Genomic DNA, 71,480 nt, shown 5'->3' with positions numbered 1-71,480 from the left:
CTAGAATTATAGCCAAAGATCTAGATGTAAACCCTACCATCTAGAGGTAAAGCCCAAGATCTAGAGGTCAAAAGCAAACATCTAGAGGTAAAGCCCAACATCTAGAGGTAAATCCCAAAATCTAGATGAAAAGCCCAATTTCTAGATCTGAAGCCAAACATCTAGAGGTAAAGCCTAACATCTAGAGGTAAAGCCTAACATCTAGAGGTAAAGCCTAACATCTAGAGGTGAATTCCAAAATCTAGTGTTAAAGCCCGATATCTACAGAAGAAGCAATACATCTAGATGTAAAGCCCACCTTCTAGAGGTAAAGCCAAAAATATAGATTTAAAACACAAAATCTAGAGGTAAAGCCCAATACCTAGAGGTAAAGCCTAATGTCTAGATGTGAATTCCAAAACCTAGAGTTAAAGTCCAACATCTAAATGTAAAGCCAAACATCTAGATGTAAAACCCAACATCTAGAGGTAAAGCCCAATATCTAGAGGTAAAGCCGAACATCTAGAGGTAAAGCCCAACATCTAGATGTAAAGCTCAACGTCTAGATGTGAATCCCAACATCTAGAGGAAAAGGCAAAATTCTAGAGTAAAGCCTAACATCTAGAGGTGAATTCCAAAATGTAGAGATAAAGACCAAAAACTAGAGGTAAAGCCAAACATCTAGAGGTAAAGCTTACCATCTAGAGGTGAATTCCAAAATCTAGAGTTAAAGCCCGACATCTAGTATTAAAGCCAAACATCTAGATGTAAAACCCAACATCTAGAGGTAAAGCCCAACATCTAGAGGTAAAGCCCAACATCTAGAGGTAAAGCCCAACATCTAGAGGTAAAGCTTACCATCTAGAGGTGAATTCCAAAATCTAGAGTTAAAGCCCGACATCTAGAATTATAGCCAAAGATCTAGATGTAAACCCTACCATCTTGAGGTAAAGCCCAAGATCTAGAGGTCAAAAGCCAACATCTAGAGGTAAAGCCCAATGTCTGGAGGTAAAGCCCAGCTTCTAGAGGTAAAGCCAAAAATATAGATTTAAAACACAAAATCTAGAGGTAAAGCCCAATACCTAGAGGTAAAGCCTAATGTCTAGATGTGAATTCCAAAACCTAGAGTTAAAGTCCGACATCTAAATGTAAAGCCAAACATCTAGATGTAAAACCCACCATCTAGAGCTAACGCCCAACATCTAGAGGTAAAGCCCAACATCTAGATGTAAAGCTCAACGTCTAGATGTGAATCCCAACATCTAGAGGAAAAGGCAAAAATCTAGAGGTAAAGCCTAACATCTAGAGGTGAATTTCAAAATCTAGAGTTAAAGCCCGACATCTACAGTTAAAGCCAAACATCTAGCTGTAAAACACACATCTAGTGGTAAAGCCGCATATCTAGAGTAAAGCCTAACATCTAGAGGTGAATTCTAAAATGTAGAGATAAAGACCAAAAACTAGAGGTAAAGCCAAACATCTAGAGGTTAAGCTTACCATCTAGAGGTGAATTCCAAAATCTAGAGTTAAAGCCCGACATCTAGAATTAAAGCCCGACATCTAGAATTAAAGCCAAACATCTAGAGGTAAAACCCAACATCTAGAGGTAAAGCTGAACATCGAGAGGTAAAGCCCAACATCTAGAGGTAAAGCCCAACATCTAGAGGTAAAGCCCAACATCCAGAGGTAAAGCCCAACATCTAGAGGTAAAGCTTACCATCTAGAGGTGAATTTCAAAATCTAGAGTTAAAGCCCGACATCTAGAATTAAAGCCAAACATCCAGATGTAAAACCCAACATCTCGAGGTAAAGCCCAATATCTAGAGGTAAAGCTGAACATCGAGAGGTAAAGCCCAACATCTAGAGGTAAAGCCCAACATCTAGAGGTAAAGTTTACCATCTAGAGGTGAATTCCAAAATCTAGAGTTAAAGCCCGACATCTAGAATTATAGCCAAAGATCTAGATGTAAACCCTACCATCTAGAGGTAAAGCCCAAGATCTAGAGGTCAAAAGCCAACATCTAGAGGTAAAGCCCAACATCTAGAGGTAAATCCCAAAATCTTGATGAAAAGCCCAATTTCTAGATCTGAAGCCAAACATCTAGAGGTAAAGCCTAACATCTAGAGGTAAAGCCTAACATCTAGAGGTAAAGCCTAACATCTAGAGGTGAATTCCAAAATCTAGTGTTAAAGCCCGATATCTACAGAAGAAGCAATACATCTAGATGTAAAGCCCACCTTCTAGAGGTAAAGCCAAAAATCTAGATTTGAAATCCAAAATCTAGAGGTAAAGCCCCAAAACCTGGATGTAAAGCCCAACTTCTAGACCTAAAGCCCAACATCTAGATGTAAAGCCCAACATCTGGAGGTAAAGCCTAACATCTAGAGGTTAATTCCAAAATCCAGAGTTAAAGCCCAACATCTAGTCGTAAAGCCCAATATCTACATGTAAAGCCCAACTTATAGAGGTAAAGTCAAACATCTAGAGGTAAACCCCAAAATCTAGAGGTAAAGCCCAACATCTAGACCTAAAGCCCAACATCTAGACCTAAAGCCCAACTTCTAGAGGTAAAGCCTAATATCTAGAGGTGAATTCCAAAATCTAGTGTTAAAGCCCGACATCTACAGTTAAAGCCAAGCATCTAGACGTAAAGCAAAACACCTAGATGTGAATTTCAAAATCTAGAGGTAAAGACCAACATCTAGAGGTAAAGACCAAAATCTAGATGTAAATCAAATCATCTAGATTTAAAACCCAGCATCTAGAGGTAAAGCCTAACATCTAGAGGTGAATTCCAAAATCTAGAGTTAAGGCCCGATATCTAGAGGTAAAGCCAAACATCTAGATATAAAACCCAGCATCTAGAGGTAAAGCCAAGCATCTAGAGGTAAAGCAAAACACCTAGATGTGAATTTCAAAATCTAGAGGTAAAGACCAACATCTAGAGGTAAAGCCAAATATCTAGATTTAAAACCCAACATCTAGAGGTAAAGCCCAATATATAGAGGTAAAACCCAAAATCTGGAGGTAAAGCCCAGCTTCTAGAGGTAAAGCCAAAAATATAGATTTAAAACACAAAATCTAGAGGTAAAGCCCAATACCTAGAGGTAAAGCCTAATGTCTAGATGTGAATTCCAAAACCTAGAGTTAAAGTCCAACATCTAAATGTAAAGCCAAACATCTAGATGTAAAACCCAACATCTAGAGGTAAAGCCCAATATCTAGAGGTAAAGCCGAACATCTAGAGGTAAAGCCCAACATCTAGATGTAAAGCTCAACGTCTAGATGTGAATCCCAACATCTAGAGGAAAAGGCAAAATTCTAGAGTAAAGCCTAACATCTAGAGGTGAATTCCAAAATGTAGAGATAAAGACCAAAAACTAGAGGTAAAGCCAAACATCTAGAGGTAAAGCTTACCATCTAGAGGTGAATTCCAAAATCTAGAGTTAAAGCCCGACATCTAGTATTAAAGCCAAACATCTAGATGCAAAACCCAACATCTAGAGGTAAAGCCCAATATCTAGAGGTAAAGCCGAACATCTAGAGGTAAAGCCCAACATCTAGAGGTAAAGCCCAACATCTAGAGGTAAAGCTTACCATCTAGAGGTGAATTCCAAAATCTAGAGTTAAAGCCCGACATCTAGAATTATAGCCAAAGATCTAGATGTAAACCCTACCATCTTGAGGTAAAGCCCAAGATCTAGAGGTCAAAAGCCAACATCTAGAGGTAAAGCCCAATGTCTGGAGGTAAAGCCCAGCTTCTAGAGGTAAAGCCAAAAATATAGATTTAAAACACAAAATCTAGAGGTAAAGCCCAATACCTAGAGGTAAAGCCTAATGTCTAGATGTGAATTCCAAAACCTAGAGTTAAAGTCCGACATCTAAATGTAAAGCCAAACATCTAGATGTAAAACCCACCATCTAGAGCTAACGCCCAACATCTAGAGGTAAAGCCCAACATCTAGATGTAAAGCTCAACGTCTAGATGTGAATCCCAACATCTAGAGGAAAAGGCAAAAATCTAGAGGTAAAGCCTAACATCTAGAGGTGAATTTCAAAATCTAGAGTTAAAGCCCGACATCTACAGTTAAAGCCAAACATCTAGCTGTAAAACACACATCTAGTGGTAAAGCCGCATATCTAGAGTAAAGCCTAACATCTAGAGGTGAATTCTAAAATGTAGAGATAAAGACCAAAAACTAGAGGTAAAGCCAAACATCTAGAGGTTAAGCTTACCATCTAGAGGTGAATTCCAAAATCTAGAGTTAAAGCCCGACATCTAGAATTAAAGCCCGACATCTAGAATTAAAGCCAAACATCTAGAGGTAAAACCCAACATCTAGAGGTAAAGCTGAACATCGAGAGGTAAAGCCCAACATCTAGAGGTAAAGCCCAACATCTAGAGGTAAAGCCCAACATCTAGAGGTAAAGCTTACCATCTAGAGGTGAATTTCAAAATCTAGAGTTAAAGCCCGACATCTAGAATTAAAGCCAAACATCTAGATGTAAAACCCAACATCTAGAGGTAAAGCCCAATATCTAGAGGTAAAGCTGAACATCGAGAGGTAAAGCCCAACATCTAGAGGTAAAGCCCAACATCTAGAGGTAAAGCTTACCATCTAGAGGTGAATTCCAAAATCTAGAGTTAAAGCCCGACATCTAGAATTATAGCCAAAGATCTAGATGTAAACCCTACCATCTAGAGGTAAAGCCCAAGATCTAGAGGTCAAAAGCCAACATCTAGAGGTAAAGCCCAACATCTAGAGGTAAATCCCAAAATCTTGATGAAAAGCCCAATTTCTAGATCTGAAGCCAAACATCTAGAGGTAAAGCCTAACATCTAGAGGTAAAGCCTAACATCTAGAGGTGAATTCCAAAATCTAGTGTTAAAGCCCGATATCTACAGAAGAAGCAATACATCTAGATGTAAAGCCCACCTTCTAGAGGTAAAGCCAAAAATCTAGATTTGAAATCCAAAATCTAGAGGTAAAGCCCCAAAACCTGGATGTAAAGCCCAACTTCTAGACCTAAAGCCCAACATCTAGATGTAAAGCCCAACATCTGGAGGTAAAGCCTAACATCTAGAGGTTAATTCCAAAATCCAGAGTTAAAGCCCAACATCTAGTCGTAAAGCCCAATATCTACATGTAAAGCCCAACTTATAGAGGTAAAGTCAAACATCTAGAGGTAAACCCCAAAATCTAGAGGTAAAGCCCAACATCTAGACCTAAAGCCCAACATCTAGACCTAAAGCCCAACTTCTAGAGGTAAAGCCTAATATCTAGAGGTGAATTCCAAAATCTAGTGTTAAAGCCCGACATCTACAGTTAAAGCCAAGCATCTAGACGTAAAGCAAAACACCTAGATGTGAATTTCAAAATCTAGAGGTAAAGACCAAAATCTAGATGTAAATCAAATCATCTAGATTTAAAACCCAACATCTAGAGGTAAAGCCCATCAACTAGAGGTAAAGCCTAACATCTAGAGGTGAATTCCAAAATCTAGAGTTAAGGCCCGATATCTAGAGGTAAAGCCAAACATCTAGATATAAAACCCAGCATCTAGAGGTAAAGCCAAGCATCTAGAGGTAAAGCAAAACACCTAGATGTGAATTTCAAAATCTAGAGGTAAAGACCAACATCTAGAGGTAAAGCCCATCATCTAGAGGTAAAGCCTAACATCTAGTTGTGAATCCCAAAATCTAGAGTTAAAGCCCAACATCTACAGTTAAAGCCAAATATCTAGATTTAAAACCCAACATCTAGAGGTAAAGCCCAATATATAGAGGTAAAACCCAAAATCTGGAGGTAAAGCCCAGCTTCTAGAGGTAAAGCCAAAAATATAGATTTTAAACACAAAATCTAGAGGTAAAGCCCAATACCTAGAGGTAAAGCCTAATGTCTAGATGTGAATTCCAAAACCTAGAGTTAAAGTCTGACATCTAAATGTAAAGCCAAACATCTAGATGTAAAACCCACCATCTAGAGCTAACGCCCAATATCTAGAGGTAAAGCCCAACATCTAGAGGTAAAGCCCAACATCTAGAGGTAAAGCTCAACGTCTAGATGTGAATCCCAACATCTAGAGGAAAAGGCAAAAATCTAGAGGTAAAGCCTAACGTCTAGAGGTGAATTTCAAAATCTAGAGCTAAAGCCAGACATCTACAGTTAAAGCCAAACATCTAGATGTAAAACGCACATCTAGTGGTAAAGCCTCATATCTAGAGTAAAGTCTAACATCTAGAGGTGAATTCCAAAATGTAGAGATAAAGACCAAAAACTAGAGGTAAAGCCAAACATCTAGAGATAAAGCTTGCCATCTAGAGGTGAATTCCAAAATCTAGAGTTAAAGCCCGACATCTAGAATTAAAGCCAAACATCCAGATGTAAAACCCAACATCTAGAGGTAAAGCCCAATATCTAGAGGTAAAGCCCAACATCTAGAGGGAAAGCCCAACATCTAGAGGGAAAGCCCAACATCTAGAGGTAAAGTTTACCATCTAGAGGTGAATTCCAAAATCTAGAGTTAAAGCCCGACATCTAGAATTATAGCCAAAGATCTAGATGTAAACCCTACCATCTAGCGGTAAAGCCCAAGATCTAGAGGTCAAAAGCCAACATCTAGAGGTAAAGCCCAACATCTAGAGGTAAATCCCAAAATCTTGATGAAAAGCCCAATTTCTAGATCTGAAGCCAAACATCTAGAGGTAAAGCCTAACGTCTAGAGGTAAAGCCTAACATCTAGAGGTGAATTCCAAAATCTAGTGTTAAAGCCCGATATCTACAGAAGAAGCAATACATCTAGATGTAAAGCCCACCTTCTAGAGGTAAAGCCAAAAATCTAGATTTGAAATACAAAATCTAGAGGTAAAGCCCCAAAACCTGGATGTAAAGCCCAACTTCTAGACCTAAAGCCCAACATCTAGATGTAAAGCCCAACATCTGGAGGTAAAGCCTAACATCTAGAGGTTAATTCCAAAATCCAGAGTTAAAGCCCAACATCTAGTCGTAAAGCCCAATATCTACATGTAAAGCCCAACTTATAGAGGTAAAGTCAAACATCTAGAGGTAAACCCCAAAATCTAGTGGGAAAGCCCAACATCTAGACCTAAAGCCCAACATCTACAAATAAATCCCAACTTCTAGAGGTAAAGCCTAATATCTAGAGGTGAATTCCAAAATCTAGTGTTAAAGCCCGACATCTAGAATTAAAGCCAAACATCCAGATGTAAAACCCAACATCTAGAGGTAAAGCCCAACATCTAGAGGTAAAGCCTAACATCTAGAGGTAAAGCCCAACATCTAGAGGTAAAGCCCAACATCTAGAAGTAAAACCCAAAATCTGGAGGTAAATCCCGAAGTCTAGAGGTAAAGCCCAGCTTCTAGAGGTAAAGCCAAAAATATAGATTTAAAACACAAAATCTAGAGGTAAAGCCCAATACCTAGAGGTAAAGCCTAATGTCTAGATGTGAATTCCAAAACCTAGAGTTAAAGTCCAACATCTAAATGTAAAGCCAAACATCTAGATGTAAAACCCAACATCTAGAGGTAAAGCCCAACATCTAGATGTAAAGCTCAACGTCTAGATGTGAATCACAACATCTAGAGGAAAAGGCAAAAATCTAGAGGTAAAGCCTAACGTCTAGAGGTGAATTTCAAAATCTAGAGCTAAAGCCAGACATCTACAGTTAAAGCCAAACATCTAGATGTAAAACGCACATCTAGTGGTAAAGCCTCATATCTAGAGTAAAGTCTAACATCTAGAGGTGAATTCCAAAATGTAGAGATAAAGACCAAAAACTAGAGGTAAAGCCAAACATCTAGAGGTAAAGCTTGCCATCTAGAGGTGAATTCCAAAATCTAGAGTTAAAGCCCGACATCTAGAATTAAAGCCAAACATCCAGATGTAAAACCCAACATCTAGAGGTAAAGCCCAACATCTAGAGGTAAAGCCCAACATCTAGAGGTAAAGCTTATCATCTAGAGGTGAATTCCAAAATCTAGAGTTAAAGCCCGACATCTAGAATTATAGCCAAAGATCTAGATGTAAACCCTACCATCTAGAGGTAAAGCCCAAGATCTAGAGGTCAAAAGCCAACATCTAGAGGTAAAGCCCAACATCTAGAGGTAAATCCCAAAATCTAGATGAAAAGCCCAATTTCTAGATCTGAAGCCAAACATCTAGAGGTAAAGCCTAACATCTAGAGGTAAAGCCTAACATCTAGAGGTGAATTCCAAAATCTAGTGTTAAAGCCCGATATCTACAGAAGAAGCAATACATCTAGATGTAAAGCCCACCTTCTAGAGGTAAAGCCAAAAATCTAGATTTGAAATACAAAATCTAGAGGTAAAGCCCCAAAACCTGGATGTAAAGCCCAACTTCTAGACCTAAAGCCCAACATCTAGATGTAAAGCCCAACATCTAGATGTAAAGCCCAACATCTGAAGGTAAAGCCTAACATCTAGAGGTTAATTCCAAAATCCAGAGTTAAAGCCCAACATCTAGTCGTAAAGCCCAATATCTACATGTAAACCCCAACTTATAGAGGTAAAGTCAAACATCTAGAGGTAAACCCCAAAATCTAGTGGGAAAGCCCAACATCTAGACCTAAAGCCCAACATCTACAAATAAATCCCAACTTCTAGAGGTAAAGCCTAATATCTAGAGGTGAATTCCAAAATCTAGTGTTAAAGCCCGACATCTAGAATTAAAGCCAAACATCCAGATGTAAAACCCAACATCTAGAGGTAAAGCCCAATATCTAGAGGTAAAGCCGAACATCTAGAGGTAAAGCCCAACATCTAGAGGTAAAGCCTAACATCTAGAGGTAAAGCCCAACATCTAGAAGTAAAACCCAAAATCTGGAGGTAAATCCCGAAGTCTAGAGGTAAAGCCCAGCTTCTAGAGGTAAAGCCAAAAATATAGATTTAAAACACAAAATCTAGAGGTAAAGCCCAATACCTAGAGGTAAAGCCTAATGTCTAGATGTGAATTCCAAAACCTAGAGTTAAAGCCCGACATCTAGAGGTAAAGCCCAACATCTAGAGGTATAGCCCAACATCTAGAGGTAAAGCCCAACATCTAGAGGTAAAGCCCAACATCTAGAGGTAAAGTTTACCATCTAGAGGGAAAGCCCAACATCTAGAGGTAAAGTTTACCATCTAGAGGTGAATTCCAAAATCTAGAGTTAAAGCCCGACATCTAGAATTATAGCCAAAGATCTAGATGTAAACCCTACCATCTAGAGGTAAAGCCCAAGATCTAGAGGTCAAAAGCCAACATCTAGAGGTAAAGCCCAACATCTAGAGGTAAATCCCAAAATCTTGATGAAAAGCCCAATTTCTAGATCTGAAGCCAAACATCTAGAGGTAAAGCCTAACGTCTAGAGGTAAAGCCTAACATCTAGAGGTGAATTCCAAAATCTAGTGTTAAAGCCCGATATCTACAGAAGAAGCAATACATCTAGATGTAAAGCCCACCTTCTAGAGGTAAAGCCAAAAATCTAGATTTGAAATCCAAAATCTAGAGGTAAAGCCCCAAAACCTGGATGTAAAGCCCAACTTCTAGACCTAAAGCCCAACATCTAGATGTAAAGCCCAACATCTGGAGGTAAAGCCTAACATCTAGAGGTTAATTCCAAAATCCAGAGTTAAAGCCCAACATCTAGTCGTAAAGCCCAATATCTACATGTAAAGCCCAACTTATAGAGGTAAAGTCAAACATCTAGAGGTAAACCCCAAAATCTAGTGGGAAAGCCCAACATCTAGACCTAAAGCCCAACATCTACAAATAAATCCCAACTTCTAGAGGTAAAGCCTAATATCTAGAGGTGAATTCCAAAATCTAGTGTTAAAGCCCGACATCTAGAATTAAAGCCAAACATCCAGATGTAAAACCCAACATCTAGAGGTAAAGCCCAACATCTAGAGGTAAAGCCCAACATCTAGAGGTAAAGCCCAACATCTAGAAGTAAAACCCAAAATCTGGAGGTAAATCCCGAAGTCTAGAGGTAAAGCCCAGCTTCTAGAGGTAAAGCCAAAAATATAGATTTAAAACACAAAATCTAGAGGTAAAGCCCAATACCTAGAGGTAAAGCCTAATGTCTAGATGTGAATTCCAAAACCTAGAGTTAAAGTCCAACATCTAAATGTAAAGCCAAACATCTAGATGTAAAACCCAACATCTAGAGGTAAAGCCCAACATCTAGATGTAAAGCTCAACGTCTAGATGTGAATCACAACATCTAGAGGAAAAGGCAAAAATCTAGAGGTAAAGCCTAACGTCTAGAGGTGAATTTCAAAATCTAGAGCTAAAGCCAGACATCTACAGTTAAAGCCAAACATCTAGATGTAAAACGCACATCTAGTGGTAAAGCCTCATATCTAGAGTAAAGTCTAACATCTAGAGGTGAATTCCAAAATGTAGAGATAAAGACCAAAAACTAGAGGTAAAGCCAAACATCTAGAGGTAAAGCTTGCCATCTAGAGGTGAATTCCAAAATCTAGAGTTAAAGCCCGACATCTAGAATTAAAGCCAAACATCCAGATGTAAAACCCAACATCTAGAGGTAAAGCCCAACATCTAGAGGTAAAGCCCAACATCTAGAATTATAGCCAAAGATCTAGATGTAAACCCTACCATCTAGAGGTAAAGCCCAAGATCTAGAGGTCAAAAGCAAACATCTAGAGGTAAAGCCCAACATCTAGAGGTAAATCCCAAAATCTAGATGAAAAGCCCAATTTCTAGATCTGAAGCCAAACATCTAGAGGTAAAGCCTAACATCTAGAGGTAAAGCCTAACATCTAGAGGTGAATTCCAAAATCTAGTGTTAAAGCCCGATATCTACAGAAGAAGCAATACATCTAGATGTAAAGCCCACCTTCTAGAGGTAAAGCCAAAAATCTAGATTTGAAATCCAAAATCTAGAGTTAAAGCCCCAAATCTAGAGGTAAATCCCAAAACCTGGATGTAAAGTCCAACTTCTAGACCTAAAGCCCAACATCTAGATGTAAAGCCCAACATCTGGAGGTAAAGCCTAACATCTAGAGGTTAATTCCAAAATCCAGAGTTAAAGCCCAACATCTAGTCGTAAAGCCCAATATCTACATGTAAAGCCCAACTTATAGAGGTAAAGTCAAACATCTAGAGGTAAACCCCAAAATCTAGAGGTAAAGCCCAACATCTAGACCTAAAGCCCAACATCTAGACCTAAAGCCCAACATCTAGACCTACAGCCCAACATCTAGACCTAAAGCCCAACTTCTAGAGGTAAAGCCTAATATCTAGAGGTGAATTCCAAAATCTAGTGTTAAAGCCCGATATCTACAGAAGAAGCAATACATCTAGATGTAAAGCCCAACTTCTAGAGGTAAAGCCAAATAACTAGATGTAAACCACAAAATCTAGAGGTAAAGCCTAACATCTAGAGGTAAACCCAACATCCAGAGGTAAATCTCAACATCTAGATCTTAATTCAAATATCTAGGATTATAGCCCGACATCTACAATTAAAACCAAACATCTAGAAGTAAAACCCTACATCTAGAGGTAAAGCCTAATATCTACAGGTAAAGCCACACATCTAGAGGTAAAGCCCAACGTCTAGAGGTAAAGCCCAACATCAAGATGTAAATCCAAAAATCTAGTATGAAAACCCAAAATCGAGCGGTAAAGCCCAAAATCTAGAGTTAAAGCCTAAAATCTAGATGTAAAGCCCAACTTCTAGATCTAAAGCCCAACATCTAGACCTAAAGCCCAACTTCTAGATCTAAAGCCCAACATCTAGACCTAAAGCCCAACATCTAGACCTAAAGCCCAACATCTAGACCTAAAGCCCAACTTCTAGAGGTAAAGCCTAACATCTAGAGGTGAATTCCAAAATCTAGAGATAAAGCCCTACATCTACAGTTAAAGTCAAACATCTAGTTTTAAAACCAAATTTCTAGAGCTAAAGCCCAAAATCTAGAGGTAAAGCCCAAAGTCTAGATGTAAATCCCAACATCTAGAGGTAAAGCGCAACATCTACAGGTAAATACTAACATCTAGATGGGAAGTCCAAAATCTAGAGTTAAAGCCTGACATCTAGAGGTAAAGCCAAATGTCTAGATTTAAAAACCAAAATCTAGATGTAAAGCCCAACATCTAGAGGTAAAACCAACATCTACACCTAAAGCCAAACATCTAGATGTAAAACCCAAAATCTAGAGTTAAAGCCCAAAATCTAGAGGTAAAGACCAATGTCTAGAGGTAAAGCCCAACATCTAGAGGTAAAGCCCAACATCTAGATGTAAAGCTCAACGTCTAGATGTGAATCCCAACATCTAGAGGAAAAGGCAAAATTCTAGAGTAAAGCCTAACATCTAGAGGTGAATTCCAAAATGTAGAGATAAAGACCAAAAACTAGAGGTAAAGCCAAACATCTAGAGGTAAAGCTTACCATCTAGAGGTGAATTCCAAAATCTAGAGTTAAAGCCCGACATCTAGTATTAAAGCCAAACATCTAGATGTAAAACCCAACATCTAGAGGTAAAGCCCAACATCTAGAGGTAAAGCCCAACATCTAGAGGTAAAGCCCAACATCTAGAGGTAAAGCCCAACATCTAGAGGTGAATTCCAAAATCTAGAGTTAAAGCCCGACATCTAGAATTATAGCCAAAGATCTAGATGTAAACCCTACCATCTTGAGGTAAAGCCCAAGATCTAGAGGTCAAAAGCCAACATCTAGAGGTAAAGCCCAATGTCTGGATGTAAAGCCCAGCTTCTAGAGGTAAAGCCAAAAATATAGATTTAAAACACAAAATCTAGAGGTAAAGCCCAATACCTAGAGGTAAAGCCTAATGTCTAGATGTGAATTCCAAAACCTAGAGTTAAAGTCCGACATCTAAATGTAAAGCCAAACATCTAGATGTAAAACCCACCATCTAGAGCTAACGCCCAACATCTAGAGGTAAAGCCCAACATCTAGATGTAAAGCTCAACGTCTAGATGTGAATCCCAACATCTAGAGGAAAAGGCAAAAATCTAGAGGTAAAGCCTAACATCTAGAGGTGAATTTCAAAATCTAGAGTTAAAGCCCGACATCTACAGTTAAAGCCAAACATCTAGCTGTAAAACACACATCTAGTGGTAAAGCCGCATATCTAGAGTAAAGCCTAACATCTAGAGGTGAATTCTAAAATGTAGAGATAAAGACCAAAAACTAGAGGTAAAGCCAAACATCTAGAGGTTAAGCTTACCATCTAGAGGTGAATTCCAAAATCTAGAGTTAAAGCCCGACATCTAGAATTAAAGCCCGACATCTAGAATTAAAGCCAAACATCTAGAGGTAAAACCCAACATCTAGAGGTAAAGCTGAACATCGAGAGGTAAAGCCCAACATCTAGAGGTAAAGCCCAACATCTAGAGGTAAAGCCCAACATCTAGAGGTAAAGCTTACCATCTAGAGGTGAATTTCAAAATCTAGAGTTAAAGCCCGACATCTAGAATTAAAGCCAAACATCCAGATGTAAAACCCAACATCTAGAGGTAAAGCCCAATATCTAGAGGTAAAGCTGAACATCGAGAGGTAAAGCCCAACATCTAGAGGTAAAGCCCAACATCTAGAGGTAAAGTTTACCATCTAGAGGTGAATTCCAAAATCTAGAGTTAAAGCCCGACATCTAGAATTATAGCCAAAGATCTAGATGTAAACCCTACCATCTAGAGGTAAAGCCCAAGATCTAGAGGTCAAAAGCCAACATCTAGAGGTAAAGCCCAACATCTAGAGGTAAATCCCAAAATCTTGATGAAAAGCCCAATTTCTAGATCTGAAGCCAAACATCTAGAGGTAAAGCCTAACATCTAGAGGTAAAGCCTAACATCTAGAGGTAAAGCCTAACATCTAGAGGTGAATTCCAAAATCTAGTGTTAAAGCCCGATATCTACAGAAGAAGCAATACATCTAGATGTAAAGCCCACCTTCTAGAGGTAAAGCCAAAAATCTAGATTTGAAATCCAAAATCTAGAGGTAAAGCCCCAAAACCTGGATGTAAAGCCCAACTTCTAGACCTAAAGCCCAACATCTAGATGTAAAGCCCAACATCTGGAGGTAAAGCCTAACATCTAGAGGTTAATTCCAAAATCCAGAGTTAAAGCCCAACATCTAGTCGTAAAGCCCAATATCTACATGTAAAGCCCAACTTATAGAGGTAAAGTCAAACATCTAGAGGTAAACCCCAAAATCTAGAGGTAAAGCCCAACATCTAGACCTAAAGCCCAACATCTAGACCTAAAGCCCAACTTCTAGAGGTAAAGCCTAATATCTAGAGGTGAATTCCAAAATCTAGTGTTAAAGCCCGACATCTACAGTTAAAGCCAAGCATCTAGACGTAAAGCAAAACACCTAGATGTGAATTTCAAAATCTAGAGGTAAAGACCAACATCTAGAGGTAAAGACCAAAATCTAGATGTAAATCAAATCATCTAGATTTAAAACCCAGCATCTAGAGGTAAAGCCTAACATCTAGAGGTGAATTCCAAAATCTAGAGTTAAGGCCCGATATCTAGAGGTAAAGCCAAACATCTAGATATAAAACCCAGCATCTAGAGGTAAAGCCAAGCATCTAGAGGTAAAGCAAAACACCTAGATGTGAATTTCAAAATCTAGAGGTAAAGACCAACATCTAGAGGTAAAGCCAAATATCTAGATTTAAAACCCAACATCTAGAGGTAAAGCCCAATATATAGAGGTAAAACCCAAAATCTGGAGGTAAAGCCCAGCTTCTAGAGGTAAAGCCAAAAATATAGATTTAAAACACAAAATCTAGAGGTAAAGCCCAATACCTAGAGGTAAAGCCTAATGTCTAGATGTGAATTCCAAAACCTAGAGTTAAAGTCCAACATCTAAATGTAAAGCCAAACATCTAGATGTAAAACCCAACATCTAGAGGTAAAGCCCAATATCTAGAGGTAAAGCCGAACATCTAGAGGTAAAGCCCAACATCTAGATGTAAAGCTCAACGTCTAGATGTGAATCCCAACATCTAGAGGAAAAGGCAAAATTCTAGAGTAAAGCCTAACATCTAGAGGTGAATTCCAAAATGTAGAGATAAAGACCAAAAACTAGAGGTAAAGCCAAACATCTAGAGGTAAAGCTTACCATCTAGAGGTGAATTCCAAAATCTAGAGTTAAAGCCCGACATCTAGTATTAAAGCCAAACATCTAGATGCAAAACCCAACATCTAGAGGTAAAGCCCAATATCTAGAGGTAAAGCCGAACATCTAGAGGTAAAGCCCAACATCTAGAGGTAAAGCCCAACATCTAGAGGTAAAGCCCAACATCTAGAGGTAAAGCTTACCATCTAGAGGTGAATTCCAAAATCTAGAGTTAAAGCCCGACATCTAGAATTATAGCCAAAGATCTAGATGTAAACCCTACCATCTTGAGGTAAAGCCCAAGATCTAGAGGTCAAAAGCCAACATCTAGAGGTAAAGCCCAATGTCTGGAGGTAAAGCCCAGCTTCTAGAGGTAAACCCAAAAATATAGATTTAAAACACAAAATCTAGAGGTAAAGCCCAATACCTAGAGGTAAAGCCTAATGTCTAGATGTGAATTCCAAAACCTAGAGTTAAAGTCCGACATCTAAATGTAAAGCCAAACATCTAGATGTAAAACCCACCATCTAGAGCTAACGCCCAACATCTAGAGGTAAAGCCCAACATCTAGATGTAAAGCTCAACGTCTAGATGTGAATCCCAACATCTAGAGGAAAAGGCAAAAATCTAGAGGTAAAGCCTAACATCTAGAGGTGAATTTCAAAATCTAGAGTTAAAGCCCGACATCTACAGTTAAAGCCAAACATCTAGCTGTAAAACACACATCTAGTGGTAAAGCCGCATATCTAGAGTAAAGCCTAACATCTAGAGGTGAATTCTAAAATGTAGAGATAAAGACCAAAAACTAGAGGTAAAGCCAAACATCTAGAGGTTAAGCTTACCATCTAGAGGTGAATTCCAAAATCTAGAGTTAAAGCCCGACATCTAGAATTAAAGCCCGACATCTAGAATTAAAGCCAAACATCTAGAGGTAAAACCCAACATCTAGAGGTAAAGCTGAACATCGAGAGGTAAAGCCCAACATCTAGAGGTAAAGCCCAACATCTAGAGGTAAAGCCCAACATCTAGAGGTAAAGCTTACCATCTAGAGGTGAATTTCAAAATCTAGAGTTAAAGCCCGACATCTAGAATTAAAGCCAAACATCTAGATGTAAAACCCAACATCTAGAGGTAAAGCCCAATATCTAGAGGTAAAGCTGAACATCGAGAGGTAAAGCCCAACATCTAGAGGTAAAGCCCAACATCTAGAGGTAAAGCTTACCATCTAGAGGTGAATTCCAAAATCTAGAGTTAAAGCCCGACATCTAGAATTATAGCCAAAGATCTAGATGTAAACCCTACCATCTAGAGGTAAAGCCCAAGATCTAGAGGTCAAAAGCCAACATCTAGAGGTAAAGCCCAACATCTAGAGGTAAATCCCAAAATCTTGATGAAAAGCCCAATTTCTAGATCTGAAGCCAAACATCTAGAGGTAAAGCCTAACATCTAGAGGTAAAGCCTAACATCTAGAGGTGAATTCCAAAATCTAGTGTTAAAGCCCGATATCTACAGAAGAAGCAATACATCTAGATGTAAAGCCCACCTTCTAGAGGTAAAGCCAAAAATCTAGATTTGAAATCCAAAATCTAGAGGTAAAGCCCCAAAACCTGGATGTAAAGCCCAACTTCTAGACCTAAAGCCCAACATCTAGATGTAAAGCCCAACATCTGGAGGTAAAGCCTAACATCTAGAGGTTAATTCCAAAATCCAGAGTTAAAGCCCAACATCTAGTCGTAAAGCCCAATATCTACATGTAAAGCCCAACTTATAGAGGTAAAGTCAAACATCTAGAGGTAAACCCCAAAATCTAGAGGTAAAGCCCAACATCTAGACCTAAAGCCCAACATCTAGACCTAAAGCCCAACTTCTAGAGGTAAAGCCTAATATCTAGAGGTGAATTCCAAAATCTAGTGTTAAAGCCCGACATCTAGAATTAAAGCCAAACATCCAGATGTAAAACCCAACATCTAGAGGTAAAGCCCAATATCTAGAGGTAAAGCCGAACATCTAGAGGTAAAGCCTAACATCTAGAGGTAAAGCCCAACATCTAGAGGTAAAGCCCAACATCTAGAGGTAAAGCCCAACATCTAGAGGTAAAGCCCAACATCTAGAGGTAAAGCCCAACATCTAGAAGTAAAACCCAAAATCTGGAGGTAAATCCCGAAGTCTAGAGGTAAAGCCCAGCTTCTAGAGGTAAAGCCAAAAATATAGATTTAAAACACAAAATCTAGAGGTAAAGCCCAATACCTAGAGGTAAAGCCTAATGTCTAGATGTGAATTCCAAAACCTAGAGTTAAAGTCCAACATCTAAATGTAAAGCCAAACATCTAGATGTAAAACCCAACATCTAGAGGTAAAGCCCAACATCTAGATGTAAAGCTCAACGTCTAGATGTGAATCCCAACACCTAGAGGAAAAGGCAAAAATCTAGAGGTAAAGCCTAACATCTAGAGGTGAATTTCAAAATCTAGAGTTAAAGCCCGACATCTACAGTTAAAGCCAAACATCTAGCTGTAAAACGCACATCTAGTGGTAAAGCCGATTATCTAGAGTAAAGCCTAACATCTAGAGGTGAATTCCAAAATGTAGAGATAAAGACCAAAAACTAGAGGTAAAGCCAAACATCTAGAGGTAAAGCTTACCATCTAGAGGTGAATTCCAAAATCTAGAGTTAAAGCTCGACATCTAGAATTAAAGCCAAACATCCAGATGTAAAACCCAACATCTAGAGGTAAAGCCCAATATCTAGAGGTAAAGCTGAACATCTAGAGGTAAAGCCCAACATCTAGAGGTAAAGCCCAACATCTAGAGGTAAAGCTTACCATCTAGAGGTGAATTCCAAAATCTAGAGTTAAAGCCCGACATCTAGAATTATAGCCAAAGATCTAGATGTAAACCCTACCATCTAGAGGTAAAGCCCAAGATCTAGAGGTCAAAAGCCAACATCTAGAGGTAAAGCCCAACATCTAGAGGTAAATCCCAAAATCTAGATGAAAAGCCCAATTTCTAGATCTGAAGCCAAACATCTAGAGGTAAAGCCTAACATCTAGAGGTAAAGCCTAACATCTAGAGGTGAATTCCAAAATCTAGTGTTAAAGCCCGATATCTACAGAAGAAGCAATACATCTAGATGTAAAGCCCACCTTCTAGAGGTAAAGCCAAAAATCTAGATTTGAAATCCAAAATCTAGAGGTAAAACCCCAAAACCTGGATGTAAAGCCCAACTTCTAGACCTAAAGCCCAACATCTAGATGTAAAGCCCAACATCTGAAGGTAAAGCCTAACATCTAGAGGTTAATTCCAAAATCCAGAGTTAAAGCCAAACATCTAGTCGTAAAGCCCAATATCTACATGTAAAGCCCAACTTATAGAGGTAAAGTCAAACATCTAGAGGTAAACCCCAAAATCTAGAGGTAAAGCCCAACATCTAGACCTAAAGCCCAACATCTAGACCTAAAGCCCAACTTCTAGAGGTAAAGCCTAATATCTAGAGGTGAATTCCAAAATCTAGTGTTAAAGCCCGACATCTACAGTTAAAGCCAAGCATCTAGACGTAAAGCAAAACACCTAGATGTGAATTTCAAAATCTAGAGGTAAAGACCAAAATCTAGATGTAAATCAAATCATCTAGATTTAAAACCCAACATCTAGAGGTAAAGCCCATCAACTAGAGGTAAAGCCTAACATCTAGAGGTGAATTCCAAAATCTAGAGTTAAGGCCCGATATCTAGAGGTAAAGCCAAACATCTAGATATAAAACCCAGCATCTAGAGGTAAAGCCAAGCATCTAGAGGTAAAGCAAAACACCTAGATGTGAATTTCAAAATCTAGAGGTAAAGACCAACATCTAGAGGTAAAGCCCATCATCTAGAGGTAAAGCCTAACATCTAGTTGTGAATCCCAAAATCTAGAGTTAAAGCCCAACATCTACAGTTAAAGCCAAATATCTAGATTTAAAACCCAACATCTAGAGGTAAAGCCCAATATATAGAGGTAAAACCCAAAATCTGGAGGTAAAGCCCAGCTTCTAGAGGTAAAGCCAAAAATATAGATTTTAAACACAAAATCTAGAGGTAAAGCCCAATACCTAGAGGTAAAGCCTAATGTCTAGATGTGAATTCCAAAACCTAGAGTTAAAGTCTGACATCTAAATGTAAAGCCAAACATCTAGATGTAAAACCCACCATCTAGAGCTAACGCCCAATATCTAGAGGTAAAGCCCAACATCTAGAGGTAAAGCCCAACATCTAGAGGTAAAGCTCAACGTCTAGATGTGAATCCCAACATCTAGAGGAAAAGGCAAAAATCTAGAGGTAAAGCCTAACGTCTAGAGGTGAATTTCAAAATCTAGAGCTAAAGCCAGACATCTACAGTTAAAGCCAAACATCTAGATGTAAAACGCACATCTAGTGGTAAAGCCTCATATCTAGAGTAAAGTCTAACATCTAGAGGTGAATTCCAAAATGTAGAGATAAAGACCAAAAACTAGAGGTAAAGCCAAACATCTAGAGATAAAGCTTGCCATCTAGAGGTGAATTCCAAAATCTAGAGTTAAAGCCCGACATCTAGAATTAAAGCCAAACATCCAGATGTAAAACCCAACATCTAGAGGTAAAGCCCAATATCTAGAGGTAAAGCCCAACATCTAGAGGGAAAGCCCAACATCTAGAGGTAAAGTTTACCATCTAGAGGTGAATTCCAAAATCTAGAGTTAAAGCCCGACATCTAGAATTATAGCCAAAGATCTAGATGTAAACCCTACCATCTAGAGGTAAAGCCCAAGATCTAGAGGTCAAAAGCCAACATCTAGAGGTAAAGCCCAACATCTAGAGGTAAATCCCAAAATCTTGATGAAAAGCCCAATTTCTAGATCTGAAGCCAAACATCTAGAGGTAAAGCCTAACGTCTAGAGGTAAAGCCTAACATCTAGAGGTGAATTCCAAAATCTAGTGTTAAAGCCCGATATCTACAGAAGAAGCAATACATCTAGATGTAAAGCCCACCTTCTAGAGGTAAAGCCAAAAATCTAGATTTGAAATCCAAAATCTAGAGGTAAAGCCCCAAAACCTGGATGTAAAGCCCAACTTCTAGACCTAAAGCCCAACATCTAGATGTAAAGCCCAACATCTGGAGGTAAAGCCTAACATCTAGAGGTTAATTCCAAAATCCAGAGTTAAAGCCCAACATCTAGTCGTAAAGCCCAATATCTACATGTAAAGCCCAACTTATAGAGGTAAAGTCAAACATCTAGAGGTAAACCCCAAAATCTAGTGGGAAAGCCCAACATCTAGACCTAAAGCCCAACATCTACAAATAAATCCCAACTTCTAGAGGTAAAGCCTAATATCTAGAGGTGAATTCCAAAATCTAGTGTTAAAGCCCGACATCTAGAATTAAAGCCAAACATCCAGATGTAAAACCCAACATCTAGAGGTAAAGCCCAACATCTAGAGGTAAAGCCTAACATCTAGAGGTAAAGCCCAACATCTAGAGGTAAAGCCCAACATCTAGAAGTAAAACCCAAAATCTGGAGGTAAATCCCGAAGTCTAGAGGTAAAGCCCAGCTTCTAGAGGTAAAGCCAAAAATATAGATTTAAAACACAAAATCTAGAGGTAAAGCCCAATACCTAGAGGTAAAGCCTAATGTCTAGATGTGAATTCCAAAACCTAGAGTTAAAGTCCAACATCTAAATGTAAAGCCAAACATCTAGATGTAAAACCCAACATCTAGAGGTAAAGCCCAACATCTAGATGTAAAGCTCAACGTCTAGATGTGAATCACAACATCTAGAGGAAAAGGCAAAAATCTAGAGGTAAAGCCTAACGTCCAGAGGTGAATTTCAAAATCTAGAGCTAAAGCCAGACATCTACAGTTAAAGCCAAACATCTAGATGTAAAACGCACATCTAGTGGTAAAGCCTCATATCTAGAGTAAAGTCTAACATCTAGAGGTGAATTCCAAAATGTAGAGATAAAGACCAAAAACTAGAGGTAAAGCCAAACATCTAGAGGTAAAGCTTGCCATCTAGAGGTGAATTCCAAAATCTAGAGTTAAAGCCCGACATCTAGAATTAAAGCCAAACATCCAGATGTAAAACCCAACATCTAGAGGTAAAGCCCAACATCTAGAGGTAAAGCCCAACATCTAGAGGTAAAGCTTATCATCTAGAGGTGAATTCCAAAATCTAGAGTTAAAGCCCGACATCTAGAATTATAGCCAAAGATCTAGATGTAAACCCTACCATCTAGAGGTAAAGCCCAAGATCTAGAGGTCAAAAGCCAACATCTAGAGGTAAAGCCCAACATCTAGAGGTAAATCCCAAAATCTAGATGAAAAGCCCAATTTCTAGATCTGAAGCCAAACATCTAGAGGTAAAGCCTAACATCTAGAGGTAAAGCCTAACATCTAGAGGTGAATTCCAAAATCTAGTGTTAAAGCCCGATATCTACAGAAGAAGCAATACATCTAGATGTAAAGCCCACCTTCTAGAGGTAAAGCCAAAAATCTAGATTTGAAATACAAAATCTAGAGGTAAAGCCCCAAAACCTGGATGTAAAGCCCAACTTCTAGACCTAAAGCCCAACATCTAGATGTAAAGCCCAACATCTAGATGTAAAGCCCAACATCTGAAGGTAAAGCCTAACATCTAGAGGTTAATTCCAAAATCCAGAGTTAAAGCCCAACATCTAGTCGTAAAGCCCAATATCTACATGTAAACCCCAACTTATAGAGGTAAAGTCAAACATCTAGAGGTAAACCCCAAAATCTAGTGGGAAAGCCCAACATCTAGACCTAAAGCCCAACATCTACAAATAAATCCCAACTTCTAGAGGTAAAGCCTAATATCTAGAGGTGAATTCCAAAATCTAGTGTTAAAGCCCGACATCTAGAATTAAAGCCAAACATCCAGATGTAAAACCCAACATCTAGAGGTAAAGCCCAATATCTAGAGGTAAAGCCGAACATCTAGAGGTAAAGCCCAACATCTAGAGGTAAAGCCGAACATCTAGAGGTAAAGCCCAACATCTAGAGGTAAAGCCTAACATCTAGAGGTAAAGCCCAACATCTAGAAGTAAAACCCAAAATCTGGAGGTAAATCCCGAAGTCTAGAGGTAAAGCCCAGCTTCTAGAGGTAAAGCCAAAAATATAGATTTAAAACACAAAATCTAGAGGTAAAGCCCAATACCTAGAGGTAAAGCCTAATGTCTAGATGTGAATTCCAAAACCTAGAGTTAAAGCCCGACATCTAGAGGTAAAGCCCAACATCTAGAGGTATAGCCCAACATCTAGAGGTAAAGCCCAACATCTAGAGGTAAAGCCCAACATCTAGAGGTAAAGCCCAACATCTAGAGGTAAAGTTTACCATCTAGAGGGAAAGCCCAACATCTAGAGGTAAAGTTTACCATCTAGAGGTGAATTCCAAAATCTAGAGTTAAAGCCCGACATCTAGAATTATAGCCAAAGATCTAGATGTAAACCCTACCATCTAGAGGTAAAGCCCAAGATCTAGAGGTCAAAAGCCAACATCTAGAGGTAAAGCCCAACATCTAGAGGTAAATCCCAAAATCTTGATGAAAAGCCCAATTTCTAGATCTGAAGCCAAACATCTAGAGGTAAAGCCTAACGTCTAGAGGTAAAGCCTAACATCTAGAGGTGAATTCCAAAATCTAGTGTTAAAGCCCGATATCTACAGAAGAAGCAATACATCTAGATGTAAAGCCCACCTTCTAGAGGTAAAGCCAAAAATCTAGATTTGAAATCCAAAATCTAGAGGTAAAGCCCCAAAACCTGGATGTAAAGCCCAACTTCTAGACCTAAAGCCCAACATCTAGATGTAAAGCCCAACATCTGGAGGTAAAGCCTAACATCTAGAGGTTAATTCCAAAATCCAGAGTTAAAGCCCAACATCTAGTCGTAAAGCCCAATATCTACATGTAAAGCCCAACTTATAGAGGTAAAGTCAAACATCTAGAGGTAAACCCCAAAATCTAGTGGGAAAGCCCAACATCTAGACCTAAAGCCCAACATCTACAAATAAATCCCAACTTCTAGAGGTAAAGCCTAATATCTAGAGGTGAATTCCAAAATCTAGTGTTAAAGCCCGACATCTAGAATTAAAGCCAAACATCCAGATGTAAAACCCAACATCTAGAGGTAAAGCCCAACATCTAGAGGTAAAGCCCAACATCTAGAGGTAAAGCCCAACATCTAGAAGTAAAACCCAAAATCTGGAGGTAAATCCCGAAGTCTAGAGGTAAAGCCCAGCTTCTAGAGGTAAAGCCAAAAATATAGATTTAAAACACAAAATCTAGAGGTAAAGCCCAATACCTAGAGGTAAAGCCTAATGTCTAGATGTGAATTCCAAAACCTAGAGTTAAAGTCCAACATCTAAATGTAAAGCCAAACATCTAGATGTAAAACCCAACATCTAGAGGTAAAGCCCAACATCTAGATGTAAAGCTCAACGTCTAGATGTGAATCACAACATCTAGAGGAAAAGGCAAAAATCTAGAGGTAAAGCCTAACGTCTAGAGGTGAATTTCAAAATCTAGAGCTAAAGCCAGACATCTACAGTTAAAGCCAAACATCTAGATGTAAAACGCACATCTAGTGGTAAAGCCTCATATCTAGAGTAAAGTCTAACATCTAGAGGTGAATTCCAAAATGTAGAGATAAAGACCAAAAACTAGAGGTAAAGCCAAACATCTAGAGGTAAAGCTTGCCATCTAGAGGTGAATTCCAAAATCTAGAGTTAAAGCCCGACATCTAGAATTAAAGCCAAACATCCAGATGTAAAACCCAACATCTAGAGGTAAAGCCCAACATCTAGAGGTAAAGCCCAACATCTAGAATTATAGCCAAAGATCTAGATGTAAACCCTACCATCTAGAGGTAAAGCCCAAGATCTAGAGGTCAAAAGCCAACATCTAGAGGTAAAGCCCAACATCTAGAGGTAAATCCCAAAATCTAGATGAAAAGCCCAATTTCTAGATCTGAAGCCAAACATCTAGAGGTAAAGCCTAACATCTAGAGGTAAAGCCTAACATCTAGAGGTGAATTCCAAAATCTAGTGTTAAAGCCCGATATCTACAGAAGAAGCAATACATCTAGATGTAAAGCCCACCTTCTAGAGGTAAAGCCAAAAATCTAGATTTGAAATCCAAAATCTAGAGTTAAAGCCCCAAATCTAGAGGTAAATCCCAAAACCTGGATGTAAAGTCCAACTTCTAGACCTAAAGCCCAACATCTAGATGTAAAGCCCAACATCTGGAGGTAAAGCCTAACATCTAGAGGTTAATTCCAAAATCCAGAGTTAAAGCCCAACATCTAGTCGTAAAGCCCAATATCTACATGTAAAGCCCAACTTATAGAGGTAAAGTCAAACATCTAGAGGTAAACCCCAAAATCTAGAGGTAAAGCCCAACATCTAGACCTAAAGCCCAACATCTAGACCTAAAGCCCAACATCTAGACCTACAGCCCAACATCTAGACCTAAAGCCCAACTTCTAGAGGTAAAGCCTAATATCTAGAGGTGAATTCCAAAATCTAGTGTTAAAGCCCGATATCTACAGAAGAAGCAATACATCTAGATGTAAAGCCCAACTTCTAGAGGTAAAGCCAAATAACTAGATGTAAACCACAAAATCTAGAGGTAAAGCCTAACATCTAGAGGTAAACCCAACATCCAGAGGTAAATCTCAACATCTAGATCTTAATTCAAATATCTAGGATTATAGCCCGACATCTACAATTAAAACCAAACATCTAGAAGTAAAACCCTACATCTAGAGGTAAAGCCTAATATCTACAGGTAAAGCCACACATCTAGAGGTAAAGCCCAACGTCTAGAGGTAAAGCCCAACATCAAGATGTAAATCCAAAAATCTAGTATGAAAACCCAAAATCGAGCGGTAAAGCCCAAAATCTAGAGTTAAAGCCTAAAATCTAGATGTAAAGCCCAACTTCTAGATCTAAAGCCCAACATCTAGACCTAAAGCCCAACTTCTAGATCTAAAGCCCAACATCTAGACCTAAAGCCCAACATCTAGACCTAAAGCCCAACATCTAGACCTAAAGCCCAACTTCTAGAGGTAAAGCCTAACATCTAGAGGTGAATTCCAAAATCTAGAGATAAAGCCCTACATCTACAGTTAAAGTCAAACATCTAGTTTTAAAACCAAATTTCTAGAGCTAAAGCCCAAAATCTAGAGGTAAAGCCCAAAGTCTAGATGTAAATCCCAACATCTAGAGGTAAAGCGCAACATCTACAGGTAAATACTAACATCTAGATGGGAAGTCCAAAATCTAGAGTTAAAGCCTGACATCTAGAGGTAAAGCCAAATGTCTAGATTTAAAAACCAAAATCTAGATGTAAAGCCCAACATCTAGAGGTAAAACCAACATCTACACCTAAAGCCAAACATCTAGATGTAAAACCCAAAATCTAGAGTTAAAGCCCAAAATCTAGAGGTAAAGACCAATGTCTAGAGGTAAAGCCCAACATCTAGAGGTAAAGCCCAACATCTAGAGGTAAAGCTTAACATCTAGAGGTGAATTCCAAAATGTAGAGTTAAGTCTGACACCTACAGTTAAAGCTAAACATCTAGATGTAAAACCCAATACCTAGAGGTAAATCCCAATAGCCAGAGGTAAACCTGAACATCTAGAGGTGAATTCCAAAGTCTAGATTTAAATCCCGACATCTACAGTTAAATCCAAATTTCTCGATGAAAAACTCTACATCTAGAGGTAAAGCCCAATATCTAGAGGTAAAGCCCAACATCTAGAATTAAAACCCGACTTCTAGAGGTAAAGCCCAACTTCTAGAGGAAAAGCCAAACATCTAGATTTAAAACCCAAAATCTAAAGGTAAAGCCCAACTTCTAGATCTAAAGCCCAACATCTAGAGGTAAAGCCCAAAATCTAGATGTAAAGCCCAACGTCTAGATTGAAAGCCCAACATCTAGAGGTAAAGCCCATCATCTAGAGGTAAAGGTTAACATCTAGAGGTGAATTCCAAAGTCTAGATTTAAAGCCCGACATCTTCAGTTAAAGCCAAATATCTAGATGTAAAACTCAACTTCTAGAGGTAAAGGTCAATATCTAGAGGTAAACCCCAACATCTAGAGATAAAGCCCAAAGTCTAGAGGTAAAGCCCAACATCAAGAGAAAAAGCCAAAAATCTAGTATTAAAACCCAAAATCTAACGTTACAGCCTAAAATCTAGAGGTAAAGCCCAACATCTAGAGGTAAATCCCAAAATCTAGATGTAAAGCTCAATGTCTAGAGTTGAAGCCCAACATCTAGCGGGAAAGCCTACAATCTAGAGTTGAATTCCAAAATCTGGAGTTAAAGCCCAACATCTACAGTTAAAGCCAAATATCTAGATGTAAAACTCAACTTCTAGAGGTATAGCCCAAAATCTAGAGGTAAAGCCCAACATCTAGAGCTAAAACCATAAATCTAGATGTAAAGCCCAAATTCTAGATGTAAAGTTCAATTGCGCACACAATGTTTTCTCCCAGAGCACTTTTTAACTCAGCTCCTTTCCTCCCTCCTGTCTTTTCCCACCAGTTGCTCTTGGCGCAGGCCTCACTTGAGGAAATGCTTCCCCTGCTGAAATTCTAAAGGTCTCTGTTTTCCTATTTACAGAGGAACAAATTTGCTGACATTTTTCAACTTTTCCCTTCTCAGCTTTCTTGGGAAATCTCTACTTGACAAAACTAATCATTTTAAGGTGCAGACCTTCAAGAGCACATTACTCTGGATGGGCTGTGGCTCTCCAAAGCGAAAGCAGAGAGCCACGTTGGCTTAGAACAACCTGAGCAGAACTGAATTAAGCTTAGCAGGAACCTCAAGTGGCACCTAAAGGCCTCCCACCACTGCTGCTGAATCAGTCTTTCCCCACTGCTCTTTCAAAACACCTTTCCTGGAGTGCTAATGCCACTAACTAGAACTCTTTCCATCAGGAAGCTGAGAAGACTCAGCCCCTGTGCTTTCACAGGAAGCTGCACAGAGGCAGCTCAACAGGCTGGGAGAGGCAGAGATGTCCTGCCAGACACCGAGATTAACCAAGGAGCCACCAGCACGTGGTGCACACGTGAGGTAAAGCACAAGAGCAGGTAGAACCGTACAGCCCTCAACACCCCATCAATCCAGGGCTTTCAAGGGGAAGGATGCTGACTAGAAAAGCTCCTTTGGCTAAGATACCACCAACGCCTGGCCAAAATCAGACGGAGAATCCCCACTACGCGAAGATTTCCACCATCTTGCAAAATACAGGTGGGAGACATTCCATTCTGGATGCGCTGTGCTGCAGCAGGTACCTTGCTATGCCGTACACCACGGGAACTGCACTGCTCTCCTCTTCCAACACAGTGCTAGACCTCCGCCTCCCAGCACTTACCTTGTCCTTGTTCCTCAGAACCAGGGGCACTTCGTAGACCTCACGGGGGACGTAGCTCTGGAATACCACCTCTGATGGGAACGGCTGAAATGAGCTCTGTTCCGGGTCAACTGCTGAGAACTGGAGATGCAAGACAGAGCAGTGAGAGTTCAGTTGCTGGCAGAAAGATTCATGAAGGAGAATCCTACACTACCTTGATCTCCAGGGAAGTATAGGCTCTGGGTGACTATGTCTGCCCAGCTCACACCAGGGAAGCGGCAGCTCACCCACCTGTGTTCTCAGCTGATCAGGTTTCTGGACCACGTTGAGCAGGCTCAAGCCAAGAAGCTCTTTTGGTAGGGGTTTCGCCAGGTTTCCATCTCCAAATTGGAAGGCAGCACTTACCTCCAGCAGAGCTCTGCGCTAATGTGGTCACACAGCTCCAGAGCACTTGCTGCCAGAGCCATGAGCACTCATGGAGCAAGTGAAACCCAAGAATTTACAGGAGACTCCATGGGAGACAATTTGGGGGTAATCTTTGAGACAGAGAGACCGAGTCCCACACATCCCCAATATCTTTTTGGATATTGGAAACCAGGAAGAAGAGAACAGTACCAGAGGAGGTAAGGCCAAAAAAAAAGTAACACACTCACTAGGAAAGACAAGTGAGGTGAATGCTGGATGCTGATAGGGTTCAGCTCTTTTCTCAGCATTACTGGCCAACCTGAGTAAGACTGGACTTGGTATCTCCTGTTTCCATGAGCTTTAAACAGATGTGCTATTGTATTCTCTTATTGCTGCTTTATTTAACACCACTGCGGAAGCATGCTGAAAATATACACAATCAGCAAATGCTTACAGAGCAGAGGCGTTACTTTGAGAAAAATCCTCCCTGCTTTGTCTCCCCTCAGCTGCACTGTTCCCCCTCGAAAGACACAGGCAGGTCTCCTGCCTCTCCACAGAAGTCACTGTCACACTGAAGCCAGCAGCTGCAGCACACCGCCACTTATTTGTGCCCGCCCTCATCTGATGCCCTCCCAACCTCCCGTGCTGACCAGGGCAATCCTGAACCAATTGCTTACAGGTCTCTTGCTGGCAATTTTCCACTCAACAGCCTACCTCGGTGACCTACCCACTTGGACTGTGTTACACTGAGCAGTTCTGCAAGAAAAGCAGCTTTAAACATACATCAAAGTAAACGTGGACCCAGATAAAGCACCTCCACTCCGCTCTGCCCAGGGCAATTCCCCACTATAACTGGCAGCCTGCAAAATCCAACACCCTGTACGGGTCCCACACGTTGTTCCAACCCAAAGCACTAATGCAACTGGTTTTGTTAAATCTTGAGTAATCACCATAGGCCCTCAGCCTGCGAAGGCCAATGCTGCCACCACCCAGGGAGTCCTGTGACCCCAAGCATTTGACAGTGACTACACCAAAGCAAGAGGCGGCTATTTCAGCAGGATGGACCATGGCAAGCTCATGCCCTCGTGTCCTGCCCCAGCCTTCCCCCAGGATCGTGCTGTCAGCAACATCAGCTAAACTCCAGCAAAACCCACCAGCTTCAGCAGAGGGTATTTACATCGGCTTAGTGCAGATCAGGACTTCAACCTCTCACCGGGGAAAAATGTTTTACCTTTCCCCCAGCAGAAGGAACTCCACCACCACCAGCAGTTTGAAAGGACAGCAGGACCTAGTCACTGAGCTATTCAGGTAAGCTGGAGGCAAGGCTGTCACAAGCACGCCTCCTCTTCACATGTCACATCAAACAGCAAGGAAAAGGGCAGGAAAAGGCTACCTTTGGATGAGAGGTTTCACTTCTCTCTAGAAGCTGGATAATCCGGGGCCGCCTCATCTCCCGAGTGCTGGCCAGTCTCTGCTTGGTGGTGAGAGACATCTCCTTCAGGAAGGCAGAGGGAGTCAGCTGAAATGCAAAACACCAGCAAGATGTACAGAAATGCCTTTGTTCAGGAAGGCTTTTCTTGTCAAGTGCCACTGATGAATAATTTGGGATCACAGCCACTCGCATAGTCCTGGAAGAACCCTAAGTCACCTGCTGAAATATTTAACATCAGTAAATGAATGATATAGAGCAGAATACACATGCCGTAACCAAGTGGCTCTGTCCCATTAGCTTCTTCATCATTTGGTGTGACATTTTGGGGGATTTCTGCTCTTCGGGCATTTGTTTCCTTTTTAGTTTTGCTGGATCGAGCCAACGACCTTTGAAAAGAGTGGGGAGGAGTTGTCAGAAATCCCCCAACTCCACCCTTGCACAACGCCAACACTCGTATGGAGACGTCTCTGCTGGGTGACTCAGAGGAAAGCAGAACAGCAGTGTTGTGCCAAGACGGAGGGGGAAAGGAATGGGTCCGAGTTTTAGTTCTCTCTTTTTAATTAGCACTTGCTCTATCTCTGTTCCGGCCTCACAGACCCCTCCACAAAAGTATACAGAGATACCTCCTGGACAGAGCCTCAGCACTAGGTCATCTCCAGTCAAGTGAGATCCAGTCAGCAAAGGGGACATTTGTGGAAGGGAAGGAGGAATTGCCCTGACTCCGCTGCTCTTTGCAGGGCTGGATCGGGGCTCCACAAAGAACACAAGATACAAACAACTGGTTTGCAGCCTGTTCTATCTGGGAGCAGCAGCTGTCAAGTCTTCAGGCAGAGTTGGAGCAGCCCACCACGTGCCCAGCTGCCTGGACGGCAGCTATGCTCAGAGCAGCACTGGCAAGTGCGCCTGCCCAACAGAAAATACCACTGCCCACACCAAGAGGATGGAGAGAAGGACACGCTCGTGCTTCAGCCGTTCCAGTGCAATGCCCAGTACATCCGTTTAACTCTGCTCCGGCGGCACATCCAGGCAAGACTCTGGACTTTCCCTCAAGCAGCACACAGTCCATCCCCCACTGCACCATGGCAGCCACCTCCAACAGCAGCACGGCAGCAAAGAGATGGGGAGGGCGTGTCTGGCTTCGCAATGCTGCTCGACAACAGGGGGGGCCAGCAGAGGAGGGAAACACGGGCAGTTTCCAGCCTTAACCAGCTCCTACCTGGCCTCAGCAGGTACTTACAGTTAAAGGCTCCTCTGCCTCTCTGACCAGCTTCGGATTGCGAGGTGCTACCACTTTGCTCTGGAATCCATTGGCCGTTCTGGAGGACCCCATGGAGCGACGGAGCCTAGCAGCAGCCATGTCTCAGCTCACCTGGAAGAAGCAACAAAGGGACTTTGACAATCCAGAGTCCCCTTCACGGCAGACCCAAAGGATACGCCTGTGTCTCCAGGCTGGGGCATCCTTCACAAGCGCAGAACGTTCAGGCCTCCCCACTCTGCTTCAGGATCAGACCATATGAAGTGGCAGAGTTAAAATTCATACAAGTCAAACCCCAGAACAAACATTCCGAGCCAAAACAGCCTGCTGCTGTGCGTGCAGTCCCACAAGCCACACACACACCCCAGGGCCTGCTGGCACTTCTCCCCACACTTGCATTACTTTTGGAACTCCATTTACTAGAATGATTATCCAAATCTCTAATATCATAACTGTCCTCTACTACTCTTTGGGTGGGAACAGAAGCAAGGTGTCACTCAGCTGCTTCACTTTGCAAGAGCAGCTGACCTGACTTTCTGCCTGACCCTACTAAGTGCTCAGACTATTGTGAACAACCTTAACCCCAGCAACTGCTGCTGCCTCGAGCACTAACAAAATCAGACCATCTTTTCCTGCTTTGCAAACCCAAATGTCCACCCTTTGTGCAAGAACCCTGGGGATGTTTCTCACTAATGGAGCATCGAGTTCAATACTCTGATGAAGAACTAGAGTTTCTCAAGGCTAACTTGGTTCTTTAAAGTTACAAAAATTATCCAGCAAATATGGCTCCTTCCAGGCATGAAATTACCACAGTGCCCAAGACCATTGCTCCACAGAGAACAAGGGCCCTAATTTTCACTTATTAACACCCAAACTCAAGGCTCCCTACAGGCATTACAGAGCCTGTACCAGCAGCATGAAACCATTGAAGGAACCTGAGCAATTAGCTCGAATAGAAATGCAACACACGTGAAAGCAGGGCCACTTCAGGCTTTATCCTCATGGCAGTTCTCCAGCATCCTTATCCTACAAGTAGCATGGGGTAACAGGTCCAAGGGCCACTCTTCTTCCAATCACCAGCCTGCAGACCGCCTCCCTTTGTCGTGTCACACAAAGTGGGGGTGCAAGAAAGGGCAAGAAGACAACCCCAGAAAGCAGGTCTCAAGCACCAACAAAAATCAAAGATATAAACATGTTCAGCATTTACTAAGCACTACTTTGGACGAGAAATCATTTCCCCTCCCCTTCTGGCTAACTGCACCAGGGAACAGATGGATTTGCCCACTTTTCTGGGACTTGACAGACCAGTGCTCTCAATCCCAGCTCTACTCTAGAATTTTTTTAGATCCTGACATTGAGTAAAATCACAGATCACATTCCCTCCTGCTTCCATTCATTCCTCATCATTTTTTGTGCGGACTTGCTGTGTACAGCAAGACATCATCTACACAAAGTTGACCATTCCCTTCCCCTCAAGTTTCACCCACAGCCTGCACTCAAAGCAGTAACTTCACTCCTTTCCTCCCAAAACAGCTACAGCATTGCACGTGGTTGTGGTACTGAGCCTTTAGAGTTTCAGGGAACAACAAGGTTGCCGTTTCCTTTAGTTCTTGCAAGAAACAAGAGCACAGCACTGTCCTACGGACACTAGGACCTGCTGCAGCAAGAGCTAGGATTTAAAGCTGGAAGTAACTCTTTTTCAAGAGACAAATCTAATTAATCTGGATTTCAGCGTTTTATTACTGGGTCTTGAGAATAACTGGATTATTTGTTCCAATTTTCTAACTGCAATTTCACTTCACTTGAAATTCATCCTGTTCATCATGCCCACAATGCTTATTTCCAGAGGGTTTCCAACCTTCACGCCCCCCATCCCAGTCTTACAGCTTCCCCTACCCTCTAGCCCTGGAGTAAGGCTCTCCCACAGCCCCACTGCCCTAGAGCCTCCAGGGATCAGCCTCCCACATTAGAAGGAAAGGAGCAGAACTACCAAGTCAGCCCCATCTCCCTGCAGAGGCAGGACAAAACAGCACCCACAACACAGCACGCCTCCAGCCCAGCACCCCTGTCTGGTGGGGAGAGATCTCCATCTTCCCCACCTCAGACAGCCCTCCACCGCCCCCCAGAAATTAAGGACTAGAATTCCCCCTCTGCTCCAGGCTCAGGGCACAGACAGCTCTGGCACCTCATGTTTCGGTTCAGAGCATGAATGTCCTGAGCCTGGGCAGAGGAACCAGCTGGGCCAGGACACAACAGCTAACACCACCTAGAAAAGCAATAAAGAAATACGCCCAGGGCTGGGGCAGAAATTCCTGACATGTCGCAGAAACCCAGACGTAGCAGAGCAGGGTGCCAAGCTGAAGATCACCAAGGACATCCAAGCTTCAGCCTCCTCCCCAAGGCTCCCCTTACTCCAGTATCTACAGCTCAGCTAAAGTCTCTACCACCCCTGCAAGCTACACAGCAATTTTACAACGCATTAAAAGCCCTTCTACCTCCCCAGACCTGCTCTTAGACCAGGTACATAGTTAAATCCTGCCGAGTATCACAGAGCTGCTGCCTCCTGGCTCTTGGCCCTCCTGCCAAAAAAACTGCCTCCATCCTGCCCAGTGGCCACACACCACCTCAGGACACGTAATTCGTGCTTCTCTGGGAGGAGCCACTACACAATGTGTAGCGCCCAGCATTGCTTCCTGAACCCCAGGGGCTATTTGGTGGCTGTGAACAGCCGGGAGGGACAGGAGCAGGCCAGGGAACTACGGGTGTGACCGTGCACCCACCAGTGCAGCAATAACTGTCACTGGGCTGGCAGCCGGGGAAGAAGCTGATACGAGCACTTGGATATGGCCCTAAAGCGTCCCAACCCCTTTGTGCACATGTCCAACAGCTTCCTTCTCTAAAATACAACTGAGCAGCTCTCTGAGGACACTGGGCTGAAAAAGACAGGAAATTAAGAATATACAGCAAATTTCTTAACAGACATTAATTAAAAAAGGGAATTCCATGTAAAGGCACAGCTTTGTGTCTACACAGATCCTGTGGCTGGCACTATGCCACGTGCCAGTGCCCTCATTTCAAGGGATCCCACGTCTCTTGGGCTCAAGCAGCAGCACCAGCCTTAGAGCTGCTCTGATAGCAACCGATGGCCCTGCGAACTTAAAGGCTGGGCATATATCAGCACACTCTGCACCACAGTACACTCTACTCAGCTTTTCTGTAGGAGCACAGACTGGTGGCTGAATCTTGCCTCAGTGTACATCATAAACCCTCTTTCTTCTTCCTTCTGCAAAGACAAACCATCTCTCTCTGGAGTAATTGGTTAATTTGCCTTTCTAGTACACTTTGCTGGAAGACTAAGACAGGAGATCTGTTAAACCTGAGAACCAGGGTGCTATTTGAACAATTTTCTTCAGGTAAATCATTTTGCCCTGTTCAGGCTTAAGTAGCAAGATCACATTTCTTGCCTAGAAATCACCTCCTTAGCTACAATCATCATAGAAAGAGCATCTCAAGGAAGCCAGGAATGGAAAAGCAGAATTTCCAGGACTAATCTCTTGCCCCTCCAGCCCACTGCTAAGTGGCTGAAGGCTTTCTAAATCAACTCTTGCTACCCAGGAAGTCCCACCTGCCATCTTACCTTTATATTCCAGTCCTTCTGTATTTTATCACTTAGGTACTGTCATCCTGCACTGTAATACAAAAGCTCTACCATAGCTGAGAAAATTAATAGGAGCCTGGTGTTATACCTTCCTGATATTTCTTTTCATGAACATCAGCTGTCAGCTGACAGCGAGATGGACCAAGCTCCCCTCCCAAGGGTCTGATGGAGATTCCCCACTTCTACACACTGTAATTTACAACTGTGGCTCCCGCCTTAAGCATTTACAGTTTACTATTACTACTTTCCCTTTCCCAGCTGCCTCCCCCAGCATCTGCTCTCTGCTATCCTGGCTTTGCAACTTTGCAACTCCTTTTTTATTTACTCTGGGTCTCCCCAGTGCCCCCCTCCTTTCCCAGTCCGCCCGGGCACACTCACACTGGGCCCTGCAGCCAGCCAGGCCGCTGCCCCCGTTCCCACGGCAACAGGGCCGGCCCAAACACTGCCATGGCGACGGGGGACAGGGCTGCTCCGGCCCGCAGAGGAGCGGGGGCTGCCGGCGGAGCCCAGGCTGCCCAACGGCCCCCGACAGCCTCAGCAGGGAGCTCCTGCCCCCTCGGGGCTGCCCCGGGCCCCCCAACCAGCTGCCCCCCCCGGCTGTCAGGGCACGGGCACTGCGGACGCCCGCCCAGCAGGGCCTCCCCTCCCAGCACTCCCAGCAGCGCGGGGGAAGCGCCCAGCGAGGACACTGCCTCCAACACACCCTGCGGCTGCAGCCCAGCCACAGCCCTGCCCGGGCAGCCCGACACCGAGCAGCGGGCGGAGAAACTCCCGGCAGAACCCGCAGGGGGTCTCCCAGCTCCCAGAAAGCGAGCCAGCACCCTGGACTGGTCAGGAAAGACCCGCACACTGCCGGGAAACACCCACTATGTCCATGGAACCTAAAAATCGAGTCACACACAACCCACAGGTGCCAGCGCTGCCCTCAAACGGACTGTCTGCTTTCCTCTCCTGCACACTTTGTCGTAACCTGGATCCCAGTTCAACCAGCTCACCTGCTTTGCTGGCACCCCCCACCTCCCAGCCTGCCCCTGGCAGGGCTCCCAGCACAGGCTGACACCGATGCACAAACCAGCACAACCGACCTTGTCATTCCCAGGGAAGCACTGCAATAAATAAACCCTGATCAGCACAGCCCAGCAGACACAGCTCTAACCTCTTCCCTGAGCCCAGACTCCCCCTCCTGCCCTCACTGAGGAGCTCCCGATGGCCTCTCAGCTCCAGCCACCTCTGCTCTGCTCACCCAGATGGATTCCACCGGACTGCCTCTGCCCAGGGCTCTTGTGCAGGGTCTGACACTAAAGAGAAGTCAGTGCTTGCTGAGGTTTGCTCAGATCCCTCATGTTCATTTCAAGGCCAGAGATGCTGCTGCAAGGAGGAAAACAGCCAGCAGTTTCCACCACAGGGGAAAAATGAAGTTGCCTAAGATGGCAAACAAGAGCACTTCCAAATGAGATTATCTGGAGATTAATTCCTGCTTCGCAGTGAGCATCACCAGCATTTCACTAAGAATCAGTCCAGGACACCTCCAACCCTTGGGCAAATGCCATGGGACTGCAAAATGTGACCTAATGATCTAAAAGAACATGTCCTCTGTTCATCTTCCCCACAAGTCCTCTCCAACAAAAAGGCTCCTGCCTAAACAACCAGACCTGAGAAGACCCACAGTCACTAACGCACTTCACTTGGGAGGGCGGCATTGTGTTCCCGGGCAAGAGCAAGCCTTCGGGCAAGGCTCACCCTGTTCAGGACACCCTGCAGGATGCAGAGGACTGCAGCCGCCACTTTCTGACCCAGTGCTGGGCTTCACCCTGCTTGGAGATGGAAAAGTCCTAAGACAGACCGTCCCTCTCACAGACCTTGCTGCCCAGCTACACAGGTGTAGCTGAGACAGGGAAGTGGAGAGAAGACCAAGCCTCTTCCAGGCTTCTTCCTCAGGACAGGGCTGATCAGTCCCAAGGCAGCTTGCAAGCCAGCCACAAAAGGAAGCGTCAGCCACCGCCCCAGGGGAGACCCACACTTTCCAAAAGTGAGCCCAGAAGCTGAATTTCACACCGTCACACATGCTCAGGACCATGGGCTCAGGGGAGGTACAGGGTTCACATCACTGCCCCCTCTCCATTCCTGGGGCTGTGCATACCCACCCCCGCACCCTCCTCAGGGACCAACAAGTTCCCTCGCCAACACCCTCTCTGCCCCAAGAGCCCCCCTCTGGTTTCCTTCACCACATCCAACGGTCACCATCAAGCCCAGCTCGGAGCCATCACGCCCCATCACACCCGCTCTCACCTGGCTGCCTGCACTTCTGACTCCAAGGACACATTCCAAGCAGCACAGCCTGCGGCCAGGCCCCGGGAAGCGCAGAGGGGACCACACTTGCGCACAGCCCAGGCAGAAGCCAGCCAGCCACCGCAGCACTTCAGACAAGCCACCCTTCTCCACCCGAGCAGGGTCTGACCAACCCAGGCTGTTGGCCCTGCTCTCTTCAGAGGCACAGGTACTGCTAGTTCATGCAGGGAGCTGCTCTTCGGGGCTGAAAATCCCTCCCCCTTCCCCTGGGAAAGGCAGTTTACCCAGCTCCCATCCCCCTGCAGACCCCAAGGAGCATACAGCCCAGGGCAGCAGGCAGGCACGTTGCATTATTAACCCCTCCTTTGCTGCAGTGCTAGAAGGACACAGAGCACTATCAGCCAGCGTCCTCAGAAGCCCTGCTGCAGGCTCTGAGGTGAGACCTGACAGCACAGGCACTGTCTCCTTCTGAACACCAGAACCAGAGCCCCCGGGGGGGCGTTGAAACAAGCCCATCACAAACATCTTTCCTGTCATCATTGCTGCACTCACCAGATCAAACCCACACAGTAACTGGACTCACTGGGTCTTGCACAGGACACGGAGCTGCAGCAAAGGCAGAGACAAGGGCTGCAGTCAGGATCCAGGGAGAGGAGGGAAGCGCTGGCACAGGCAGCTCACACGAGCAGATGGGAGCATTCACTACTCCCAGGTTAACCCAGCGCTCGGTTAAAGAAGGGACTGACAGCAACACTCCAATCACTTGAGCTGCTATCAGAACGTTTCCTACCGAGCGACTGCGGCGAGATCACTCACCCAGCTGCAACTTCATGAAGTCACAATCATGACGTCACAATAGGCAGCCCATAGTCCTCTTTAATCCAAACAGGGCTCGTATTGGTTTTCTTCTGAGAAAGAAGGAAAATAAAGTTGGCTCATTTAACCATGTTTCCCCTGCCTTCCTCTGAGTAATGCAATCCCTTATTGCAGGGGGGAACACTGACAGTTTTGGATACCATAGACCTCAACAAACAGCCCTGCGTTTGCTTTCTCCCTTTTTATTCCCATGTCAGGAACCAATTTTATTTCCTCACTTTTTGCTTATTTTGTAGCTCACTTCCAAATCCTGAACTGCTTCGCTACTCCTTTTCTAAATCAAGACAATATTTCAAATGCCCACATTCTGGAGACCCTGACATTAACTGTGCAGCCATGAAATCCAAAAAGCGTAAACTGGGGTTTCCCCACTGCCTTTTAAAACAAAGCAAAGTCCTTGGCCCCAGCAAGTGTAACGCCTCCTAGGTTTTCTTTTTCCTTAATACTATGAAACCATTTAATCCAGCTGTCTTTGTGTAAATACAGAAGAAAATTTATAAGCCTCCAGAAGTTAATCACAGTTCTAGGGGAATCTCTGACATGGAGGTTAGCAAGGCAGTAACTGAGGCTGTGATTGCCAGGAGACAATGCCACAGGAAGACGGGTAGATTTTGGATGGAGGTTCAGCTCTCATCCCCTCTCCTGCAGGGGACTTCCAAACACCAACATCTGGGTCTGTCATTTGAAGCCTGGCAGAGGAAGATTAGAAAAAACAATGGTTCTCAGTGGGACACAGGGAAGGGACAAACCCAGCCCATGGCAAGGGTTCCAACACGAGCCCACAGGAGCCCCTGGCACAATCCCAGCAGCTACGAAGCACCGCAGGGTGTTCAGCAGCAGTGCTGGGAAAGGAGTAGCTGGTTTTATTTATCACTTGGGAAGCACCAAAGGGACAAGCTGGTCTCCTTGCCACTGCCAGGCCAGCTGGGGCAGCTCCCTGCAGCACATAGGGCTGTGCTGAGAGGTGCTGGGACAGCCTGCAGGCACCAGCCCTGCTGTGCAAGAAGTGACAACCCGAAGCAGGCACTAAGACAAAAAATGTCAAAGCTGAACGTGGCTTTACCTGCTCTGGGCAGTTGCCTTCACAGGCCAAATCCAACCATGCAACAGCCACAGTGGCTGAGTTTGAACTCAAGCAAAATCCTGAAGCGATTCCCGAGTTGCTCAAGGAGACACTGCTGGATCCCCTTTTGCTTAGGCAAGTATTGGGCTGCATTTGTGTCCAAGTCTTTTGCCAAAAAGACTGGGAGTTTTGTCAAAGAGTAGCTACGCAGAGGCTGTCCTGGGCTGGAACCTGAGCCAGGGCTTTCTGGTTTTTAAACAGGGCACCTACTGCATCCCTTAAAAGAGCCTCTGCTCTCTGCCATGCAGGTACCACCAGACTCTACAGCTTTTACGCGATCCAGGCCTCCATGCCGACCCCCAGCACATCACATTTTGGCAGTGAGGTGAGAGGGGCAGGTTTTCATTTTCCACATCGAGATTGTCCAAGCTGAACTGTTAAATGAGTTCCTCGGGTTCTGCCTTTGAACTGATTCCCATCCTTCACATGTCCCAAGAACTACCAGGAATCAAAGAGCCAGCAACAAAACCAGCCCCAAGCATCTCCTGCAGATTGTCCTTGAGAGAAACCGTCACACTCATGAAAGCCCAGCTTTGGAATAAATATATGGACTCAAAAGCAGAGGGGAAAATCCTTCCAAACACAAAGCAGGAGTGGAGCCACTCAGGAAATTAAGCATGGTGGATCAGAAAAGCCAACAGGTCTGTGCAGAGAGCACCAAAGGCCGAAAAAATGAACCTGTCAAGTCGCTGATGTCATTTAAAACAGCTGGGATTGCAGAAGACAAGACAGTAGCCACATGGAAAAAACAAAGATGAGGATAAGAACATTAAAAGACGGGCACCCCAGTGGGCCCAGGAACAGCCAGATTTGCATCTCTGTGACCATCAGCACAAGCACCTCTGAGTTTCAAGGCTCGGACTTGCAGGACAGACCCACCCGATGCAGAGCTGCCAGCCTCACTGCAGAGTTCTTGTTTCCCCTTACCAGGTCTGTTACAGGAGCAGCTCCAGCGGGTGCAGGTTAGATCTGAGCAAGCTCTCTCTGCCAAGGATGAAAGCAAGAGCCCGAGTAACCCATTTGTGACTTCCTCTCACATTAAAAAATCTTCCTAGTGCACTCTGGCACCCGATCCCATTAAAAGGGAAGAGAGGGAACCGATGGAAACATGAAAAGAAGCTGACAGCTGCCAACCACTGACCCCATCTGACTCCATCCCTCTCCCCGCTGCAGCAGGAGCACGACTGGCTGCTCTTGGAAGGACAACAAGGCCAGCAGGAGACAAGGAAGATTTCAGGCAGGCAACAAACAGCAGGAGCAGATGAAATCTCGGTGAGTAAGAGCTCCTTTTATCAGGAAGAAATTCACCTGCAATCAGGAAAGACAACACATGAGGACTGTGTCATGTCTGGGAACCCTCCTGTCCCTGCAAACAGTGAGGAGTGGGGTGCTGGCTGGAACCGCCGTGGTCCCTGAGGCCATTCCAGCATGCCTCTGCCCCCAGGCACCAGCAAAGCCAGGAGCAGAGTCCCAGCACACAACCCGGGATCCCCAGCAGGGCCTGCAGGAATCTCACACTCGTGTCTCTCAGCCTGTAGTTCAGGCAGTCACGCGTGCTAGGAAGCCTCAGCAGACCCAGCTGAGGTCCTGTACCCAAGACCATAAGAGAAGGTACTTCTATCCACCACCCTTCCTTTCAAGGGGTTTGCTTCATTCCTGTCCCCAGAGCATCCCCCTTGGGCTCCTCCAGAGACAGCCCTGCAACTTTCCCTTACCAAGCAGCACAGGGACTCCCAGGGCACCCAGGCCACAGAGAAGCCTTCCCCATTTCCTTACCCAACCCAAAACCTTTCTCTCTTTCCCATAGGCAGGAAAAATCCCCCCTCTCATGCCAGAGGTAGCACATAACATAAACTAAGGAGAACACTGAAGGTCACCAATTTGCACTCATCTAGTACAGCTCTGCCAGGGACCAGGCAACACGTTTGATCTCACAGGGACTCAACTTTAATACCTGCGAGGCAAGTCCAGCAATATCGATTGGGAAAACGCAAAGTCACAGGGACTAGCAAAGAGCTCACATTCACCACCGTGCTGTGAATATATGGAAAGGCTGATCTGTCCTCCCTCTCTGTAATCAGCCTCTCTCTAATGCCTGAGCAGCCCAACATTTTTAGCAACATAGAATAAGCTTGCTTGGTAGAAAATAGTATCTTTTACCAGACTGACTTGATGGGAACAAAAAGCATTCCTGACAAACCTTACCTTACCCATCTCCTGACAGCGCCCTGGCTAGAGCAACAGAGCTAAAACACACGCCTGCAGCAGCTCTGAAAGACGGGGGGAAAAGCAGCTCAGCTTTGTGGCTGGAACTGCAATGACACTGCACAGGAAAATTAAGGTCTAAGTTTATTATACATCAGCTTTTCTCCAGCATCTGCCTACAAGCAGGGTCCTGTCCCACAGAAGACGCAAGGTGTCACACTCCACATGTGCTGTGGGCGTAGATGCCCACCACATCTGCAGTCAGGTTACAGCTGCCTGCCTCCTGCCTTGGTCACCCACCTCAAAACCTCGAAGCGGGAAACTGAAGGGCACCGAGCATCCACCTGGTGCCTTCAGCACTCAGCATCTTCTCTCTCTCTAAAGAAAAACAGAACAGGGCAAGTCAAATTATGCCCAGGCACCAGGACCTTCTAGAGGCATCCATCAGCTGAATGTCTGACCAAGAGACAAAGATCTACAATTCCTCTGTAACACAGCCTCAAAGCAGATACCTTCTTTTAACCCTCCCCGGCTGCTGCTCCCACCTTTTTAACTAGGAGCCTGTTTGTCTCCCACAAAAGCCACGAGAGAGCACAACTCTCCCACACACCCTCTCTCCCTGGGAACTAAGCCTGTGCTTGTCCTCCTTGCCTTAACTGTCCATTTGAGCCCACAGCAAAATTTCAAGGCCTAGAAACACCCGGCATGGAACGAAAACAAAGGTCAGACACCAAGCGCAACCTCTCCTGGGGATGTATGCCCAGCACAAACCCCTCTCTCGTTATGGGGGTAATCCAGGTGAGCCTGAAACAGCTGCTCTGCAAGGGAGAAGCAACACAAGGAACTCCTCAGCACATCCCTCCCAAAGCCCTGCTCAGTCCCCTGGCAGGGCAGGGGCTGCTGCCAGCAGGGGCTCCCTGCCTTCCCAAATTCCCCCCTTGACATTCCCCCTTGCCCCAAGCCTACACACAGGCCCATCTGGCAACCTCACACCAACAGCAGCTGTCTTTCCAGGAAAATAACTTCATCTAGGAGAGAAAAAGGCAGCTAGCATCCGCTCCCTGCCAGAGCTTGCAGCAGACAGGAATATTGCTACGTTTCTACGTGGTTTAGAACGCTTTTTTCTCTTCCTCTCACTCCTCATAAAGCAGACCACACAGGTCATCAGTGGGAGCAAGCACAGACCCATGGAAAAATTTAGGCGGAAAAGACTTTGGATAACTCTGGTCCAACCCCTCCACACAAAATGGATAATTTCAAAGTTAAAGCAGATTGTGCAGGGATGCATCCAGCACCGTTAAATATCTCCCAGGGTGGAGATTCCCCACCTCTGGGTCACATAAGCCTTTACCTGCCTTTAAACTTACCAGACACACACGTTTGTCCTCAGCTACAGCACAGGCTCCAAGAGATAGTGTGTGTTGTGATCATCCTGCAGCCCTTGTTCTGGAAGTTGACCTCAGCACACGCCTTCGAAGTCCTCGGCTCCTTCAAAAGAAGAAAGTCTCCTGTTTTGCATGGGTTTTGTTTTTAAGCAGCCATCTGCTGAACTGCCATCTGAGCCCAAAAGGCCAGCTGCTTTGTCCCAAAGGGGAAAGCCACTGTACAGCAGAAAGGCACTGAGGTTTTCCGCCTCGCACACACAAGTGCCAGAGACGTGCGATGGACCAATAACCCCACGGAAATAAAAGCCACCTTTTTTAGCAGCCTTTATCTTTGGTCCTGCAAACGTGCTAAGGTACCTACCGCTTCTTCATGGTCTCCTGCAATCCAACAGCGCCAAGAGGGCCGGTCATCACGGCCAGGGCAAACACTAGCCCACTGCTCTGTACAGGGGTGCCGCCAGAGAAGCCCCTGGTCCCACACCTGTCAGAAGAGCTGAGCGCTAAGGGGGAAGAACCACCAGGGCTCTCAAAACTAAGACAACGCAGAGTTGGTAACAGACTAGGAAGTGCCACTGCCAGATCTTTAACTGGCAGCAGGAGCCATAGTCCAGGCTGGGTTATCCAACAGACTCCCAGGACGAGCCTTCGCACCTTGCTCTCAAAAAGCTGGTTGCACCCAGCCCATGGGGACCCTTGCGTGTCCGGGGACCTTTGCAGTAAGAAGCACAGGCAGACACAGGCCTCCAGACTCGTGCCAGAGAGAAGGGGAAGGGTCAGCATGTCGGTGATTCCTGCTGAGCTGGCTCTGGTAACCAGTCAGGAGGAAGAGTTTGATTGTTTGGTATGTTGTGCTGCATCTCTTTGTGCTGCCTTCCTGGCAAAACTGAAGGTGATCGTTGGAGCGGTAACGCAGAAAGGGCACATCCCAGCCTCAGTCCTGGTGACAGGAATGGTAAGGGCTGGTCTCCCAAAGCCACCCGGAGCTCCCTGCAGCGGCAGTGCTAACTGTGAAGCACTGCTGTCTGTTCTACTTCCTGCTCTGTCAGCTGAACACACACATAGCAAGGCAGAGATACGCAGAAATCACCAAATTTAGGATGTTACAAGTGTGTGTGTGTGTTTTGAGGCTCATAACCACAGAAACCTCACCAGGTGGTTACAGTTTAAAAACTAGAGAAACTGGAAACCTGCCATGCACCAGTGATACTGCCTGGAAATCCCTTCATTTTTCCCATCTTGATTTGAATATCAAGAATTCTAATCAGTGGATATTAGTAGGAGAAACTAATGATTATTTCGGGAAAATAAGTCTCAAATGGAATAAATGATCAAATATAAACTAAAATCTGTATTGCCAAGGGTGCTAGCATATCCCTGCAAAGTCCCAGACCTAAGGTATTTATTAACCAATAATCTATTAGAGGTTAAAAACAAGGATAATGTGTTATTGTCCAAGATGTCTGCTGGACAGGATTTATTATGGCGCCCATTGTGTATAATCTTTGAATTGTGACCAAAGCAGGTATGAGCCAAGCGCCTGCGAGCCAAGGGCATGTTCCTTGACCACACACGGTCCATTCGAGGAGTGGTCGAGACCTCCGACTCACGGACCACCTACCCAAATTATACCCCCTACTCACAAGGGAACAATGGAAGACTACGACAGAGGCTGCACGCTAATTTGCATCAGAAGCGAGAGAAGAAGAACCAATCAAGAGGACGATGCTGAATGTGCATTGTATAGACTGAATATGGATGAATTTAATGTATAAATCTCTGTTGACTGCAATGTGCAGGCGGACATCTTGGGGAAGGATCCCACATCCCCGGTGCGCATCGTTAATAAAGGACGTCTCTACTGATCTCACTGTGTGCAGAGGAGTTTTCCTTACCAGTGCAGACTGGCAACAGGGACGGGCCACAGGGCAGAGAGGGAGGATTTAAGAAAGGGCCCAGTAAGGGGGGCAGAGAGAGACTCAGAAAGATCAGAAAGCCTCGATGAGCTCAAGGGGGGAGACAGAGCAATTAAAGACCAGGGACAGGGAGCCAGGCAGAGACCAGCGAAGGCAAGAACGGGCTGTGGGACAGATGGGGAAGAATGAAAACACAGGGACAGGAACCCGGAACGAGAGAACGTCAGGGGCTTCTGGAGACACTGTCCACGTCCCTCTTGCCGCCGGCACGACGGGGCCGGGGGCGGCCTGGGGCTACGGCACAGGCTGCGGGGGAGGTGCCGGTGCTGGGGGCAGCTGCTCGGGGCGAGCGGGGCCGGGGAGGCTCAGGGGCGGCTCTGGCGCCCGGGGGCTGCGCCCGCCTCCTTCCCCTCCTCCCCGCTCTCGGCAGCTCCCCGGGGCTGCCCTGGCCCGGCTCGCCTCCCGCGGACCGGCAGCCCGCCGCACCGGGGGGTCGGCGCTTCCCGTGCCGCCAGCGCCGGGCGCCCCGCGGGCAGCACACACCCCCGCGCCCGCCGAAGGGGCTCGCTCGCCTCACCGCTGGCCTCGGCCCTCACCTGCCGCCGCCGCCGCCGCCGGGACCCGCGCCCGCCGCTTCGCCCACGCTGCCTCTGCGCACCGCGCATGCGCCGGTCCCGACGGCGCGCCGCAGGGGCCAGAGCCGGCGCGCGACCACCGGGCTGCAGGACCGCGCTTCGGCCACGCGGCAGCGGCGCGGCCCGAGCGGGAGGGGGCGGCGAGCGCGAGGGACCGCCCCGCGGCACAGCGCTACCACGGCGCATGCGCAACGGCCGCGGCCGTCGGCGCTTTGGTGTCCGGGCGGCAGCGTCGCCTTAATGACTCTTTCTCCTTAATGACTCTTTCTCCGTGATGAATGACCCCATCCGAGCGCCCGGCCGGGCGGGAACGGCCGCTGCCTCAGCCCCGCCGGAGCCGCCGAGTCCCGGCCCCGCTCGCAGCCCGGGCAGCGGCGGTCCCGGCCCTGCCCCGCACGGCCCCGCGGGGCCGGAGCGCTCCGGCCCTTCGCCTTCGGCCGCTGGGAGACCTGAGGCTCGCTCCTGCCCGTGCCCCCGCCCCGCTCCCTGGGGAGGAGCAGCCGCGCAGGGAACCCCTCACACGGGTTTGTTCCCCCCGGAGCGAGCCCCGGGGGTCGCTGTGTCGGTCTGCAGGCGGCATCGGGGCTGGGGGAGGGAGAGCAGCGGCTCAGCACACGCGGGGGGGGAAGGCAGCCCCGGCGGCGTGCTGAAGGCGGGAGAGGAGGGGCTGCTTTCTGGGAGGGGGGCCGCGGTGTTGAGCAGGAACCAGCGCCCCCAGGCCGGCCAGACGCGAGGGGCTGACCCGCCGCGGGGCGAGACGCCGGTGACCCTCGGGCTCTGGGGGGGCGGCTGCGCCTTCCCTCGCCTCTGAGCCGCCTGTGCTCTGCTCTGCCGCCCTGCGCGCACACGAGGCTGCACTCGCACAGGGGACACTGCGCCACGGCACTCACCCCACCGGGGGGCAAAGGGATGAGCCGTGAAGCAGGGAAGGGAAAGAGGCGGCTGGTAGATGAGGTGTCCTCAGCTGGTGCCCGCAGAGCCCTGGAGGCTTCATGTCAGCTCTGTGCCCCTGCTCTCCTTGCCCCTCCTGCCAGCAAGCGTCGCAGTTGCACTTTGCTGCCTGCAACACGCAATACTTGGTGGGCTGGACGGGCTGCCCTGCCCATGTGTCGGGTGAGCAGCTCGCTTCCCTTGGCTGCCTGATGCACCTCCTTAAAACAATCGCTTCAACGCTCAGTTTCTTTATTTCAGACCCCTCTGAGTATCCCCTGGCCTGCAAGCCGTTTTCAGCAAGCAACACAGCTGAAACACAGCGCCGGTGTGCGGAAAAATCCTTGCACCAGCGGTCAGTGTTCACAAAGGAGACAGAGGAGTCCTGTAAAATAAACTTTATTCGAATAAAGGGAGAGTCCACTGGGCAGATCCCGTGGGCTCTCTCAAAGTTGCTGGGGTCGAAGCCCCCTTTCTATCCTAATTTCCCGGCCACATAGGACCCTCTCCCGTTCCCCATTGGCTAAGGTACTAGGAAGGCACAGACTTCCCGACCCGCCTACTACATATACTACATTTTTACCCCTTAACGTGTACCCCTCCTTTGCATCATGCATCGTATGTTTCATTATCATGTCATTATGCATCTCCTGGGTGGAGAAGATAATATTAATAAGTCTATTAAGCCTGTGCACTGTTTCCTAAAGTTGAAAAGTTCCAACTTCCCTTGAAATTTTTGAGGAAATTTTTTTTTTTTTAATGATTTTTCTCTTGCAAGTTGTTTTATCTAAGAGAGCTTTGTAGTCTGGTGAGTTCTCCTGATTGTCTCTTGCAAGTTGTCTTATCTAACAGAGCTTTGTACTCTGGTTCTTGGTTTCCGTTGAGATTCACTAATTGCTGAGATATATGGCACCTTTTGTTTTAGGAGGCCTGCTGATTACTTCATAAACACATGGCTCCTCTGGATAAACAGTGCCATGTACTTGCAAAAACACTCTCCTCCTTATCTATTCATTGTTTAGGTCTGTGGTATCTTGTACCAGCCCGGGTAAATGGTACTATATTTTTGTAAAGACACTCTCATAATCCTACCACTGGTAAAAATCTGTCATCTTGCTCTGATGTCAAAAGACTTTTCTAAGTTGAACCCCTAACCGTTTCAGCATCAAGACTACGAGGCGAGAAATACGCTTCTTCTCGAAGCAGCAGGACACCTGCCAAGTCGCTGGGCACAGTGACACGTGGCTGCTGGTGACAGACACCTTCTTCTCGTGCAGAGCCCTGGGCAGTGCAGAACGGACCTCAGCGTCCCCTGCACCAGGTGCCCAGGGACCAGCGTCTCGGTCTGATGTCTCTGCAGCAGCCTGTGCTCCCAGCCCCTTGCCCTGGAGAAGGCGGCTGCCTGTAGCAGCAGCAGAACCGCTGCTGCCCAAAGGTGAAGCGAATGGCTTGGGGTAAAGCTCCCCAGGCTGTCTGGCCCCCGGGCAGTCGATGGCCTCGGCAGCCCGTACGCAGGGCAAAGCTACAGCCTGAGAAGGAGTCACAGGGTGTAGCAGTTTCTGCAACAGCCACACTGCCCTGCCCAGCTGGGCAGAGCCAGAGGCGAGAGAAAGAGGCTGCCGGGTGCCTCGAGGGGCAGAATTGCAGCAGACTGTGCCATGGCTGTTCTGCTCTTTGTCTTTGGCAGAGTTACCTTCCCAGAGGCTGGCAGACAGGTATGCTTGCACGGCACGAGTACTGCTCTTAGGGCACAGAAGGCACGATAAAGCAGCGATGAAGAACAAGGCTGGGCTTTCGGGATGGTGGGAATAACATGGAGAGCCTAAAGCGTGAACCAGGCAGGGCTTGTGAGTAACCTGGTGTTGGGGTTTAACCCCAGCCGGCAACTAAGCACCACACAACCGCTCACTCACTGCCCCTCACCCAGGTAGGGTGGAGGCAGGAATCAGAAGGGCAAAAGTGAGAAAACTCATGGGTTAAGATAAAAACAGTTTAATAATTAAAAAGAAATAATGACAGCAACAATAATAACTCGTAAGGAAAAGAAGAAAAAAAAAACAGAGAAAAATAAAGCCCAAGACAGACAAGCGATACAGATGGAAACAACTGCTCAGCACCAACTGACCGATGCCCGGCCAGTCCCCAAGCAGCAGCCCCCTGCCAACCTCCCCCCTAGTTTTACCACCAAACGGTCTGGAACCCCTTGGGTCATGCGGGGTCAGCTGTCCCCACCTTCGGTGCACCCCCAGCGGTGATCCCCGTGGCTCTCTCCAAGCACCGTCCGGCAGGAGCAGGGATGGAGCCCGCAGCCCACTGCGCCCCAACCCCGACAGAGCCCAGCACCGCCCAGGGGTGCCCACAGAGCCCCGCACGGGACACCCTCGCACACACAAGGCAACGTGGAAAGACACATCGAGCAGCTCCAGGCAGAGACTCACAGTTCAACAGCCCGTTGACCCCTGATGAGCACCAAAGCAGCAGCGATCAGCGCTTTGGGGAAGGAAGCTCTGCTCATTTTTAACCCATACATGATGACAAGATTCAGCTCCCTGCTGGGCTGCAGGTATTCCCTGGTTGCAGAACAGCACCTCTAACTGTACCTCGAGCTAAAAGGGCAGCAGCTCTGCTGAAATAAGGTTATAGCCCACGTGGCACTTGCCGATGGTGTGATTCCCTCCCCAGCAGTTTCTAAAGACAAACCATTTGGGGACCAACGTGGCAAATGATTCAAGCAAAGCGGTCCAAACTCAGCTCTGTTCCTTCCTAAAACAAGCTGTTCATAGTCTGACCAACATCTGTCAGTAAAAAGTAAATGGTTTCACATTTTCAAACATTCCCAGGTGACTCAGGTTACATTCCCTGGTGTAAATCACAGCAGGCACTCACAGTAACTCTGTTTGTATTCCTCAAGCACATGGATGGACACACTCCAACCGTGCCTGCCTGGCACCGTGCCTATTTGCAAGTGTTCCCCCCACAGTCAAACAAGGCAGATGTTTTACAGCAACCTGGCTGCTTCATTCCCAGCTGGGAAGTCGATGCCTTCAATGATGTGCTCCCAAATCAATATTTCTCTTTAGCTTTGGAGCTAATTATTTAAGGCTGGTTTTCATATCTGGATTAGAGGCCCTGCTCTTCCTAACCTGAGAAGTCCCACCTGAGTTGTCCTTCCTGCAGCTGCACACAAGAACAAGGCTTGGCCCCGGTGAGGGACCGGGAGTACATTACTGCTTAATTAACAGGCAGAGCAGAAGAGGGAGCTCTCGTAACATGCACAGCGCTAACGAGCTAGCAAAGGGGCTCTGCCAAACCCTCTGGAGCAGAGGCTCCTCTCCTGTCAGATGCTCAGGACCCTCAACTGCTACTCTCTGCAGCAGAGTCAGGTGACTCAGCCTCCGCTGGAAGAACGAGCACCTGCAGGCTCAGGTCCAGCAAAGCCAATTTAGGTGGAGCTGGGTAATTAAAAACTGAAAACTGATTCGGCATTCATGGTTCCAAAAACCTGAATTGGTTCCAAACAAAGAAATAAGAGTAAAGTAAACAGGCAGCTGGCAAACAAGTGGAATTTTCCCCAGAGGAAATGAATTCCACACAGGCTTCGCTGTAATGTCCTTGTTTCTCTGTTATTACAATTATATGCATTGTTAGATTTTCCCTTTAGTTTGGAATTAAACCCTCATCTAATTTACCAGGAGATGACAGCAGCCTCCAAACAGAGCTTACAGCCCTGCTCCTCCTTCCCTGCCCATCTCCCTCCACCTGCTTTTGCAGACCTTCCTCTGCATTTCAGGGGCTGTTCTTGAAGGTGCCATGCATCAAGGGCCACACTAAAGCCTGCTTGTTACTTGGTAAGACCCAGCTGTGCATGGGCTACCCCAGGTCTTCTCCCCCAAGCCCTCCTCATAGCCACAGCTAATCTCCAGCTCCCAACAGGTCGTCTCCTCTGAGCCAAATCCCAATTCCCTAAACAAAACTCTTTATTGATGATCTCTGTTATTTGTAATAGCAGCACCTCAATGCACAATAGTTAACTTTGCTGGGTTTCCTGGGGCATTATGGAAAAACCATTTGCTACTGTAATTAAAACTGCCCAGACTAGACTTTCGTACTATGGAGAGAGGCCACAGTGGGAGGAACTGCTAGAAATGTGTTTATAGATGTGCCCCAGCACGACTGCCAGATTGCTCTTGGGCTTGGAAACCACAGAGCAGCTCTGGATGGCCCTGGGGATTCCCAGGAATGTTCAGACAAGTGCTCCCACCAACATCTACAGCTGTACCTACAGCCGCAGCAGAACCTGCCCTTTCGCTGTCAAACACTAAGTAGCAGCTTTGTGAACGTGGTGTGCAGTTCGACAGACAAAAACTCACTTCACCGAGGTGGTGTTTGCCTCAGGCCACAAAGGTCTGAGAAAGCAGCTTTCCACACCAGCTTTCCTTCCCAGGGAACCAGCACAGAGGCTACAGCAAAGCAGCAGCACGAGACTGGGACAGCAGCACATCATTCTGGTGGCAGTGCCTGTGTAGGCTCTTAGCATGAGGTGACAACACACAGGGTTGGTAGGGAAGGACACGAGGTCATGTTCTACATCTGCGTGTCCAAGTGCCTAAGCACAGCTTTGTAGCTCCAGAGACTGAGCAGGACTCTGGGTTATGGGCTACGTGAGAAGTGTTGGCAGTGTTTCACAGTCCCAGCTTGGCTGGAGAACGTTGTCTCCTTCTGAGAGTCACACCCGTGGAGATCACCTCTCCCCCGAGCACCTAGCCTGACCACAGCCCGTAGGTGTTATTTCCTCAAGGGAGAGCTGAAGGTGATGTGTCACACCGCAGGCAAACAGCCTTGGGCTTTGCAAGTTACAAACACGAGATCGGGAAGGAGAAGAGCTTCAAGGAGAGGGCAAAGGTGCACGTACCTCATCTGGCTCACGTGGCCGTCTGTCGGGAACAACCAGTGGTACCGGACGAGAAGCGGGCTGCAGTTGGTCATCTCGACGTAACGCACATCTTCAGTGTCATTCAAGATGCAGCCAAAGTCCAGGGCTGTGGTCTGGATACGGAGATTCGGGAAGCAGACTTCTCCCCGAACGGTGACCAGCTCCTCATGAGGATGCTCAAGGAACTTGATCTTCAGAACCTTCTCTACTACCCGGCTACTCAAGTCTTCTTCATAAGCAGGGTTAAACCTGATAGAGAGATGAAGTTCCTCCCCTATCTCCAGCTTGATGGGCTGCAAGGAGATGAAGAGTATTAATCACCAGGGTGATGAAGTCTCAGGGTCTGATAGCACAAAACATGCCAATGTTCAAAGGGTGACCCCCAGCTCAGGTTTCTCAGTTCATCCCTCATTTTCTTCCCAGAGTGCGCCTGACTGCAAGCACCACGAGACTCTGGTCTGAGACTCTCTCAGGCTCACGTCACTGTGCTCTGCACCAATACAAGAGGGAAATAAATATTGTTCTCCTGAATTCTGGACCCACAGAAGCTACACACTAAATACACAACCAGATCAGCGCTCTGGCACGCCAGGGCCTTTTGCCCGGCCTCTAGAGGAACTCCTTCACCTCACAGCACAAGTGACACAGCGTCGCTGCCTCGCCCTTGCAGAGGCTACTCACTGGCACGGCACAGAAGTGGCGGCCATGCCTACAACAACCCGTGTTTAGCAGAGTCCATGTCCAACAGCTTCTACCAACCACGGGGCAGGTGCCAGGCAGCAGCTGGAGAAGCGTCCGCAGCCTCCTGGAAAGCAGGGCTGCCCTTGGAGAGCAAGCTGCTCTGGAGGTTATCTGAGACGGCTGCTGCAGAGCTGGGATGGTTTCCAGCAGACACCTTTACTACATGCCTTGCCCAGACCTCGCTGTCTCTTCCCTTCTCCTCGTGTCTCAGAGCCAGGACGTCTCTTCCCAAGTCAGGTATATTCTGTTTCCTTCGCTGGCTCATTTCAAACCTGATTTAGTTCAGGCCAGTCTACTGCTGACTCTAAGGAATAAATTTGTCTGCTAGAGGACCTCCCCACACAAACGCACCACCACCTTCCTCCCTCTGCAACCCGCCCCCAGCAGGAAGGTCTGTGGCTGCTCACCTGAACGTCTGCAGGGAGGGGCTGCTGGTCCACCTCGCAGATTAAGAAGGGTTGCCCTAAGGCCAGGACAATGCTGACTGGCAGGGAGCAGACGTTTTTTAAAGAGAGAGGCTTGTACTGAAGAGTCAGGACATCACTGGGTTGCTACAGAAACAGAAGACAAGGAAAAAATAACCTGAAGTGCCCACGGATCTCCTTCCCCTTCCGATGCATTTCAAATTTTTCAACCCCCAAAGTGCATACATCTCTATTTACTATTTTTATTAGTTTCTACCCTTCAAGAAAGTTCTTCTCTAAGTATATCGGATGTTTTTCATGTTCAGAAACCACAGCATCCCCCAGGGGACAGGGAAACAGTCTTGGGTACGGATGAGGGAACAGGACCCTGAGAGGCGGCAGCTGCCTGAACAAGATCAAAACCAGAAAGTGAACCCAGACCCTTTGTCTCCAGTTTTGTATGCTCTCTTGGGCAGAAAGGCACAAGATGATCTTCACTCACAGACAGTCATTTCTTACAACCTTATCGGTTCCAGTAGCCTCATAAAAGCAGTGATGCCAGTCAGAGGAGAAAAGCAAGCAGGATTTGGCCCGTAGCAGAGAGCCTGCAGTAGCCCAAGGTTGGCTTTGAACACTTCAAGGCACATACAGCCAGCTAGAAACCTCAACAGTCCGCTTGCAACGTGTCTCCTGCTGCCCCTGCTACAGCGACAAGGTGTCTGTAGCCTCAAAGCTACCTCAGCCTAAGCTATTTCTTCCTGTTTATGCATTGCTCTGGGCTTCCTGCACGGTTTATATAAACTAAACTGTGTTTGGGAAACCAGTTCTGGATGTCCTGATATCAAACAGCTGCAGTGTCATAGCACTTGAAAAATCGGAGCGCGTGGCATCAAGCAGACCACAGGCAGACATCAGGGGGGGCTGAAAAGCTTCTAACTAAAATCTGAACTGCCTGCTCACAGGAATTTGTGCTTCTCTGGAAGCCTGGGAACCAGAGGACAGACCTGAAAACACAGAAACTAAATAATGAAATATCTTCTCTTTTTTGACACCTCATGGGAGAGGAAAAGATGATGCAGGAGTCAGGATCAGAAGAACAAAGGGCATCTGCTTTGCATTGGTGTCATCATCACTGCAGCTGAAGGACATCTGCAGGTCCTTTGAAGAAAGTAAGGCTTGGGGAAACGCAGAGCCAGCATCCATACCAACAGCAGAGAAGGCAAAGAGGGACAAGAGATGACAGTTTTTCCTCATCAGACTGAGGCGTTGACAGGAATCTCAGTCTGTCTCAGCTTCCCTACAGGATCGGTGTTAAGACATCACCGTGCCTCCGAGGATCCTCAAAAACCTCCCTTTTATACTGAGTACAGAAACTGGTGGCTCTCTAGAAGTGGCCCTGATCCCCCCCATGATCCCTGAGCAGCTGTCATCTCAGTTTTACTTTGGTGAAGTCAAAAAAACCAGTCCCATCTCTGAAAACAACCTCACTTACTTTACAAAGCACCTCAGAAAGGGCAGGAGGGGGTTGAGCATCGCTCAGCTGCAGCGATCTGCTCTCCCACCTGCAGCCCCAGCATTCGAGGTAGCTGTGCAAAGCCCACGCTGTTCTCCTGGGTCCCCACACACCATCTCACCCCGTGCCCTTGGCTCAGCAGCTCAATTCTGTTTCCACATCAAGAAGGGCAGAATAGAGCTACTGAGACTGTCCCTGACCCCAGAGGAGCAAAAGGATGATCTCAGACCAACAGCCAAAGCCCCGCGGACTTGGAGAAGCTGCTTAACTCCCTCCTTTGAACACCAGCACACACGCCCCACCGGCTTCCAGTCCTCAGCCACGCTACTGAATGCCAGGATGCAACCCAGAGACTTACCTTCTCCATCCGGAAAGTGATTTCTCTGGAGGACAGTTGCAGAACGGGAGCAACAAACTCACACGTGACATCCACTTGCATTATCTGTGCCTTCCCTGCCTCGCTCCCCACGACGGCGTGACACAGCAGCCGCTCCTTCACCACCTGCATGCAAGAGTCACACGTCACCCAGAGGGTCCAGAAAACACCCTGCATTTGCTGGCCACCCAACCACGGGCCGTGCTCCTGCCACACAGTTACAGTCCCTGGTCTCCTCGATCGCCCCCTTTTCTCTCCGTGCCGCGTCCTGTTTATTCTGACCCCAAAGGCCCGCAATGCTACACCCCAACAGCCACAAACGGCACTCGCGAGTCACGTGCTGCCTACAGCTGTAATAACCCCTGCCCCAAAGGATTATTGGTTTGGTTTGTCCTGTTGCCAAGCATAAGGCTTACAGAAAGCTGTAGGAACTAGTTAGAAAAAAGTATGGAACTATATTAAGAGAAAGAAGTGATAGAAGGGCCAACGGCAGCAAACGCTCCTTGGAAGCCAAGTGGAAAGCATCCTTGGGAAAAAAAAATAAATCAAATAGCCAGCCAGCCTTTAGGTAAAGGGATCGCTCATTCCTAGGATGAGCTGTGCCCTCCTAGAGCTGGTTTTAAAAGAAATCTCCCCAGGAAAGACATGCCTTGCACTTCACGTGAAAACCCTCTGCTTAAGTGGCATGCTTCAAGACTTTTTCCTGAGTTCGCATGGTTTCACTGCCTCAAAATTCCTCCCTTCATTTCTCACTCTTCCCTCTGGTACAACACCACAACCCAACTCCTCCTCAGAGCCTACAGACTTGAAAATCATCACGTGCAATGCAGGGGGCTGGGCTTCTGGCCAACCTGAAGAGTATTAAGTTCTCAAGACCTCAGGAAGGTGGAAAGCCTGCTCCCATGGTCTTGGCTTTGACTGCAGGAGCCAGGTAGCCACAGCTGAGCTCACAGATCCCCTTTTGGCCTTCCAGGCAAGACACCCTCACCAGTGCCCTCATCACTAGTTTCTTTCTGGAACCTTTTTCCCCTCTTCAGCAAAACCTCTGGGCTCAGAACTGCACAGGGACAGTCCCGCTGCAGGCACCCAGGGGAGTAATCAAGTCTGCCTCAAGCTACTGCTGAGGGAACCCTTTAAGACACCTTTCAAAACACCAGAATCAGCAGGAGCTTAACGCAGATTTATTCTGCATTTGCTTAAAACACCTGTGCCCAGTGGTCCTGAAGCCAGGGAACGCACACCAGGGTCAGCTGGCAGCTTCTGCGCAGAGCTGGGTTTCCCCTGGGAAGAAGGGCACCCAGGGACCCTGCTGAAATGTTCCCCCCTGAGCTGCCACCCGAGGGTGCTGCAAGACCCGACTGCCCTTGGGACACTGGGGCAGGCTCTTACGGAAATATTGACCAAAGTCAAACTCTCAGTTATAATGATCCCTGGGAACAGTTTCCCACGTGGACGAACGTCACTCCGATCACGAGAGCTGACACCCTGTGTTCGTTTTTCTCCTCCAGGACTCAGCGCTAGACAAGCCCTCTGCCCATGTTTGTCTACAGAGGAAAAATGATGCTGCTCCCAGACACTCCCTCCCTTCGCAGGTGCTTTTACTCACTGCTCCCCCAGACACATTACTTGGCAGTTTTTCATTTACTTTCTGCCTGTATTCATCATCTCAGTGAACTTATTTTCTCTGCCCTCACTTCCTGCCTCAGCACACGACACCTTGTAACCCCCCATTTGCCCCTGAAGCAGCAACACTTCCTTCGGCCTATATTTTGGTATCAGCAAATTGGGTTTATGGTAGCTATGGCAACACGAAAAAGCCTTAGCAACTGACAGTGGCCAGCAAGGAAAGCCACTGGGGCTGCCACGGTAACTTGTGGCCTTAAAACAGTTTCTTGAAAGCACCTGCTCATTTTCGCAGGCAAATGTCAAGGGGCTGCAGAAGAAGTCCCAGGGGAGGTGATCTGACGGGGAAGGGACAGCCCTCGTGGGGGACCTCACCTGGGGAGTGCTGGAGGAGCCTTCCAGCATCATCTCCACACTCTTGCCCGGCCTCAGCTCTGCCCTCAGCGGTCGAAGCTTAAACACAGGGCAGGCAGGCTGGGGCCTCTGGGAGGAGCTGCTGCCCTTGGCCTTACTGCTGGCAGGGGGGCGATCACGCTGCCGAAACGGGGCAAAACCTTCCGTTGTCCAGTAGAGCAGGTGGGTGCGTCGCCCTTTGTTCGTTACCTTGAAGCGGTAACGGCAGGGATCCAGGCTAGGAGAGAAGCAGAGATGGAAAACGTCACGGGAGCTGCTGTCTCCCAGCGGTCGCCCCGCTGCAGCGCCCCGACAGCGTTCTCTGACGGCACACTCAGCAATAAAACCACCTCCGAAAAGGCTGACCCAGATCAAAGCTTCAGCAAACGTCAGACCTTGGCTGCCCCTAAGTTTATCACCATCCAGCAGCTGGTCTCTCTGCATACAGCAAGAAAAAGCTTCCTCAAGATCACCACCTCAGTTGCTGTGGACAGAGCATCACCAGCCTTTGCTGCTCAATTATCAGAGCATTTCTCCAAGGTGCTTCCTGCAGCTCTCACTGCATCGGATGCTCAGCTGGCCTTGTCCTGCCTGCAAGGAGATGGAGCAACAGCTTCACTGCCATCTCACCTTCCCCTGGGGAGCTGCTGCCTCAGGTGGCTTCCTCTGAAGATGCCATTGGGAAGCTGCAGGGTGCATGGACTCATCTGGTGATCTGGGCACCACTGGCCTCGCTGGTGAGGCCCCTGCCCTGGCACCCATGTTAGCCCCCTCATCCCCCCACCCCTTAGGGAGCACCCAGCTCTCATCGCCCCCAACACAGCACCCTTTGCCTGAACGGTGCAGCTGTTCTTGTGTTTTAGGAAGACAAACGCACTGTGAGAACACACGATCAACAGAAGCTTCCCCAACACGAACACAGCAGCAGGACCGGGTCTAGCTGCTGAGGGGGAATGGAGTGACAACAAGGGATGAATAACTGGAGCCGATGTAAGCCAAAATGGATATTCAATGGAAATTGATTCCTTAAGGTAGAGAAACACTAACTGCAGGCTAGTCTGGAGCAATTCTTTTACCCTCCATAAATCTGAGCATGGCCAGGAAATGTTCCTGCAACAGTGACTGGTTTTTTTCGAAAGGTACGGAATATGTGGCTGACAAAATGCATGTCTGCCACAAGCAGCTAAATACAAACACAGAAGTGACAGCATAGAACAAACTTGTCCTTGAAACAGACTGGTGAAAATGATGTGCACCAGCTCAGTATGAAATGGTTTATGTTGCGGGCAGCAACAGCTAAAAGCTTGGAGAAGCTTTGGGTAGATGCAGAATTGGTGGCTCTGGGAAAGCCCAACTCGTCCGAGGTGTTACCTGGGTCCCATCTCAGCTCACCCAGTGGCAGCTCCACAGCCAACAGCGATGGCAACAGCTCCAAACCAAGTATGCAGGCGAAGACATGAAGGGTGGCAGAAGACAATGGCACCGATCCCATTGACATTGTCCCCTCTGTTGTGTAGCCAATTTGTGGCTGCACAGAGCACAAGCACCACCCTCCCTGCAACGTCCCTGCTTATGTGGATGGCTTGTGGGTGCACATTTATCCCCCCCGCCCCAAATCTATCCTAAATGCTTAAGGTAGGATTAACCTCCCCTTTCTACCCCAAAATTTCAGTATCAGAGCACTGTGGACCCTCTTTGCAGCCAGGGAAAGGAACAGACACTGACAAGACCATTCTTCTCATCCCAACAGGTCTCCAATACAAGGCAAACAGCACTTTGAAAAGCCTTATTTTTCTCTCATTTATAAGAACGTGCCCACCTTCAGATACAGGCATTAAGAGCAGGGAATCCCCTCCTTCGAGCTAAGCTCTTTCAATTAACACTCCCAATTTATCCCACCCAACCTCAGCGGGCTTCTCCCCCTCTCCCTTTCAGAGCTGCTCCTGCAGCCGCCTCTCCTGCCCGTGCCTCGGGCTGCTGCTGCGGAGCAGACGGCCAGGAAAGCCGGCAGGAGAAAGGAGGGAAGAGCGACTACGTCTGATAAAGAGCAGCCTGGCAGGGGAGCTGGGAAAGAGGAGTGAACTGAAGCATAATGCAGGGCAAAGAAATTCTGCTGCTGCTCCAGGACTGCTGGGCAGAAGGGAAACAAAACAGCACCATTCATTTAGCTGAGGGGTTGCTAACAAGCTACCGCCAAGGTTTGCTGTTGTGGCGAGACGATACTGCATAGCGAACGGAAAAGCAAGCAATGCTATTGCAAAGGGAAAGAGGTTTATACTTGTAATGTAGCATTTTCCAGCCGGAGGCTTCTGGGACCTGCTGTTTTCCTCCAAATTTTTGTTTGGTAGAGTGAGAAAATAAATGGTTTATAACTGAAAACAATTCAGTGACAATTGAGCAACTGCTTTCCATTTGGATGGCTTTTGAGGGTATCTAAGAACTTTCAAGTGGCCATAAAATGTCTCTAAAGGAATCCCTGGGGCTTCAGTGAAACAGAGCCAGGACCTTGAGCACTAAAGAACCAGCCTGAAGGACCACAGCCAAACTCCTCCTTGCTGAGCCCACGGGAGGAGTGGGAGCTGAGAGATACCCTACCTGAAGTGAGGTCCCAAGTTGAGCTCCGGAGCAAATCGTTCGTCGGTGACGATCGTGGTGCCGATGCCAACAGCCCGGACAGGGATGACGTAGGTACAGCTGTTCTCGATGTACACGTTCACCTCGTCCTCGAACTTCTCAGTGTCGCCCAAGTTTCCTATGACAGCCACAGACACCTCGGCCTCGGGGGGGATCACTCCTTTACTGGGCTCAATCCTCCAGCATGAGTATTTGCCAGACTGTAAGACAGGGCAAACACTAACTTAGGATGGAACCCAGGAAGCCTGGGGGAGGGCAGGAAAAGGAAAGACTAAAGATTCGAAGGTAAAAACCACAACGGCTTAATTTCCCTAAATCTAAGCTACGGTGTCTGGAAACAGCAGCTATGCAGGAGCTTATACAACCTCTACTTTACCCTCCTTTAACAGACTCACTTCGCTGACCCAGTTTTGCCCAAGCCAAGGGATGCTCATCCTCCAAGAAAGTTATTCCCCCTCCAGCCTCTCTTTTGGAGTGTGTGCCAAGAGAAGCTGCTTTCTCTCTCCTGGCTTCCCGACAACAGTGTCCGCATTTGAAAAATTCAGCTCTAAGTGGTTACAGCAGGGCAGTAAAGCCATAAGCACAAAGAAAACTGCAAGACATGTTCTGTGGACATGACCCCAGCTTCCCAAGCCCTCTCCTCCTCTGGTTTCTCTTGCACCTCCCTCTGTAAATGGGGCAATAAGGGTGCTGGACCCCCAGACCATCTAAAACCACAGTCACAGGGAGCAAGCTTGCTCGCAGAAGAGAAGCTGCATGTAACGCTCCTTGTCCAGCACGAAACGCACTGGGGTGTAGATGTACGCCTTCCAAGTGTCCATCACTGTGTTGGTGGTACCTGCACCCCACAGTTCAGTGCTGGGTTTGGGACGACAGGCACTACTCACCCACAACTCTGCAGTATTGTAACAGAAGGGGTTTTTCCTTTTTTTTTTTTTTTACTAGAAACCAACGCTGTGCTTGGAGGCCTGACACAAGCCAAGCAAGGCTAGATCCAGGTGAAGTCCGCTCGAGTTTCCATCTGTCAGGCTGGCAGCACTGAGCTTTAACAGGCCACCAGCCAGCCCGGGGGAGAGAAGCATCAGAAAACCAAGCAGCACTCCAACGTCACGGGAAGCATTTTAAATAACCCCCTCAGAACGACCTCTGCTAACAAGGGTAAGACGAGCTGGAGGCCAGGGAAGCAACAACCTGGTGAGCACTCAGGGTCCCCGCAGTGTGTGTAGGTGCCTGAGCTACGGCATCTCCTTAGGCTGGCTGTGCCCAGCACGGAGAGCAGGTCAGGCCTGCACGCCTGCATCCCAGGATGGAGCACGCCAAAGGCATCAAAAGGATTCAGGCGCTGGCCAAACTAATAAACTCAGCTCCGTTTAATTTGTCCTCTAGAGCTGCAAAAGAAAGTCTTAGGTAAGAATGGGATGGAGGAAGGCAGTTGGCACAGGGTGAACACTCACTGACCACACAGGATCCCACCAACCCTCTTCTGCTGTCGCTGCATCCCGCCCGTAGCTGATCGCCAGGCCTCGGAGGCAGCCACTGCGCTGCCATCGGCCCAGGGCCACCCAGCCAACACGTTCCTACCGAGCCGCTGGGCGGGAGGTTCTCACTGACATCAATGTACAACTCTTCCTCTGATTCAGGCGGGCACAGGGTAGCTCGCTTGAAAAGGAGACCTGGCAGCTCTGCTCCAGAGGTGAAGTGGCAAGTCTGCTCTCTGACAAAGCTCATTTATCAAAGCTTGGCCACAAGCTGGGCAGTAAGTTGTACCCAAGAAGCTATTACTGAGGAATAATGACAGGCTGTCTCGATGGAGCCAGACTCTGAACCTCCCAGAGTGGCCCAGCGCAGACCCAGCAGGCCCTGCCAGGCCAACAGCCCGCTCCGGAGGAGCGCCATTTGCATCGTGTCCTCATTCTTTCAGGTAGCATTTGGTGTGGGTCCAAGGGGCAGCACAGGGCATCGCTGAACAGGAGACCTGCCAGGACCAAAAGGCTCTGCCGGGCTAGATTCACTCGGGTTTCTAGGTCAGCTTCTGCCTACACCCATCCAGGCTGTGTCCCAGAGACAAGAAATCTCTCAGGGTCACACTAAAAAAATTCCTCCACTTTGAAGACCACGCTCTAACTTCTGATAACATCCCTGCTACTTGCTTAGCCTTGAATGCTCTGGAAAATGATGCAATAGCTGTAGGCACTGGATAGACAAAGACGGTGGCTATTTTTGCCCCTGTAGGGACTTACACTACTGGACATCAGAGTCCCTGAGTTCTAGGCAAGCGTTGGGATCAATCACTCAATCAAGAAGTTCAATGCTGAGATCATTAGCTTCTCCCAGGCCAGATTTCCAGTGTGAAGAAGAGCTGCCAACATTTGGTTATAACCAGCGTGCATCTGAGAGATGGCTGGATGGCTGCCCTGAGGGATGACTGAGGAGCCACCACACTCCGTTCTCCTGACGATACTGCAGCCCAGTTCATTAAAGGGATCCGGTCATTCTGGCCTTGCGCAAGTGAACGAGGAAGCAAAACTCAATATCAAAAATGCAGCTGTGCTGTACCAAGGCCCAGCTCTAGCAAGACAGCATTCACACCTCGTCAGGCTGACCCATCGCTCCTCGCAGAGGTTGCACACGAAGGGGAAATAAAGCCCTCTCCTACCTCAGCTGTGCACAGAGCCTTGTCCCAGCTGTCCCAGCAGGCCCAAGGTGGGGGACCTCGTGTTCTTCCTTTCAAAGCTACTCTTTACCACACAGGCTGCCAGTGACAGAAGACAGCCCAAAAGTACCCTAAGCCCCAGGAGGAGGTGGAGATCAGAGCCTGAGGCTGGCTAGATGCTCCCACCAACAACCAGCCTCCTCCCGGCACCTCAGCACCAGCATCTCCCTGGCAAAAGCACAGGCACCACTTTGGTTTAGCCTCTGCCCCAGAGCACCAGCAAGGGGATGTTCTACTGAAATCAAGAGACATGGCCTCTAAAGCCAGCAGAAAAGACAAAAATTGAAGTGTGGCACTCGCTGCCACTGACAGTGGAGCCTAATTTGTCACGCTTGGTTCAGCTAAGAGACCGCCGAGTGAGGTGACGAGGCTTGTCTCCATTTGCGTCCCCTGTCCATAGCTCCAGATCCCACCTGCTCTCCCCATTGGGCTGGGGAGACCAGTGCCACCACTCTGCACATCGGGGTTCTCCAGCCAGGACACAGCTTGGCCGGCTGTGGCCAAGCACAACGGTTAATAACCAAACTCCTCCTGCTTTTCCCCTGGGAAAAGCACTTAGCGGAGTCACTCTTGCTTGCAGGAGCCTAATTGCCTTCAAGACTTCCACCCTTCTTCAGTTCAGCTGGCCAGTGGGTGCAGCACAGTACGACAAGTTCAGTTGCCCTAGACAAGCAGAATAACAATTTCTTTGATTACTGAAATACAGCAATTTTGAAAGGGCATGAACAGCTCCTTCATGTTGACCTACTCCTCCAGACTTTTCTACCCAAGAAAAAACCAAATCCTCCCCTTGCTGGATCCAGACGATTCTCTAATGGGGCTGCCTGGCAGCTGGGAAAGCAACCTGACAAGGACAAGCACATCAGACACAGGATTCAGAGGATGACATGGGATGACACACTGGTCCCAAGGGTCGCAGACCCGCAGACACCCTGGCAAGCAGGGATAAGCCAACACAGGCCTCAGGTATCAAGTCCTTCAAACTCCTCTTCAAACCCAAAAAGCCCCATCTCAGCACACAGCTTTGGAGGTTCCTTACTTATTTCCTTCTGGTGGCAGAGATGCTCAGTGCTGCTCCCTGCAACTCGTCCAACAGAGAGGACAGGGGGATGGGAAAGCCTGTGCACGAGGGGTACTCCAGGTAATCTCATGTCGCTATCCCAAACTGAAGTTATCCACCAAAACCATCTCTGCTTGCTCAGATAATGCTCTTTTCTCCCATAAAGCAAGAAGAAAGCTTGACTTGACAGGAACAGCAATTTGCACATGACAGTTAAGGATATCACCGAGGTGGCAGCGTGGCCATCTGCATTCCAGCATTTGCCTTTGGACAAGACACCAGCCCTTTACTTGCCCTGTTGCTGCCCCTTCATTTAATCTCACTCAGTTTGTCAAGCTGCCAGTCAGTGTGCTGTAACATTGCTGATCCAACACCACTGTGAAAATTTCAGTCAACAGCTCTATCTTTCAAGTGGGGACCGTGATCTCTAAGCCTGACTGCAAACAGCCACAGTTTCCAGATGAGCCATCAAACGGGAGCTGGGGAAATCCCACCTCACCATCCTGCAGGGATCTCCAAGCAGGAAATCAAAGCAGAGGCTTTGGCATCTTAGAGAGCACAAGACTTGGGTGCAGGGGCACAAGTGAATGAAGGATGCCCAAGCCACCCACCAGCTAGGCTAAGGGGCAGCCGGAGCCAGTTCTGCTCTCGGATGTACGTGTGCAAGTCACCCTGACACCCCACTGCATCTCAAATTTGAGTTCTAAAATTATCCAGTCCTCTCTTCTTTCCATCAATAATCTGCCAGGCAGCCTAAGGCAGCAGCAAAAGGGCAAAACTTCAACTGAGGCACCAAAACAGCACCAAAGCAGGCAGCTGCTGAGGGCAGGGGAGCAGCTGGAGCACACCTCACCTCCACAGTGCTGCTCCCGCCCGGCAGGCTCAGCATCACCGTGTTGAGGCGTCTGAAGAGCCCTCGTTGAAACAACTGATCGAGCAGCTTCTCGGGACCTGCCTGCTTGAACATCTCCATGACAGCAGCAGCTGTCCTGAGAAGCGGAGATGCTCACCAGGAGGTAACTCAACCCTGGGGAGTCAGCAGCAGGGACTATGGAGCAGCAGAGCCCATCTTACTGCAGGGAGAGAAACCATCCCCGAACCACTCATATTATTGTTCTGCTTGTCGATTAGGCACAATATTGGCGGAGCTTGCAGTGAAGTAGGACAGGATTTATTGCTCAATCCCATACAATAGGGCCCTGAGGCAATGGAGAGGCACACCTACTCCTGCCAGCCCCCCCGGGGTACACTGCAAGCTGCCCAGGGGAGGGAGGGAAGGCATCACCCCGGGACAGCAGTACCTCAACAGCTCTGCCTGTCAGTGCCTGGTACAAGCATGCAAAACTCAGCATTTATACACCAGCACCACCCATCCGAGGTGGCCTGCTCTCTGCAGAGATGGAAAGTGCATTTTCATTGTGGAGTCAAAGAAAGCTGCCCTGGGAATCCCCCACTTGGAGGTTACATTTATCCCCCAAACAGCTGGAAAAGCAGCAAGAGGGAAATTCAGCCCCTTCCTCCTTGGCCCAGGAGGCTGAGCCCGGACTCTCACACACTGCCTGATGCTTTATCCACAGACACAGCCAAGCCTGCCGTGCCAGGGCTGGGTTTACCAGCTCCACAAGTCCAACCCACCTAGCACGGAGAACAAATCTCTCCCGAGCCCTGTTTGCAAGCCCCTCACAGCAGGGAGCACATCCCACCCAGCCTCAGCACACGAGCCGTTCCTGGCTGCAGCAGCCTTGCTCTCCCTGCCAGGGGAGCAACCCAAGCTCTTTCTGCTAGGCAGCTTGGCACACGAGGCAGCCTCCAGGAATTAAACAGCCTTTTTCTGCAGCCGGTCTCCAGAGAGGCTCTGCCACATGACGGAGTCCGCAGGCTGAAAGTACACAACCTTGAAAGTGTATTTTTCTGCAACAACCCAGCTGGTTTGACCCCCAGTAGGTGTGAAACTCGCCTCGCCAGGAGCAGTTTGAGGACAGACCTCACACCCTCGTTTCTACCATTAACAGCAGTTTGACACAAAGTGAATGCAGATGCAAGAGGCAAACCGTAGGGAAATCCGTGCTCTTTCAGGAGCAAAGGGGCACAGGGTTCTCTTGAGCTCAGAGCTCCAAACCCCACGACTCTCACAGCTAAATACCTTCCACAAAATAAAGGCAGAACTTGTAAAAATGATCCAGACTCTTTTCTGCTCAAAAATCTACGCAAACTCTACTTAACTGAGGGGTGCCCCAGCTAAAACTGCCCCAGAGCCAGGCTCCTCGTGCCGCATTGCGACGGAATAGCTTGCCTTCTCTCTCAGACAGCAATATGGAAATGTTGCATGTAAAAATCAAGTCACAGGCTGCTACAGACCAGTCATTTTCATTGGAAAACAGCCCCACAGCTACTTACCATCTCTGCCCGGAAGGACGCAGGGATGACAGTCTGATCGGAGAGGCGGAGAGTTCGAGAAGCATCTTGTAGAACTTGGATACTGCCGAAATTTATCTTACTCGGATGCATGTAGACAACCGGTCCTTCTCCAATGCTCACTAGATGGATTTTCTGCTCCAAGAAGCAGGTAGGAAAGATAAAAAAAAACAACAGCAAACGTTTAAAAAGACTAGACAGCTCTAAGGGTACTCCTAGGCTGGGGATAACTACATCTGTTTGGAGTTTTCAGTGTTGTAAGACTGAAACAGAAGGCCTGGAGCAAGTGTGGAAACTGGAGTGATCCCATCCGAAAGTCACAAGCTCCCGTTCCCAGAGGATAAAGAAACCCTGTTCCCCACGCTGCCTTCTTCACACCTCTCCCACACTGTTACCTTCAGGAAAGCTCAAATCCAGCCTTGCACAAAACATCCCCTCAGCATGGTTTCTTACACAGCGCTTGCTTTAGCGGCGTTCGGGGAGGTCCCTGGGTGCTCCTGAACAAAAGCCCCAACGAAGCAGCAGTCGCTGTTCATCTAATGACACAGCAGAGTACGAGACCCAGGGACTGTGCTGGGTTTCACACTGGGCTTCTTATGGCATCTCACATATCCACCATTACATGCTGTGTCAGACACTTAGATCACCACCGAAGAGGACACCATCCTTCCTCTTCTCTAGGCATTAGCTGTTGCTTACGCCATGAATCCCTCCTCCTCTCACCCACACCAGCCATATCAAGTTCTTGTTTTCCCTGGAAGAAGCCCTCTACACTTCATGCCCCACCAAGATGAGTCACACAAAGGCACACTTTTCCCCTCGCACTCACCAGTGGGGATCCTTCACTCCCAAACACCGCGATACGAGCGATGGTGTCCTGCTTCCCCGTCACCTGGGCTTCCAGTGTGAACGGGACCTCCACCGAGCTGTGAGGCTGGATGATCCCACACGGCACAGGGCTGCAGTACCGCACAGCAGCGTCCTCCTTGCGTTTCTGCAAGGGACAGAAGCAAATGCAACTTCAGAGGGACTTCTGAGGAAACTTTAGACTCCTTAACATCTACCACATTGGCAACTCACACACATTTTTAAAAATCCCTAGGAGAAACGCAGAAAGGCACAGCCCAACACAACATGCAAGACTTGCATGGGCTTAGCACCCTCAGGGCGTTCAAAAGCTGCTGCATCCACAACCACCCACTCCTGTGCTGGCAGCCTCCTTGCGGCAGCTTTTCACAACCCTCTAAGTTCTCCTGCATGAAAGCATCCCAAAGACCAGAATATCAACTGCTTCCTGAAGTTTATATTCAGGTAGGCTCCTATTTAACTGCTTCCTAAAGATTATACTCAGGTAGGTTCCTGTTCTCAGCAAACCTTTAGGTTTGAATATAAACTAGCAAGGTCTTATCCAAACCACTTTTTTTCCTTAATAAACCCCTCGATAACCTTTGAGGGCAGGAGGCGGACGCGATGCCAAACCTGAGGAAGAACCCTGTAGCAGCCTGGAAGATCGCTGTCGTTCACAAGGGTCAGCGTCTGCTGGCAAGGGACTTTCAGTAGGCACTGTTCAAACGTCACGACGGGGATGAGCGCTCGCAGCAGAGGCACCACGCATCTAGGCAAAGAGATGGCCAAAAGGGAATTGGGCACACTGAGAGAATGTAGAATGTTCACTCCCCAGATAGCGTGAAACGGAGCCTAACACATTTGTCACTGTCAAATAGACCTTTAATACCCCTACAGTGATAAATCACCTTTGACTTCGTTTTACTCAACAACCTCTTGTAAAGGAGGGGCAAACCCTGAGACTCAGCATCACAGAGGCTGCCAAGGGCCCAGGCAGAGCACGGTGCCCTGTCCCACAGCTGTCCCACCAGCTCTGCCCCTCCTCTGCCCTAGGAGGCTTGCAAGGACCCTCCCAAGGGTCCCAGCAAGGCACGACCTCTGGAGAAGCCTTCCCACCGAGGACCAGGGCTCGCCAAGACTCAAGGACACAAGACTCCAGTAAAAAGACTCCCTCCTCTCCCACACCACTGTTGCCCTGCCTGAAAACTCAGCCATTTGCCCCAGCGATGGAGGGCACAGGCCACCACCTGCCTCATGCAGCGGGTGATCATCCTCTCCCAGCTCCTACAGCTACCTTGGCCCTTCACCCCCACGGGTCCGTGCGCTGTCTGTGCCCACTTGCTCTTGTTCTACAAAACTGCAGCCCAGGCGCTGACTGGATGACTCTGCCTGGGCGAGGGAACAGCACCAGGGAACTGCACCCCTCTTGTCATTAAACTGACACCCACTGCAGCCCAACAGGACTGAGTCTGGCTGCAGCAAGAACAACTTCTGGCTGAAGTCTGAGAACATTGATGCTCAAAAGAAACCTGAGCTCACTCACCTTCCACATCAAGGACTGCTTTCCCCTTCATAAGATCTTGCCTTTGTTTTTCCCTCACCAGTCCTGCCATAAGCCCCTTTCCCATTTGCATGTGTCTTCACCAACCGAACCAGACACCAACTTTCAGCAGGCTGCTTGCTGCGTCCCAAACAAATGTTGTATTTCAGTCGCAGCCCAGCACAAGCCCACCACTTGCAGGGAGGAGAGGTGGCCCTTTGGAAATTTGTTACACCTCAAGCACCAAAACCAAGGCCAATAATGAGTATAATTACTGTTCCCTCTCAAAAAAGGCTCAGGGCCGTGCCTGTCCGCTGAGCACGGGTGCTTCTCCACACGGGCTGCTTTCAAAGCCCTGCTGTTCTCGTACCCAGCTGGGCAGAACTCGCTCATTGAGCAACACTTCTCATTTGGAGCTGGAGCCAACAAACCAGGTGCGAGGCAACGTGCTGGTGATGGATGCACAAGGAGAGACAAGGAGCTGAAAGGAAAGCGCTGATACCTGGCTGTGAGGAGCAGCGCCGACACCTCCTTGCCCACACCATCCACGTCCACCACCAGTGCCAGCTCGTAGCTCCTCACGGTGTTGGAACACAGGGTGACCTGGTGGAAGAGAAGAGCATCAAACACTTCATGACTCCCAAAAGCCATTATCCAAGGGTGGTGCCCTCCGGTTCTCGTTCCATGGTAAGGAAAGGGACAATTTTGCCTTAATTCTGCTGCTGGCCCACGGGTAGAACACTGCCTCTGGGAGGAACAAAAGGCTTCTGACAACATCTTCTGTGTTAAATACACCTTGCAGTTAGCAGGACACATGCAAGCCAAATTAAAGCACAGTTAGACTAATGCTCTACCCACCACCGTATTAAAATCAAGGGATGAGTTTTTAATCTCAACTCCAACAGCAAAAAAACAGAGGAAATCTGTTGACTTCAACAGAATGAGTTCAGCTTTACAGCGGGAAGCAGAGGGCAAAATGGGGCCCAGCAAAAGTCCACAAACAGCAGGAAAACACAGAAGATGTGCCACTCATGGCTGCCAGAGCTTTTGTAGTCCCCGTTGGAGATCGCCGCAGTGAACACAACTCATTCTGCACAACAGGAGAGGAGAAATAAGACCGGGAAGAAAAGCAAACTGCTTTATACAATGACATCTCTTTTTTTTAACAGCCACCTTCTGTCCTCATCCTTCCTCTGCCCACTCTAAATCAAAGAAATTGCTCCAAGCAGCTCTCAAACACATGAATGGCTTCTGTACTTGATCACAGGGTGCACGGTCTTCAGCTTATGATTTTGGAAACAAAACGTTTCTCCTTCAGAAAAGCCCCACAGTAACCCAGCTAACAAAAGCCCAACGCTACTGCAGGGATCTCACGCGTGTTATGCTCCAAGCCAGCATCACCAAAGCCCTCCCATACATCCATGAAGCTTCAGCTCCACCTGCTGAAGCACGTACGGCCGGACTCTTCCCCTACCTGGATATCCAGGTGTCCCTGGGAGCGGAGGGTCCCTCTGCAGGGCGTTATGGTAAATTCCGTCGGCTTGACGTGACTTTGGGCTCCTCTTCTCCAGGATGACCGAGTGTTGTCCACCACTTGAACAAAACTGCTGACACTGGGCTCTCCTGAGCCATCCCCAGGAATGCGAAGGTTGAAGGTCACGGGTACCAAGGACGTGTTAGTGAGGCGACATGACAAGGTACAAGGAAAACCTGGGAAAATAACACAAATATGAATTTATCCGCCAGTTATCCCATGATTCCTGGTGTCAATATTCTGTTATGATCAAACTGCACTTGGAGTTCAGCTCTTTTGGATCTGAATTACAGCTGATGGAGAAGCTAAGCGAGGAACTGGTCGTCACTTAAGTTCCCTTTTACGCTGATCACGGATTGCTTCATTGGAAATGCCCTCTCTTAGCGACGTTGAACACCAGTTTTTCTCTCTCTGACTGTGAGGAGCACTCTCACCAAAACTAGCACTAGTTATTTCTCATGTAGGAGTCTGCACCCAGACAGACTATTTCTTCTGAAAATTCAACCCATAACATTCCCTATTAACTCCACAAACACTCCTCCCACAGTTTTCAACGTATAAAAGGAGTGTATTGTCATCGAGGAGAAGCTACAGTAAGAGAAAAGAAAGATGAAATTGGGAACTACAGCATGATGCAAAGCAATCTGAGGCAGCTTCTCTAGGCAGGATCCTTAAGGCACCTCCTGGTGCAATAAGTAACATATTGTGCTTTGTTCATTAAACCTGTATGGGAAGGTATGGATGGAAGATTATGTGCCCGCAAGGCTTGATAGCCCAACCGAAGGACATTCTTGCATAAATCAACAGGACCCGTAGCTGAGGGGGTTGAGTAGTCACATTCTTGCATAAGTCCACCCACAGGGCAACGAGGAAGACCTTCAGCCTTCATCCTTACGATCACCAGGAGGCAGAGAAAGACCCCCCAGCAACAGAAGGAACATGCGCAGAGTATCGACCTGATTGCGACATCACGAATGCAGGAAATGAGACTGTATATAATGTGCTTACACGAGACGGGAAGGCGCGAGCCGTTGGCGGAGCGCAGACTCCCCGGCCGCCCAGCGCTGCCTTTGCTCTTGTTCGCTTGCTAATATAATAAAATTCGCATTGGATTTTGACACTTTAAATTGTCCGTGTCTCTACCTATCACAATTTGGTGCCGTGACTCGGATCGCGACTAGATTGTGGCCTGCAGCTGCATCGGGGAGGCGCCCCGCCAGCCGGTGGCCCCTGCAGCCCTCAGGTCGCTTCTGTCTCGACCGACGAACCTAAATTGAACACTGAGCAAAGGAGAACCGGTAACCCTGTAATCTTTGTGCACGAAGCTCCGAACGAAGACGCAGGACGCGTGAGTATAGGCCGGGAATCCGTTCGGTTTGGGTTGGGTATCCTGGGGCACGGTGTATGAGACGTCCTGCCAGGGCGAAGTGAGTGCGGACCCTCTAGTAGTGCGTTTCTCGTAGCCCGCGAGGGAGCGAGCCCCAAACGAGGGGAGCGGTTGGTGTGTGTGCGTGAGTGCCTCAGAAGATGGGACAAAGGAAAAGCAAGCCCTTTGAGCCCATGGGAGAGGGGCCCCATGTGAAATTGCCCCAAATACCGCCCGATAGTCCCCTAGGGCTGATGTTGAAACACTGGGATAACTTTCCCTCTAGGCAGGGAAAAGATAAGGTAAAAATGATCCATTATTGCATAGAGGTCTGGGGCGGAAAACAGATTCGAGGAGACCATCTGTATTGGCCTGTTTTTGGATCATTTGAGGATTGGATATGTCAGGCGCTAAACATTTATGTTAACTCAAAGGAACCATTTAATTTGGAAGAAAGTGAATATGCCAGTCTGTGGATGGTGGCCGACACTAGGGTAAATTTATACCCTTTAAAAGAAAAGGGGGGTGGCTACCGAGGGAGGAAGAATAGAGAGGAAGAATTAATAAAGCTTTCAAGGAATATCAAGAAGCAGATGAGTCGCCCACTAAATGGTTAGAGAGACTACGAAAGAGTCTCCAAATGTATTCCAGTCTGAATGTAGACACTCAGGAGGGGCAGGCCCTGCTGAAAATGCAATTTGTAGCAAACGCATGGGAAGATATTAAAAGAAAAATTGAGAAGATAGATGATTGGCAGAACAGAGGTTTGGACGGGCTATTGAGGGAGGCACAGAAGGTGTTTGTCAGAAGGAAAGACAAGAGGTTTAAGAAGCAGGCAAAGGTGATGGTAGCAGTGGCTCGGGAAGGACAACGTGGAGGTGGGATTAGATCGACTCACAAAACGGACCCAAGACCCGGGGTGGAAGGAACAAGGAGAAAGGACGTAGGGTGTTATTATTGTGGGAGGAAGGGTCATATGAGAAGGGAATGCAGAAAGCGGCTGCAGGATGAGAAAATATTCAAGGAGGATTAGGGGTGTCAGGGGCTCTATTTGCTGGGGGCTAGACGTAAGACCGAGCCCTTGATAAAAATTAAAGTAAGTCCCCAGCAACAGGAAATCGAGTTCCTTGTGGACTCCGGGGCCGAGAGGTCCACAGTACAAGAATTACCCCGGGGATGTCACTTGTCCCCGGAGACAATGCAAGTAATTGGAGCAAAAGGAGAGCCTTTCGGGGTTCCAGTAATAAAAGACGTTCTTTTTGAAATGGAATCTAAATTTGGGGTGGGATCCCTATTGTTGGTCCCAGAAGCAGATTATAACCTATTGGGACGAGATATGATCATCACACTGGGCATTAATTTGGAAGTTAAAAATAATGAGTTGCAAGTAAAATTATGTCCCCTTAGGAGTGAGGATGAAGTAAAAATTAACCCCGAGGTTTGGTACACTCCGGAGACAGTGGGCAAATTAGATATCCCACCCTTCACTGTAACTATCAAGGATCCGGAAATTCCAATAAAAATAAAACAATACCCAATCTCACGAGAAGGCAGGATGGGGTTGAAACCAGAGATTGAAAGATTAATTAAACCAAGGCTACTGGAACCATGCATGTCTCCCTTCAATACACCCATCTTACCCGTAAAGAAAACTGATCGGTCCTATAGATTAGTCCATGACCTACGGGAAATTAACAAAAGAACACTTGCAAGGTTGCCAGTTGTGGCAAATCCGTATATTTTACTCAGCCAGCTGGGACCTGAAAGTAAAGAGACCTTACTA

At 47.2% G+C, this 71,480-nt stretch overlaps 1 protein-coding gene across 1 annotated transcript; it reads right to left on the bottom strand.

The window, feature by feature from the left end:
- Positions 1 to 46,730: 46,730 nt before the first annotated feature.
- Positions 46,731 to 68,909, bottom strand: LOC147413128 (axonemal central pair apparatus protein HYDIN-like). The gene is made up of 13 exons (XM_086480617.1): positions 68,837 to 68,909; positions 68,272 to 68,507; positions 67,300 to 67,400; positions 65,891 to 66,026; positions 65,241 to 65,405; positions 64,394 to 64,546; positions 58,185 to 58,423; positions 55,572 to 55,827; positions 53,556 to 53,699; positions 51,688 to 51,831; positions 50,519 to 50,832; positions 48,266 to 48,401; positions 46,731 to 47,348 (listed from the first exon to the last, which is right to left on the bottom strand). Exons 1-13 carry the CDS (start codon positions 68,907 to 68,909, stop codon positions 46,731 to 46,733), a joined length of 2,715 nt encoding a protein of 904 aa, XP_086336743.1.
- Between the last annotated feature and the right edge of the window lie 2,571 nt (positions 68,910 to 71,480).

Source organism: Leptosomus discolor, unplaced genomic scaffold (assembly GCF_034619465.1).
Source record: "Leptosomus discolor isolate bLepDis1 unplaced genomic scaffold, bLepDis1.hap2 HAP2_SCAFFOLD_70, whole genome shotgun sequence".
Classification (NCBI taxonomy): domain Eukaryota; kingdom Metazoa; phylum Chordata; class Aves; order Leptosomiformes; family Leptosomidae; genus Leptosomus; species Leptosomus discolor.
The sequence above is the reverse complement of the archived record's forward strand: the minus strand, read 5'-3'. Positions and strand labels throughout refer to the sequence as shown.

Bases quoted from the DNA above. Each gene is read 5' to 3' on its own strand.
- LOC147413128 (XM_086480617.1), bottom strand. From the start codon at position 68,909: ATGACAATACACTCCTTTTATACGTTGAAAACTGTGGGAGGAGTGTTT. The intron at 66,027-67,299 runs GTATCAGCGCTT...CTCTTTGCCTAG, and splicing joins GCGCTGCTCCTCACAGCCAG to ATGCGTGGTGCCTCTGCTGC. The intron at 58,424-64,393 runs GTAAGTAGCTGT...CCTGTCTTACAG, and splicing joins CGTCCTTCCGGGCAGAGATG to TCTGGCAAATACTCATGCTG.